This window comes from Panicum virgatum, chromosome 2N (assembly GCF_016808335.1).
Source record: "Panicum virgatum strain AP13 chromosome 2N, P.virgatum_v5, whole genome shotgun sequence".
Lineage (NCBI taxonomy): Eukaryota > Viridiplantae > Streptophyta > Magnoliopsida > Poales > Poaceae > Panicum > Panicum virgatum.
The window spans coordinates 51,413,598-51,472,866 of NC_053146.1; the positions used below are offsets into that span (position 1 = coordinate 51,413,598).

Consider the following 59,269-nt stretch of genomic DNA (forward strand, 5'->3'; position numbering starts at 1 on the left):
TCCTTGTAGATTTGCATTAATATAACTTTTTTGACAAAATAAGTTACTACAGCATCTATTGTGACTTGCCACGGTAAACATTTTAAAAAATTAAATAGCAAAACTATTATTAAATCTCTATCCATTTGCATCATCGACATCTCCATCATAATACGAATACCGACAGGTAAAGGCTATCAAAACTGTCGAATTTAAATCAGATCGAAGGTCATTCTTTTTTTTTTTTTTGCGAAAGGATCAGATCGACGGTCTTTAACTATGATCACAATCACAAGACTTTAAACATAAAATATACAGGTTTTATACAATTATTAATGCCACAAGCATAAACGATCCGTACTTAATAAATGCTATATATATGAGCGAGCATACATCAATTATATATCAATACAATGGCTAGAGAGTAGAGAGTAGGGAAGACTAGCAGGGCGGCCTCGATGGCCACCACCCACCAGAATCAAGTAGGCGCCCTCGATCACAGGCCGCCTAGCTACCATGGCAGCCAGCCCTTCCACCTCTCCTCGGCGTCCACCGGGGGATCGCGGACCAGCGGCGCCGGGTCGTGCACTCGAAACCGCCGGCCACAGACGCCGCAGACAATGCCCACCTCCGGCATGTCCACCACGGCCACGACGCTGAAGTTGCAGCCGCAGTAGGCGCAGGAGCCGATGATCTCGGCGCCCATCGCGTCCTGCACGAACCAGCACAGGTCGTCGTGCTCCAGGCCCACCTTGCGCCGCTGGGCGAACTCGAGGGCTATGTCCAGGTGGTCGGCGGCGCGCCGCCGGCGGTACATGGCCGCCGAGAGGGCGGGGCGCCCGGCCTCCGCGCGGACGCCTTCCACCCACGTCTCCACGAGCACGCGGAGCTTGTCCACGCGCCGGAGGCACGCCGGGTCGTCCGACGGCGGCGCCCTGACGAACGCCTCGTCGTCGGCCTCGGCATCGTCCCGGAAGTGGCGTTCGTCGCCCGTCCTGTCTTCCACCAGACACATCCCGAGCGAAGCGAGGTCCGCGCGCAGGAGGCACGCGGGGTCGTCCGGCGGCGGCGCCTCCACGAACGCCTCGTCGTCGTCGTCGGCGGCGGCGTCAACGACGTCCCGGACGCAGCGTCCATCGCCCATCGTGTCTTCCGCCAAATACATCGCGAGCGAATCGAGGTGGTCGTCCAACGGCGGCGCCTCCACGAATACCTCGTCGGCGTCGACGACGTTCCGGACGTGGCCCGTCGTGTCTTCCCCCAAGCACATCGCAAGCGAACTGACTCGCCGATGCTTCGATCGACCGACGCAATCCGGTGCAGCTGGTGGTCGGCTGTCTCCGCGGCCGAGTACAGATAACTCTTATGGAGCTACGAGTTGCTGGGTCACGAGCGTGGCCGACGTGGTCTCGCAGACGAACAAGAAGGACCTGCCGGAAATAGAGTCTGGGGAGTACGGAACGGCCGACGCCGCAGGTTAAGTTTGGAATCTTTTCTAGACCGTACTGATACTGCCTAATCCGATTCAAAATCGGAAACGCCTCGCTACTGCATCTCTCCGATGGGGATTCGTACTCATTTCAGCCCCTAAGAAATGCCAATGCATGGTCACAAAGTAGTAATTTTGGACCTCCATTCAAACATCAAATCTGGTCACTCGAAAATGAAAATTCGTTACAACCAGACACGAATAGGATGATGAATTCATGATTCATTAATTAGGTAGATAAAGATCATCGTACTACTAGATATTTGAGTTCCAAACTACTAAAGCAACAACACGAGAAATAGTAGCAGTGCCCTTGAAAAGCATCTTCATAGCTGAATAATTGTAGGATCATCTAGAAATTATTATAGGATCATCAGGTGTTCGACCGAGTTCATGGAAGCAACGGGCTACACGGGAAAGGGGAACTCACGACGATCTACCGGTTAGGAATCCCCCTGTTCCACCCTGAAGACAGAGTCGGCAAGGTACGGCGCGCAAAACCAGGGCGGCGCCCAAGTGCTCCATGTCTCGTGGTCGTGGCGTGGCGAGCGGCGAGGCAGGCGGTGCTGAGGGGGAAGGCCCCGTGTCCCTACAGGGACCAGTTCATCGCGTTGCTGGAGTGGCTGAAGGTGCCGCCGGAGCTGCCGTGGTGGGCGTGCGGCGGGTTCGACGGCCCGCTTCCCTGCAGCGCGAGCTCGAGCTCGCCGGAGAAGTTGCCGTGGTGGACCGAGCCTGGGTGGACCAGGTGCAGAGCATCCTCGGGATGCTGCACGCTCCTGGCGCCCTCTGCAGCAGGGCGACCACGGGAGCCAGTCCAGGCGCCGGCCGCCGGGTAGCTGCTCGCCATGACGGAGGGCGCCACCGGGGTGCCTTCGAAGGCGCTGGCCTCGGACATCGCTGGGGACCGGTTGTGGCTGGCACTTTGGGCAGTATCCCATGGCTGCGTTGTTGACAGAAGAGAGAGAGCACAGCTGGAGTCGGTGGCAACTCCCGCGACACATCCGCCGGGCGGGAGCTCAAAGGTTGCGGGGAGCACCGAAGGCCCTGCCCCCGAGCCGCCATGGCCGATGTATGCGTGGTTGCCATAGCCCGCAACTGCACTGCGGTGAGGGTGAACTTCTTGGTTCCCTTGCCACTGGATAGTACCCGGCATCCGGTCGCCACCGGGCTGAATTGCTGGCCACGCATCCCTCACGCTGCTCGGAACCCTTGGGTACGAGAAGTCCAGCAGGAAGCTTCTGAACCTCCCAGGCTCTGAAGAAAAAAGAGGTTACAGAAATAGCAGATTAGCATATGCATTTGAGAAAGAACGAGTATGGGTTCATAACAAGATGCCGCACTTCTATACCTTGAAATGATGCGGCCAGCCGGCCATAGCGTGAAGTGAGAGGTCCAGGTGGTGGCTTCCTCCGGCGCTCATTGTGACCAATGAGGCGGCGGCGGCAGCTGCGTTTTCCTTGGTCAAATTCAGGTAACTGGTGGAACCTGTGATTAGGGTGAACAATGTACGTTTACTAACTGCAGAGACTTAACAAGTGACTTTACTGAAGCACAGTCACAAGACAACCTATATAGCATATCAACTACTAAGGCAGCATCACCAAGAAAACAATTCAATAAAATAGGTAGCATCTACAAATCGGAAAGGGTTATAATCTAGAATGGAATAATATCACCAACTCATAGTTCTACACGCATTATGGCCACACTGCACAGCATCATTAAGTTTTTACATAGCAAAAGCAGGCTATGGAATATCCGTGGATCAATGGCACTGTAGAAAAAGAAATTTTTCTTGCACATGGAAGAGGGGATTGTTTAACTCAGTAATCGAGACTCTGCTACTGCCTTTCTATCTTAATACCAACTTGCATCAAATGAATAAACATACAAAGCATGCCACATGTCATGTGAAAAGCTGTATTGATACAAGCAGAATGTGTGTTTTCTAATCCTCTTTTACTAATATTTTTATTCGAAGTCTATACAAGTACATATAGCCATATGAACTAAAGACACGGCTTTCATGATTAGATCCATACATCAGGGCCCCATGAAAAAGATTTAAAAGGTTACCATGTGGGAAGAGCACCTGCAATCATTCAGGGGGAGCGGACACGCGTAAAGACTGAGTAAAGTGGTGTGTTTATCAAAGAAACAACAGGTTTATCTATCAATGAACGGTCAGAACCTTGTCTTTTTTTTCCAGTGATGCAAAAGGCTACAGACAGTATGAGTACGGATAGTTTTCGAAAAAAAAGTAGAGTAGGGCGGTTGCACAATCTTTCACCGCTCCGAAGAGTTCATCAATGTTCAATGAACAGCAGCATTTAGGACTATGATGCGTGCGTGTAACCTCACACGTTAATACAAATTTGGATTAAACAAAGTTAAACAATATTATCGACCTAATAGAAGAAAGAACTAGATGCTGTCGCAGATGAATGAAGGTAATAAGAGTAACTACAGCATCAACAAAGATAGTACTAAATTCATTGCATTTTCATGTGTCTCCAACTTCTGTTCCATTTCATTAGGGCATTAAATAGTGTCGTACAGGTGCTACTGCACTGTGCTACCCAATAGCCATTCACATAGGCTACCTACAGTAGAATAAGAAAAAAGAGAAATCTAGGCTTGCTATATATGTGCTCCTCAGACAAGATACTCTGAATGTTCACATCTATGGGCGCGTTTAGTTCCCAAAAATTTACACCCAAAAATTTTCACCTCCCCTTTAAACACACGTATGAAGCACTAAATGTAATTGAATAACAAAACTAATTACACAGTTTGGATGTACACGTCGAGACGAATCTTTTGAGCCTAATTAATGCATGATTAGCCATAAGTGCTACAGTAACCCCACATGTGCTAATGATGCGGTCAAAGGCCTCAAAAGATTCGTCTCGTGGTTTCCAAGTGAGTTCTGAAATTAGTTTTTTAATTAGTATCCGAAAAGTCCTCCCGACATCTGGTCAAAGAATTGATTTGACACCCAAAATTTTTTGCAAACGGAACTAAACGCGCCCATGTCCCTTACTATTCTTGTCAGATTCCACTTGCCCGAATTTTACATCAAACCCTTGTTTAATTGCAAAATTCAAAATTCCAAATCTATCATATCGAAAGAGAATTTTACATGCATGAAGTATTAAATCTAGATGAAATAAAAAATGAATTGCATAGTTTGCTTGTAAATTACGAGACGAATCTAATGAGTCTAATTAGACTATAATTAGACACTAAATTGCTACAGTACACATACTCTAATGATGAATTAATTAGACTCATTAGATTCGTTTCATAGTTTACAGATAAGTTCTGTAATTAGTCTATGTTTAATACTTCAAATGTGTAAAGATTCCATTTCAAAAAATTTACAGGCGCAACTAAACAAGACCCAACTTGACGCCCACCAAACAATTGCGCACCAACGGTACTCCCAGTATCCTATCCTACGGATGCCATGTTACCACGATTCCACGGACGCATGAGCACAGCAGCAGAAATCTTCAGACAAACGTTGTGTTTCAGTTAAAAAGAGAGTTAGATGAGCCAATTGCAGAGGAGATTCGCTTCTGTTTTTTTTTTTGTTGTTGTTTTCCAAAGCTACATGTGGTGTATCCAGCCACTGAGGATTCTAGCTCCCAAGGTATCACGAGCGGAACAATAGGCAGCTACTCCTCTGCTGACAGGATTTTTTTTTTCTTTCAAAAACTGCTGGCAGGAATGAACAATTTTTCGAACCCAATTTGGGGGGGTACCGGGAGACGAAAGGAGTAAAGAGTTCAAAATGCTTACCTGCTGCACTGCTGGCAGAAGCGCTGCTCCATGCCGGCGACGACGACGCGCGGCGTCTTGGTGTGCATGGAGCACACCTTGTGGCGGCAGTGGTACGGCTTGGCGCCGCTCAGATCCACGCCGCAGCCCTCCACCTGGCACCTCGGCGGCGCGGCGGCGGGGGGCGGGCCGGTGGCCACGCCCTTCCCCTTCCTGCCGCCCGACGCCGCCGCCCCGCTCCCGCCTGCGCCCGCCGCCGCGTCCTGCTCGAAGTAGATCTTCTTGCCGAACTTGAGCCCGCGGACGTCGTCACTCCCGCCGCCGTTGCTGCCGCTGCCGCCGGTCTCCATTGCCACCCGCTGCCGCGTGCGTCGCCGCCCTACGGTTTTCGGCTTCTCGTCTGCGGCGGCGGCGAGGGCGTGGCTTCCTAGCCCGCCCTCCCCTCCCTAGCTACTAGAGGGAGGAAGTGCGACGGGGGTGTGGGAAAGAGCGAGGGAGAGGGGCCGAGGGAAAGAGAGCTGAGCGAGAGTGTAGGAGGAGGCAGCGGGGAGAGCGGAGCAGGCGACAACAGTGGTGGCGCCGCCCTTAAAATAACGCCTTTGGCGTGTGTAGTGCAGTGTGCGCGCCTGTGTGGTGTATCGCCGCCGTCCCTTTCCTTTCCCTCCCCTCTCCCACTCAGGCAGGCGCTCACCACCAGCGTACACGCACTCCCACCCACCCGGCTGCCTCCAGTCCCGAGTCCCAGAGTGCCAGTCCGAGCACCAGCTGCCACTGCAATGCTAGCTGCTAGCTCCCCGCCACTACCGCGCCACCACGCCGCGCTCCTCTTTTCTCGCGCCGCTGCCACTGTTCCATGCGGCTACGCGCCTCCTACTCTACTCGCTCGTTGGGTTCGGCTCCCTTCGCGCGCGCGTTCTGGGGTAGCAAAGTCCCTGCCCGATTGAGCCGGTATCCCACCACGCGCGCGCGCAAAACAGGGGGGCCGGGACGGCCGTCAAGTGCCGTCGACGGTGACGAGGACGGCCCGGCACGGGGCCGGGCCTGTGACATGAACAGCACCGGCAGTGCGCCAGCACTGTGCCGCGGCAGCGCTGTGCGCGCCACAGCCCACAGTGGCTGACCGCTCGACGGTGTAGCGCGCCGTGCCGCGCCGAGCCGCGCCTGCCCGTGTTGCGTCGGCTTCCCGCATCGGGGGCGCGCGGTGCGCAGGGCCCCTCCTCACCACTCGCCCGCCTTGCCTCGCTACGTCCACACCGCACCGCACGGCGGCGTGCGTGCGATCAGGGTCAAGTCTTTCAGCCGGGCCGACGAAATAACAGGGCGGCGGGCCGGGGGCATGCAGCTGGCACCGCTCGTGCGCGCGCGGCCATTGGCCGGCGCCAGCAGCTGCCACTGCTCATACTATTGATGGCGGGTGGTGGTGGCGGCGGGTCCGGCCGCCGGCCGTGAGCGAGCAACGGTGGCCTCCTATTATTGAGGAGGTGAGGCTGCCGCTCAGCCGCCGGATATTTTACGGTGATAATATAGGTTTGCGGTGGATCCTGCATGGGTTTTCGATTTTGTCTAACGTGAGGGTAGACACAGTACGTCCTATTTATTCCGGCTAGAGGACTACTACAGTATTCAATGGCACCGAGTACTATCCTACTTGCTCGTGGTTCTTATTATAAGACTTAGATGTGAGAATTGTCACGACTTTTTATCTAATTTGTACAAAGGTCGGTACCACTCTTAAATATCACGTCACATGATTGTTGCTTGTACTGATATAGCTATTTTTCTCTTCGAAGCGTATCTTACTTCGTAGGTACATGAGTTTTTCTCCTATGTATTTTATTAAAGAAGATAGAAAGTATGTGTTCGTGGATGGTACCACTTTTTAATCACCTATAATAACTACATCTTACTTAGGAAACAATTTTTTCTCATACAAGTCATTTTCTTTCAACATAATGAAATGCTTTTGTGATAGGCTTCAAAGCATATTTCTTTTCAATGCGACGTTAGCAAAACGGACCCGTCCCAATACGGAAGTTCTAACCTAATATCTTAGAAGTCATGTGCACGAGCGCTTTGTATGTAACGACGATTATTAAATGAGATCATATGGAAGAAAATACGAGATGAAGTCTAACATGATCTGTCGGTGTCCTGACCCGATGGTCTGGCACCAACTAGTGATGATGTTGCGTGTCCCTAGTCCCAGATGGTTGATGCAAGAGACAACACAGTAACGCACGGGTTTATCCTGGTTCCGGCCGCGGGGCCGTACGTCCAGCAAAGGGGTGTGCGAGTGCACTGTACTGTCTTGCACCGGGGGTGCCTGTAGTAGGGGGTACAAGCGAGGCGAGAGAGGGAGGGAAGCTCCCAAGTCTCTGCTAGAGGAGAAATTGATTGAGGCGAGTGCCAATATCGGAGCTCAGAAGAGCGTGTGTGCTCTTGTGAGTTGTGCTAAGTGTGTAGAACAGCCCAGATGGATAAGATAGAGACCGCCTCCCCCTTTTATAGACACAAGGAGGGGCGATGTACATGCACGGGAGGAGATCGCGCAAGTCATCGTCTTTTCTCCGAATCGCGGGGGTACAGTGGTCGAGCACTGTAGAAATTACACTGCGGGGTATGCGCGCCTGGCATGGCAGTCGTCCTGGGCATCGTCCTTGGCCCTGCGGAGATCGCGCCGGCGTCCTGGCAGCTCCAGCGGGTGGCGTGGCGGTCCCTGTGGAGAGTACCGTCCCCCGCGTTCGACGTGGCGGCGCTCCGAGGGTCCTGCAGACAGGGGTCCTGCTCTGGTCAAGGTCGGGGCTGCTTCCGAGGGCCGTGCCCATGCCGTTCGAGGGTTCCGCGGAGGAGAAAATACAAGGGAAGTACATGGATTTTGCAGCATAGTGGCTGGAGCAGTGCCGAGCACGTCTCGCACAGCGTCGCAGGTTCCCACAGTGTCGCCACAGCGCCGGGGATGGCCTGAGCAGTGACCGGAGTTGGCGGATAAGACCCTGGTCACAACCACTGTGCAGAGTGATCGGCATTTAATGCTTCCGTACGGCGGGCGAGTGAGCGGAAGGGCCCTTTGTTCTTTCCATCGAGGGGTGGCCTCGAGCGAGGCGGAGACGATCTGCTCCCCCGAGGGTAGGCTCCCTACCCTCGAGCTAGGCGGAGTCAGTCCGCTCTCTCGAGGGTAGGCTCACTACCCTCGAGCGAAGCGGAAACGTGAGGCGTTTGTCGAAGGTCTCGGCGGGAGGCCCTCGAGCGAGGCGGAGATTGCCCTGCGGGTTCGAGGGGGCTCGAAGGGGCTGCACTGTGTACATGTGCCGTGAATTGGGCTTCTTTGAGTCATTTCCTTTCTTTCGGATTGGAAGGAGGCTATAGGTCTTCGTGGGCCCGATGGCCTGGCATGTGTTTTGCGTTTTAGGGATGATTTAGTCTCCTGGTTAGGGTGCCCCTAATCATGGTACCAGACATGATCATTTATTACGGACTTAATACAAATATTTTCAACTTGTCTTTTCCTAAAGTTTCTCTAATTTCTCCTCATGTTTTACTTGTCTTTATCCCTCCTATCATTCCATGGGAATCTTTCACATTTCGCAGGCAACACGTCGCCGATAGGTTTTGAACTTTGATTCGGGTTTGGAGTTCGTTCAACTGGAAAGCTAAAAATTCAAAATTGTCCAATGGCAATAAAAAACCCGATCCCAAATAAATGCCGCTGGTTTCCTCTCATGCATGCCACGTGCACGTAGCCTCGCCCACAAAAATATAAGGAGCAGGTACCATTAGCACAGTCCTCGGTGAGACATTACTAAACGGGTCGATGGACGTTCTTGGCCTCTAGCCTCCCCTCTCCTCCCCGCTTTTGAGCTCGACAAGACGTATCTTGCCGTAGTTTAACCGCTGGTCTAGCCCCCGGGTCGGGGCGTGCCTTGGCATGTTAGGCTCAAAAGCTCGCGGCAGAGAGCTTTGGATTTGCCTCAAAATGCCCCAACTGATTGCCATGGGACTCCGTGCTCGCCACCCTCGCTAGTAGGAGTAGGGGCACTATTCTATGCAACTTGCTTGCCTCTTTGAGAGCCTGAACGGCTGGCTTGCTGCTGGTGCCCATGCATGCCACCTATTCTGAATCTGAACTCTGAAGACTGGAGTTCACAACAGGTATTCATGCACAGGACCACGCCCGCCCAAGTACCACTGTACCCGTATATACTAAAAGAGGAGTGAAGCACGCATGAGTGCACTCGTGCAGCTAAACAAAAGTGCAGGACCATTTGCGCACAAGAATTAGAACAGTAGGATGCATTCAGAGGATTTAACTAGGACAGGAATGCATGGTAGATTAATGGTTAATCTGGGATGGAAGTACATGCCGGGGCTACCAGATATATCCAGTCTAGTAAACGGTGGCTGTCCTTGCTTAGCTGCTGCAAATGCTGGGGAAAAGCCATTGCCTTGTACTAGCAGTTACCATCATCAGTTGATCCAGTTCTCTGTAAATACAGGAGCAGGCACAAGTCATGTAGCCTTATCCAGCTTTTCATCCAAGCAGGCACCGGCCATGTGCTCGGCAGCGGTGTGATGATTTTTCCTCGAAAGAGATGGGATGATTCAGTCAGGAGCGGAAAAGAGGCAGTGGCACCACACCGGCATTGTGTCCAAGGATCGGCGACACAACAAACGCAGGTTTTTGGCAGCTGTGTCCTCCGCCTTTTGTCCCTCGGGCCGGTCGTCTTTGTTTCCGGCAACTGGACCGGCTTGCCCCGTACTTTGGATCATGCTTGAGCCGGCAGCAAATCCGTTTGGAACTTGGAGATAGAGATACACAGTCACAGTCGCCTAACCTGTGTCGCTAACACTGTCGCCTTTGTGTGAAAACAGCTCGAGCATTCGGTGCTGAATTCGTTAACCTGATGCATGCGCTCCTGCTTAACGGCTTGAGTAGTGGCTCTGTTTGGTTTTTCCTAGAATAGACTAGAACGTACTTTAACTGTTAATTATGGTGTCAAACAAAATCAGTTTATAAAATCAACTTTAGAACCCCGCGCTAGAAATTCTGAAGATTCTAATGAAGCCTTTGACCACGTGATTTGAGGATGGTTACTGTAGTATTCATATAGCTAATCATCATTTAATTACCGTCATTAGATTCGTCGCGAAACTTGCGACGAATAGACTTCATTTCTAAAAAAATTTGTGAATAGACTTCATTTAACACTCCATGTATGTAAGATTATTTTATGAGAACATATCTAGTGCAAACCAAGAACCTCGTGCAAACCCGTGCAAACCTACTAAACAAAGTTTCAAAAAATTCTGAAAAAATCATGAATGTGCTTCTCAGATTACATCATCTATATATAAAATTTCATGGTCAAATTCGTCTTACTCTAGAAGTTACAAAAAAGACAAATTTGAGATGCATTTGAACCATTATTGTTGTCAGAAAATTTGTCTTTTTTGTAACTTCTAGAGTAATACGAATTTGACCATGAAATTTTATATATAGATGAGGTAAGTTGAGAAGCACATTCATGATTTTTTTCAGAATTTTTTGAAACTTTGTTTAGTAGGTTTGCACGGGTTCGCACGAGGTCTTTGGTTTGCACTAGATACGTTGACTTATTTTATTGGGAAACGTGCGTTCTAGCGTTCCTGGAAAGAACGCCGGAACCAAACAGGGCCAGTAATCCCGTTGCGCTCTCGCCGTCGCGCCGCAGCGGCGGCCATCGCCGCACGCCGATGGATTCGGTCACGAGCGCCCCCATGCGCGCGTCGCATTCGGCAAGTGCCCGGGTTTCCTTTCGCATCGGCGTGACGTCGTCTGCACCGCCACGGCCAGCAGCAGCGGCAAGCACCCAGCACCGAATCTCCCGGCCGGCTAGCTAGCTGCCGCTGGTACCGGCAGCGCGCGGCCGGGCAGCGCCGGCCGCTCTGGCCCTTGCCTCAGCTACAGAGACCCGACGGCGACGGTGCGCGAGCGGGGGCCGCCGGGGGGGGGGGGGGGGTGCATCAGCATTCAGCAGAACGGCCAGGTCCGTGGTGGCGCGCGCGCGCGCACGGCAGCGCCGTGCGTGGCGCGACCGCGCGACACGAGGCGGCCAGGCGGGAGAGAGTCCGGGGCGGCGCTGCCGCCGCTGGCGCCGGCACTGTTGCTGACGCTTACCGGTGACTGTGCGCCGGCCGGGTCGCTGGCGCATGTGGGCCGCCTCCGGGCGCCGTGCCGGGCCCCTTTGCTCGCCTGCTCGCGGGCGTTACTGTGCGCCTGTGAACTGTGCGCGCGTGTCCTGCGAGATGGGCCGCGCAGCGGCGGCGGCACTCCGGCCGGTGCCTGGTCTGGTGTGGCAATGGCCGCGCCGGCTCCAATGTAGCTAGCTGCTCGCGTGCTCTGGCTAGCTACGATACTGGCTATAGATGGTCGTTTGGCCCGATGACCATGAGGGCCCGAGATCCGGCCCAATTTAGCCCGACCCGATAGCCGGGCCGTGCTTGAGCCTCACTGTTAGTCCATGGACGCATCCAGGCACGGCCCGATGGGTAGCACGATAGGCCCATTTAAATATCATTTTTCCATTATCAAATCCTATTTAAATATTTTCGGACCGCCGGGCCACACGGGCCGGCCCGGCCCGATTAAATCAATTTCGGGCCGTGCTTGGGCTGGCACTTCAGCCCATGGACAGCCACGGCACGGCCCGTTAATATTTTCGTGCTTAAGCGGACCGTGCCTAAACGAGCCGTGCTTAGACGGGCCCGTGCCGGGCCGCTCGTTTGGCCACCTATAATACTGGCTTTGTTTGGTTACCACCCCATTCTAGAATTCATAGAACGCACACTTTTCAAAAAAAATCTCGCATACATGGAGTGCTAAATAAAATCTATTTGCAAAACCCTTTTTAGGGATGAGTATAATTTTTCGCGACGAATCTAATGACGGTAATTAATCGATGATTGACTATAATAATGCTACAGTAACTATCCTATAATCACGCGGTCAAATACCTCATTAAATTTATCAGGATTCCTAGCGCAGGGATTCTGAAGTTGATTTTATAAACTGACTTTATTTGACACCGTAATTAATGGTCAAACTTTGTTCTAGAATCTCTAGAACAAAACCAAAGGCCACTCCAATGCATGCGATCCTTGCACGAGCTGTAGAAAAATACTCCAGTCCAGGTGCCGTTCCTTCGTGCCGGACACAACCGCACAATGGCCATGGAGACTCGCGAGGCACGCGTGAGGACTATGATCTTTGCGGTGTGGTTGCTTCTCCGGCATTGTTTCCCGGCGCGCGACGGCCAGTCGTCCGCCGCCGTCTCGCATGCGCGAGTGGCCTGCGCGCGAGCCCCACCCGTCGCGCGGCGAGGCGTGGCGGGCGACGCGGGCCGGCATGGCCCCCATGTCTGGACGGGCTCGAGTCGGCTCCGCGCCCGGATTTTTTTTCTTTTTTATATTTTTAAAAAATAAAAATTTCAAAAATATATGTCTGTTTTGAAATATTTCAAAAATATCCCCCGGTCGCCCCCATAAGGCGACAGGCCCTAAGTGTAATTTTTTTTTCTTCAAATTTGCAACGAGGTCCTTAAAAAAAAGGGGCCTGTCGCCCCCGCGCCCCCCCCATGGGCGACAGGGGGGGCCTGTCGCCCCCTCCCCTCGGGCGACCACTGGGCCCAGCCCACGGGCGTGGCAGGGGGGCCTATCCCCCCCGCGGGCGACAGGGGGGGCCTGTCGCCCCCCTGCCCCTCGGGCGACCGGGGTAACCCCTTATATAAGATCCAACCCCCTTCCCTCCTCATTTGAGCCCGAAAATTCCACAAAAATCCAAAAAAAGAGAGAGGTGAGGAGAAGGGAAGCGGCGAAGCCCTGCCAGATTCAGCACTTGTGATATGCAGGTTAATACATTTAGTTTATATATTTTTCTATTTAAGTACTACGTATTTAAGTAGGAGTAATTTAAGTAGGGGTGAGTAATTTAATTTAATTAGTGCTATAGTAGAATCATTTAAATAGGAGCTTAATGATACTTTAGTTTGTAGTTACGTAGTAGTAAATTAGTTTAGAAAATTAGTACTACGCATTTATTATTACAATTGCAGTACTATTAGAGACGTGTTTATAAATTAATTATGATTTAGAATAGAATTTGTCATATGCTGTATAGAATTTGAGTGTCATCACGTAGTTATGAATACTTATACGTTGTAGTTGAATTTCATACTTAGTTTTTACGGATTATTGAATAAGGTAGTGAAGTAAAGAGTATAACTCGATAAGTATTATGTGATATACAGATATGTGGAGCAAGATGCAGTTTCAAGTATTTTATGGTGACTACAATGTTATGTATGTGCCAAATGGAGTAGATCTTTCTGCCTTTAAGTGCACATCTAGCGCCATAGATCAACCTCTGGAAAGGAGTTTTGGTTCCATATGTAAGTGGCTGCAGCGTGGGTTCCGTGTTGATCTGTTGACACATGTGATCACCATCCAGTCTCTTGTTAATTGGGAGGTAGAAAGTGAATTATGGGAATTGATGATGATACACAGCACTGATGACTGACAGAAGTACATGCAAGCAGCTCTAGAGCGTGGGTGGCCTCTGGCCGTTCTTGTTCAAATCCGAGAGAAGACACAAAATGAAATGCAACATTGTGCAGATCAAGGAACTCCGAGTATTCGAAGAGAGACCAATTATGTTGAGCAAGATGAGTCAGAAGAGACAGAGAACCAAAACATGGGACCACATGGCCTTGCTGATGAGGGAGAGAGGATACATAGCATTGTGGACGAGATGGAGGTAGAAGACCAAACCACAACAGAGATGGAAGAATATGAGGGCTCATCTGATGACGAGCAGTACTCATTGCCAAAAGAGTGGAAGGAGCATGGTTTTGGCAGTCATGTCGCAGAAGATGTACGAAATCAGGAGTGGGAGTACAGAGGGAATGAGGTAGTGCAAAGTGCAACATATCCAAACATTGAAGCCGTAAAAGATGCTGTGAGACTATGGACAATATCATTGAAACGAGAATTCAGAGTCGTAAAGTCTGGCAGTAAAGAATATGAGGTGAAGTGTGTGAATGATGGATGTCCATGGTGAGTACATGCATTCAAGGGAAAATGAAAGTCAAACTGGAAATGTTCCATTGTGACAGAGCACACTTGTTTGCTGTCAGAAGTTCTTCTCTCGCATCGCAATATATCTTGCGACTTTGTTGCAAAGCAAATATATGGATTTATTATGGACAACATAAATTATGAGCCAAAAATGATTGTTCGACACATTGAGCAGACTTACCAGTACACCATCAGTTATTTGAAGGCATGGAGGGCTAAACAAAGGGTGTTCGAGATGCGGTTCGGTACATACGAGGCATCATATGATAACCTACCTCGTATATTATCCCAGGTTGCTGCTAGAAATTCTGGCAGCTTTTATGACACATACCTCGTACCAGCCGTGACTAGGGGACAAAGAATTATGCAACGAGCCTTCTTTTGCATAGGTGCTTGTGTTAGAGCATTTCAGTTTTGTCTTCCGGTGATCTGCATTGATGGCACATTTTTGACTGGAAGGTATAAAGGTCAGATACTCACCGCAATCGGTGTAGATTACAACAACCAAATAGTTCCGCTCGCATTTGCATTTGTTGAGAATGAGAACATAGACAGTTGGTATTGGTTCTTTGAACGAGTGAAGATTCATGTTGTTGCTGCACGTCCAGATGTGTGCCTTATTAGTGATAGGCATGCAGGTGTGCTGCAATCAATACTGAAATTGCAACGTGGAACTGCGACAACGCCTCCATTGTGGCCCGATGTCCAAAACAGGTGGTGCATTAGGCATATGGGTGCAAACTTCTATGACCACTTCAAGAACAAGGATCTTAAGAACCTGTTTAAGAGGTTGTGCACCCAAAATCAACAGAGAAAATTCAATGCATTATAGCAGATGCTTGATCAGTTGACTGTAGAGCAAATGAAAGTAAGGGCATCAGGAGTAGGCACGAGTCAGGCTGCAGAGGCTAGGGATTTAATTGAGAAGCCATTTTCACTCTGGATTCGAGGTGCACCTAAGGAGAAATGGTCATTTCTTTATGATACCAACGAAATACGGTATGATATTCAGACAACGAACCATGCAGAGTGTTTCAATATGGTTATGCGTTCTTGTCGTGCCTTTCCTCTTGTGGGAATTGTTGAGTTCATCATGTATGAGTGCATGAAGTATTTCAGAGAGCGTTACACGGCTGCAAACATAAACATCAGCAACCCCCAAATTCAGTTTTGCAAAAGAGTGACACAATATATGCAAGAGAAGATTGAAAAGGCCAAACTGCACCGCGTCATATCGACAGGTAAAATGGAGCATAGATTTGAGGTTCTATGCAAGGATAGAAGTGGTCGTGGTATCCGTAGAGATAGGGTGGTACAGGAGAGTTTGATTACAGTAGATGGCAAAGCCCTCTGCTCCTACATGAAGACTAAGTTATTGCATTTGCCATGCTCCCATCTCATTGCGGCATGTGCAGAGTCTGCGTTGCAGCCAGGAGTATTTGTTTTACCTTACTTCAGCAAGGAAGCAGTTGTATCCACCTGGGGACATGAGGTATACGGGATTAGAAGTGTGGAGCCTTTCACTCATGATAATGAGAATAAGATGTTTATTCCTGATCCAGCCACTAAGAAAGGCAAAGGCCGCCGTCAGACACGTCGTATTCGGAATGGTATGGACGAGTCGGAAGCAAGCAAGGCACAAAAGCGTTGTAGCCAATGTGGAGCATTGGGTCACAACTACAAGAAGTGTCCTCAGAATGCACTTCACGATGCTGCTGACGTCGGTCCTTCCGGAAATCCCAGAGATGGAGCACCTCCTACGTTCAGACGAGCATCGGCGAGAATTGCTCGTGGAAGGCATTCGGTGTCATGATCCACAATTGTATTTCATTATTTGTAATATGTAGTAATGAAATATTGCAGGTATGTAATGAAGTATTATTGTACCTATGTGTCCAGTTTATATGAAATATATATTTACCTATGTGTTCTCATATATTTTTGAATGCAGGTATGGAGATGGACTCCTTGCTAGACCCAGTTATCGACTCGAGCCACAGGTCTTACTTTGCAGCTGTTGAGCACCGAGCACTAGAGGTGCTACGTCCTCGTCCACCCGGGAAGGCGATCTCTATGCACCACGATTGGTGTGACCGGAATGTAATGATATATTATTGTTTATCACTTATGTATTCGTCGGTATTCCTTTGTTTCGGCAATTTTGTTTTTTTCAGGTTACGTGAGGCCGGTCTACTGACTCTGAGCCGTCTTGTCGAGGTTGGGCCTATTCAGCTCGACCGATCCCTCCTGACGGCGCTCGTTGACAGGTGGAGGCCGGAGACACACACGTTCCACCTCCCGTGTGGGGAGATGACTCCTACGCTGCAGGACGTGGCCTACCTCCTCGGCCTCCCTATCGTCAGGGAGGCTGTAGGTCCGCGTGTGGTGGCGGCCTCGTGGAAGGATGACCTGGAGGCCCGTTTTGCCCCGGTTGACCGCGTGGAAGAAGGAGGTCCGATCAACCCGGTTGACCAGGACCATAGGTAATTATGAATGAACTTGACTCATACATTCGTGTCGAATCTAACGATTCTTCGTGGTCCACTTTTGTAGGTTGTCAAGGAGTGGCTTGTCGTGCTCTGATGATACCGGGGCCACAGATACCAGTCTACACAGGTTAGTTTATGTTTCGTATTTCGGTTTCTACATGTCATTACGAAATATACGAGCGTACGCTAACATCCACATTTTTTGCGTAGGATTCTACCCCGATGCGGGCGCCGGACCTTCTTCTTCCTCCTTTCGACCAGATAACGAGACCTTCACCTTAGACGACTTCGACAGCTTGACTCCAAAAGAGCCTGCCGCGCAAGGTGACCCCGATGTCTTGGGGTATTCACAGCTAGGAGGAGCACCACTTGGGATCTCTCAGCAGCAGACACCGCAGCCCCTTGCGCGTCCTGAGCGACAGGTGAGGTCTCCGGATGTTCTCACCTACTCCGAGAGCCATGTCCGTGCCCAGCAAAGGGCTAAGAGGGTCCGACGCCCTAGGGGTGGTTAGATATATCTGATGTTTGTATCTCTGATGGTTATTTGTAATGAGATAGCTGTGGACCGCTTATTTGTATCCGATGTTAATGATTGTGGTAGTTTACTTGTCATTTGTTTCTATAGATACTATTGATGTGAAGTTGTTATGTTTGTGGGTTCCATAATGCTCGTGAAATAAGGGAAGTTCTTGCGATTTTTTCCGTGATTTAATGAAGGACAAGTTAGGTGCGGTAGGAGTTAGCGGCCGAGATCCTGCCGACGATGATGACGACTACACGCTCGAATAGCTCAAAATAGGAACCATAGTGTATCTAGCTGCGAGTACGAAATCATAGATTGCCACTGCTCAGCACGGCGATCACGGGTTTCCCAAATGTCGCATTCTTTGCCCAGACATACGTGACATGTTTAGCAGTGCCCTTCCACCATTTTAAAAAGATGTGACAATACGGCAACCACTGCAGCTCACCTTCAAAGCAGTCTCTCTGCCGAGGACGACGAACCTGTCATTCTACAGCGCATGTCTGTGGCGTGTAGTGGGGAAGGCGGCATCTTGGCGCGATCGACCGAGGTGCATCAATGCAGCGCTGTGAGTCTACATGCATAGAGATGCATCGAGTAGTCATTTCGAGAATCGAATCTAGCCTTTTCAGTGTTAGGTCAGCTAGCCTCTTCACTGTGTTGTCATGTAGGCTTTTTAGGTGCATTTACACTCCACACTCCGGGTATCAGCCCTTTGTGCGCCTATAAATACTCCGAAGTTTGTGAACTCCCAGCAGCACTTAAACACCAAAGCTCATTGTATGCCCAATGTCTGGAGGTGGGTCTAGCGGGAAGAATTACTACGGTTTTGGGAAAGGAAAAGGTGAAAGAAAGGGAGACCCCATAATATGGGAGGGGCCTTTTGGACCTGATTCCTTTCCGGAACCAGTGTTTGAGTTTCCGCCACAGCAAAAGAGTGAATTTACCAATGAAACTCCTCTTCGACAATACGATACCGTAGAGAACCGTGGTCAAAATGCAGACATGGTGAGGACTGCTTAGTGCAGATGTCCACCGACGGGATGGATGGCGGTCGGCGTTTCTTTAAATGTCCACACGCATGGGTAATACTCGGTTCTTTCATTCCTTTATCTTCAATGAGACACCTTACATAAAATTTATTTTGCAGTCTTCCGATGCTCCAGAAAACTGTGGTTTTACTAGGTGGGTCGATCCTGCACCAATTGATTCTGTTCAGGAGTTCATCGAGTACCTCCAGATAAAGATCTTTGATCTGGAATGCAAGGTGAACCATTATCAGGAAGTGAGCAAGGGTAACAAAGACGACGAAGTTGATGATACCAGCAGTGCTGCCGGTTCGCAGGATGAACCATGCACTATTCCTTACTGCAACTGCCCTTGTCACAAGAAGAAGGGCCCTGCGCCTCCGGCACTACCGCCTGCACCACCTGCAATGGGTGGATACTGCGGAGAAGGCTCAACGCAGTTTGCTACGTGGGGGTACGGCTACTAGGACCACCCTAGTGGTAGTGACATGCTGCATCATTGTGTTTGTTCTGTTTTTTTTAATTTACCTAAGGGATGTTAGGTTAGTCCGGAATCTATTTACTGTAGTTTGCAACGGGTTCTTCCATGCCACTGCATGTGTGATGTGTGTTTCATTATCGTTGTATTATGATGTAAAATTTGATGGTTTACATTATGTAATGCATTTCTTAATTCTTATTTCTTATCGTTATATTAATTAAATATGTGCTTTTTAGTATTCTAGTGACATGTTTATACTTCGATGCTCCATTACGACTAAGTACGATTCAAACTCGACATTATGTACATGTCCAGTGAATGCAAGTTAGGTACGAGACATACATACAAGCATAATACAACATTAACAATACTAAATACGAATACATCTTAAATCGATAAACATCATATGTTATAGATCATGGCATGAAATCATCTAGGTCGTCATCCCAGTTGACAGATGGTGGTGCTGCAGGTGGTGTAGTATGGTTCGACGAACCTCTTGGCTTTTCCTTTATCTCTTTTCTGGATCTACGTTCATGTACAGGGGGAGAAACATCATGTGTTGGAGGCCATGGTTTGGGGGGCATGAAGTCATCCATGTCGTCATCCCAGTTAACACATGTTTGTGCTGCAGGTGGTGCAACATGACTTGAGGAACCTCTTGCCTTTCCCTTTGTCTCTTTTCTGATTCTAGGTTCATGTACAGGAGGAGGAACATCATGTGTTGGAGGCCATGGTTTGGGGGGCATGAAGTCATCCATGTCGTCATCCCAATTAACACAAATTGGTGGATGAGGTGCTGAAGCATGACTCGACGAACCTCCGGGCATCTATTCTTGCGCAGGCCAAGTACTATCACCCGAAGATCTTATCCGCCTCCTTCGTCTAGTTTGCGGCATAAGTCCACCGAAGATACATACCAATTTACGGAAATTTGGTATCGTTTGATTAATCAACTCCGTGTCCTCGGGGTAATCCTAGCATATAATTAAAAAAACAATGTTACGGACGGGATTACAACTGAATGAGAGTTACCTTAATGTGCATCTCATACACCTCTGACCGCATCCATATCTTACAAGAACTTTGTAAGAATCCAATGATATTAGGATGATTCGCTAGTTCACATACTCTCATGTATATCTTCTGACGTTCTAGCAGGTGTCCCTTTACATCTTGCGTCGTAATACCTCGAAATAATGTGAAATCTTTAAACTCTACTACTTTGGACAACACCATATCTACCGTACCATCCGCTAACGGATCCAACTTCTTACTGATAAAAAGATGGGTCATGATATCAAGTATTATACTAGATTTTTCTTCGGTCCATGAAAATCCTCCACAATTGGAGGCAGTCATTGCCTTATGCTGCAATATCAATATGGTACTTTCATAATTCTATTCTAATTCATAATTAATTTAAAAACAAGTCTGTAATAGTACTGAAATTGTAATACTAAACGAGTGTTCTAAAGCACCAAATCTAATTCAGCTAATCCGCTAATTAAATTAAATTTTTATACAATATCAATGGATTCATACGGAAGTTACCGGTAGATCACAAGTACGCAATTCGGCAGAGCTTCGCCGCTTTTCTTCTCCTCACCCCTCTCTTTTTTCCTGAATTTTTAGGCTCAAATGACAAAGGGGATGGTGGCATATGGCGGCCAGGACTTATATAGGGCAAAGGGGACCCTGTCGCCCCTCCAACGGGCGACAGGCCCCTGTCGCCCCTGGGGTGGGCGACAGGCCCCTGTCGCCCGCCCACGGGCGACAGGCTTTTTTTTTCCCAGAGACCTCGTTGCGAATTTGAAGAAAAAAAACACACTTAGGGCCTGTCGCCCTATGAGGGGCGATCAGGGGATATTTTTGAAATATTTCAAAACGGACATATATTTTTGAATTTTTTATTTTTTAAAAATATAAATAAGAAAAAAAACGCCCGCGCCCGCGTGCCGTGCAGTACAGCACGATCGATGGGGAGTCCAGGCGGACAGGCCCGCGGATTGGCCCGGCGCTGTGTGCGTCACAGTGCGTGGGCCGGGCGCGTGGAGAGGAGGAAGGGAGGTCGCTTTCGTTTCGGCAGCCCCGTCTGTTTGGGCTGGCCCGGCGGTGCTGCAGGTTTTTTTTATATATTTTTTAAAATCATTTTTTACATAAATATATTTTCGGTTTCATAATTTACAGATTTGTACCCCTACCGCCCGGCTGCGGGGCGGCAGGCCCCCTGCCGCCCTCCTGCCGGGCGGTAGGGACTTGAATATAAATAAAATTTATTTTTAATCACATTTTGGCCTCTGAGGGAGCCTGCCGCCCCCTGCCGGGCGGCAGGGTACCTGCCGCTAAGTGGCGGGGCGGTAGGCCAGGCAAAAATTTATTTTCTTTTTAGTTTCCAAAATAGTGAAATTCTAAATTCAATTAAAAATTATAGAAAAATAAAAAAAATGCAAACTAAATTTTGTTAGGTTTCTTAAATCAACATCTACATAGAAAAATACTTATGCATGTGAAATGTCAATTTTGCCCCTGCTAAAATTTTAGGTTGTGTTTAATCTAGTTTATTTTGTATCTATTGTTCTGTTTGTCTAAAAATCCTGAAAATTTTATGGTGGCCTACTTTTTGCATGTGTATTCCACTTGAAAATTTTCAGGTGCATAGCCTAGGTGCATTTTTATGGATCTATTATTGTTGGATTTCCATCATTTAGCAGTGGAATAATAGATCCACAAACATGCACCTAGGATATGCATCTGACAATTTTCCAGTGGAATACACATGAAAAGTGTAGGCTACCACAAAATTTTTAGGATTTTTAGACAAACAGAACAATAGATACAAAATAAACTAGATTAAACACAACCTAAAATTTTAGCTGGGGTAAAATTGATATTTCACATGCATGAGTATTTTTTTCTCTGTATATATTGGTTTAATAAACCTAACAAAATTTAGTTTTTATTTTTTTGATTTTTCTATAATTTTTAATTGAATTTAGAAGTTCACTGTTTTGAAAACTAAAAAGAAAATAAATTTTTGCCTGGCCTACCGCCCCGCCACTTGGCGGCAGGTACCCTGCCGTCCGGCAGGGGGGCGGCAGGCTCCCCCAGGGACCAAAATGTGATTAAAAATAAATTTTATTTACATTCAGGTCCCTACCGCCCGGCAGGAGGGCGGCAGGGGGCCTGCCGCCCCGCAGCCGGGCGGTAGGGGTACAAAACTGTAAATTATGAAACCGAAAATATATTTTTGCAAAAAATGATTTTAAAAAATATAAAAACATAAAAGACGCGTGCTGCAGCCCGTGCCGGATGCGGGGCCGTGTCTGGGTTTTGCTGTGGTTCGTGCTGTCAGCCATTGCCATCTTACGTGCCCGCAAGGCAGCCCCAAACCGAGCTCGCAGTCCCGCACATCCAGACCAGCGCACTCCGCACTCCACGGCGCAGTCGTCAGGCTCAGGCCGGAGTGTACTGCAGAGAAGGCTGAGCCGCTGAGAAGAGACGCCTTTCTCACCCGGGCACAAAATACCAAGAACCGAATACCGAACTAAAATTACCGAAACCGAAATATTCGGTTCCGAGTTTTTAAGAACCGAATTACGGAGCTAAATACCGAAACCGAACCGAGTTTATCGAACTTACATGAAATGTGATAAGTTTGAGTGTTGTTATATAATTGATTGTACAATTATAGATAATATTATATATTTTTGGCGCTCACACTTATAGTCATGTGAATTTTTATATGTATTTGTATTTTGCACTATTAATATCTATGAAATTATGAACCGGCTATTACATCTTCTCTGTGACTAATTCGGCACTGTTCGGTAAATACCAAAACTGAACCGAATTTACCGATACCGAATTTCCTCGGTACCGATTTTTTAGGAACCGATCGGTACCGGTTTCTGAGGAATCGAATTTGTCTAGGTACCGAAGAACCGAGCCGATCAGTTCAGTATTTACCGAATGCCCAGGCTGACGCCTTTCTTGCTCAGTTTTTAGCCCTGTTTAGTTGGTGAAAATTTCCTACAGTGCCCATCAAATCGAATCTTCAGAGTTCAGACACATGCATGGAGTATTAAATACAGTTGAAAAAATAATTAATTATATAGTCTAACTGATTAGCATGAGATGAATTTTTTAAATCTAATTAATCCATAATTAAAATATTATTTGTCAAGTAACAACAAAATGTGCTAAAGTACCAAAACCCAAATTTTTTCACCAACTAAACACACAGTTAGGCGCCTGCGTCTGTTCTTTCTCGACGTGATCTCACCGCTGCCCTCCCAAACTTCTTAACAGCGACACCGTATTACAGTCATAGAGTCACTAGTGCCGTTATTAATAATCCTGCACTCGCTAAAGTTTAGAGCTAAACAAGTAATTGGTCTCTCAGATGATGCGATGCATGCCTTGCTCTCGATCGCTTGTGTCACCATGGACCATGGTAGCACCACTTTCCAATATAATCCTGCATATCTCAGACTCAGATGCAGTCTGTACACCATACATAAGACGCGACGGTATCTCTTAATCTCTGCATGGAAGACATCCATGGCACGGGCAAATCTTTCCTGCACCAGAGAACACCACCACCCCACTGTATTGTTTTTTTTTCCGAAAGGGAAGATATATTAAGCAACAGCACAGTACACCACCCCTTTTACAAACAGGACCCCAAAAAAAAGGAAAATTACAAGGAAGCCCCTACAGCTACTGTTCATCTTCCTCAGGTTCTCCGGCATCCTGTTCGTCCTCATCACCGCCCGCAACCTCCAAATCCGCCTCCCATCACGCCAAGGGACCCCAAATCTTGGTAAAGCCACAAGATCCACCGCCTGATACGCTACCAAGCAGCTCGATTCCGCTGAACGACCATCGGGAGTCACCTTGACAAGATGGAAGAGGAACACGAGATCCGCCACCGCCGGCCGGACGACCAGCGACCGGAAGAAGAGTCCGGCGCTGCCGAGGAACTCAGCGACCCGGACAAACCGCACACCCACAAGGATGCACTCAAGCCCAGTAGGGATGCTGAAGCCATCCACCCTCTCGCAAGAAAGCAGAAAGAGGGACAAAAGGCTCACACACAACTCACCAACGGAGACGCCAGAGAGGAAGGGGAGCAGAACGAGCTGCGCGCCGTCCAGGAGGAAGAACCCCCGACGAGGTCCAACGCACCCGGAAGAGGCACCAGCACAGCTGTACAAGGGCCAAGAAGATCTGAAATGCCAACTCGGTCTTCAGATCCGCTGCACCCAAGCCACCCAGGCCTGCCGTCGCCGCCGGAGCAGATGGCGACGAGATAGACGAAGGCCCGGGGGAGCTTATTCCAAGGAGGCCGCACCGCCGCCACGAAGCAGCACCACCAGGAAACCCTAGCTCCGCCATCAGCCGACGGCGAGCAAAACCTAAGGACTAGGCACCTACCTACCTAACCTATACAGGTCCAACCGGCGATTCACCGCCTCACTTCACTCTCCGGCGTCAACGCCGCCGGAGAGGAAAGGAGCCGGCGAATCGCCGGCGGAAAAGCTATCCGCCTGTGTCACCTCTCTCTCCTGTAGCAGGGGAAAAGAAGACTCGAAGGGGAAAAGAAGACTGACCTACCCCCACTGTATTGTTGTTTCTGTTTGCATCGAAACCAAGATCTTCACCCATTTCTTCCCAGATGTTGCCCGTTCCTGTTTGGTTTCCTTTCCTTCACCTTCTGCTTTATTATTACTTCTTTATACACGGAAGCATTTACAATAGGAGATTAACAAGTGGGTTCCAACTGTTACAACAAGTGTTTTTAAGTGTATACAATTCTTTTTCTCCTGTTAGGTCACAACATGCCTCATCATATCATCTTCCACTCGATGACAGAAAAAAAAATCATCTTCCACTCTGGATGGTCCTACAAAAAGCAGGTGTCAACTGAGGAGCCACAAATAGAGGTTGTAAAGAGCCTTAATTTTTTTTTGCCTAGATAATCTAAGGGCCGGACTCTAAAAGAGTCGAGCTATAATCTTATACAATTTTGAGCTAAATAAATTAAGAACCGAGTAGAATTGTGAAGAGAGCATTAGGATCATGGCCCATTACCACCCCTTATTTGACATTGGAAGTTGACACAATTTCATCCTTGGCCTTAAATTTCTTTCCTCCCTTCCCTTATATGATACTGAATGGTAACTTTTATTCTTTATTCGATATTTCCATCACTTCTGTCAGTTAAGTATGGCGAAATGACTTGGAAATCACTTACAAAACCCACGGAACTTTTTTTTAATGATAGAAAAAAAAGAGGTGAACAAAATTTGCTAAAAAAACACACATGTAACCTTTACAATTTCAAAAATAAAATCCACAATGTAATGATACTCTTAAAACTTATCTGAATTTTCATTGCAGCAAATTACTTTCCAAACAATATGGGAATATAACTAATATTCCTCACACGGGATGTGGTAATTTGTAAAAAACATTTTCTGTCTTAAGTTACATAGAGGATTCGTACTATATTTCTCATTTCCACAATTCTATACGTAACTTATAATGGAACATAATTTTACAAACTAGCGCAAACAATAGGTGGCGGCATACAATCTCCTTCGCTAAAAAGAAAGAGAGAAAAGAAAACAGGTCAAAAAATACACAGCATATAGCACGGCCAAAGCTACCAAAGTTGTCAGCCTCATTAGCCAGCGATTCGTATACTCAGTTGTCAGTTGCACTGAAAGCTAGTTTTTTTAAACAATTTTATTTTTTTCTTTTGGGCCGAAAGCTAGTTACGGTACAAGATTTCAAGAAAAAGCACGGCCAAAGATCGAAGCAGGGCCCTGGGGCGCATGCCTTGAAGAGAAGCAGAGTCAAACCGTGCGCATGCGAAATCAGCATGGTCGCCGATGCGAAATCACCAGCAGCTCCTGGGCTCTTGATCTATACAACACGAAGCATGATAAAATAATATAATAACAATGCAACCCGTGAGGCCGTGACGGCTCGCATAGTCGCATAGCTAATCCGATCCAGTCAGGAGCCTCAGTTGCACTCCACCCCTGCCTCGGCAGCTCGCCGCGGGGTGCTCTTCCGCCGGCTCCCACGATGCCGGAACCCGCTCTGCTTGACGGCCTCGTCCTTCTCCTCCGCCCCCGCCGGTTGCCCTTGCCGCCGCCGCCTCCTCCTCTTCTTCCCTCCGTTCTCGGTCGAGCCCTTGCCCGGCACGACCGGTTTGGCGCCGTCACTGTCCTCCACGGGCTCGACACTGGCACTGTCGTCCTCGTCGTCGGTGTCGTCAGCCTTGAGGTGCTTCTGCGGCCGTCCCCTCCTCTTGTACGCTGGCATCACGGCCTCCTCGTCGCCGCTGGCGGCATCGGCGTCCTCGCTCTTGGTAGCCTGGGGCGTCGGCCGTTTAGCCTTTCCTCCTCTAGGCCTGCCCATCCGGGAATGGAGGAAACCGCTGAAACTACGCCTTCAGTCAACAAGGGAGTCGCGAGATTCTTGTTCTGGTGGCACTTCTCGGCCAGTCACCCAACTGCAGGTAGGCACAGAAAACAAAAGGTTTATTCAGGCTGTTTTCATACGCATGGCAATAGCCCAATATGTTTTAAAAAGTAGGAAAATGAATTTTTTTGAACTAAAAGGAAAGCTGGAAAGGGAAAACAGTGGGGCAGAAGTACCAGGAAGAATCTGAAGCTGAAATGGTTGACAGGACTACAGGAGACAGAATAAGCAACTATTCTTTGCCTATTCGTGATATGCTGTTAAAATGACATTCGGAATTGTTTTCTTAAACTACAAAGGGGATTCAGATATTGTGGGGGAGGATTGCAACCATAAACGACCTATTACTGAAGCGATGAATGAACTAGCTACAAACGGGCACTGATACTGTACCATCCAATGGGAAAAACCTGAAACAAAGGCAAGAAGGATGTCCGGAGCTAGCCTCACATCTCCTATTTTGATCTCCAAGACATTCAGCACCACAATAAGTTCCGAGGCACAAGATTAAGATGAATGCTGAAGAAGAACGCAAACAGAAAGGAGAGAGCAGGAGCACGCCCGGAGCTGACCTGCCGTGGACCCGCGGTATCACGCAGAAGCAGGCGGGCTATCAGCTTCTTCCTGAACAAGAAGAAACCCACGATCACGAGAATCCGTGGTTAAGATATTTCTACCTGTAGCACTATCATGAGAGATCTTAAAGGCTGAGCAGGAGAAACTAGAAACCAGCAACCAACCGGGGCGAGAACAAAAGCGAAGCGCGGAGGGCGCGCGGGAGATGCTACCTGCCGGTGCGATGGACTTCAGAGTTCAGAGCGCGGCTGAGTAGAGGTAGCTGCGACCAGCGATCAGCGAGCCTTCGATCGAGGTCGCGCCGCAAGAGCTCCGATGGCTTATTCAAGCAGAGGAGGCGGCCGCCGGAAGAACTGACTGCCCACACTGTTTTGCAGAGAGAGAGAGAGAGGACGGAGGATGCTTGGCTTGGCCGCCAGAAATACACACTACTCCCTGACCCGTACGAGCAAGCACCAGGGCGGGCCCATCGGCAAGCGTCACAGTAAAAGCCGTTCCGCGCACTGTCCACGGCCCGCGGGGAAGAAGAGCCGAGGGAACGGGGAGTCGGGGACCTGGGCCTGGGGAGCGAGCTCGGCCGAAACCTGCGAGCGAGCGACACGCCAATGTGCAGTGTCCCCCTGCTGCCGGCTCCGTTCGCGCGCGCGCACTGCTCCTCCCCGTACGGAGGGAGAAGACGCGACGGAGACGCAACGGAGGACGAGGCGAGACGGCCGGCGAACAAACGCGGGACGCCGGGACCGGGACCTCCACCGGCTGGGGGCTCCGTCGACGGGTTCAGGCCGAAACCGTGTGCCGCGAAAAAAACAGCCGTTTCGGCTCGCAGAATGCAGAGATCTGGGGGCACGCGTTGGAATTGGGGTTTAGCTTTTCTCTTGGAATTTTGATTGCTCCGGCCCGGGCTGGCTGGCTAGGGCCCTTGCCTCCTGCACGGGACGATGCAGGGCCGACGACGGCGGTGCAGGACGGGCTGGACGGCGTGGCTGCCTGCCTGCTTGCTGCTGCAGGGAGCAGCGCCGGCGTGGAGGGCGGAGGCCGCCGCCGTGCTGGACGAAGCTTGCAACGCACGACGGTGGCCCGTCGCTGGTGGATCGGCTGTGATGGTGCCATGCGTGGCACGGCTACCGTCTTTTGGGCGGCGAAAAATCGCAGCGTACGTCCGACCAAACGCCCGCACTCGGGCGTGTCGGGATCCCGCGAAAAGGAAGCCCCGCCCCCGAGCAGGGCGTGAGGCGGGGGAGCCGTGGAACGGAAGGCGCCGCGCGCCTGGAGCGGCGGTCGCGTCCGGCGCAAGAAAAGCCGCCGCGCCGGCGGCTTCCCCCTCACTCTACCTGCCCGCCCCCGTCTCCTACCGCATCATGGAAGCAGCCTCACGGCTTGTCGGTGTGGCGTTCTTTGGTGAATTCGCGTGATTTTTTTTCATCCTTTCCGTTTTTTTTCCTTAGCGCTTTGGCCTGGGGAGTGCGGCGAGCCAGCCAGTGGTCGCACCACGGCGGGTCGGCGGCAGCGGCGTTGGTGGTGTCTGCCGGCCGATGGCCGACAGCCTCGTTTGGATGGATCATGGATGAATGGCAGCGAGCGGGTCGCCCCGGTTTGCCTGTTCCAGACCCACAAAGGCCACCACCACGCCGTGACCTGCCCGCGGATGGATGGATGGATCATGGATGAATGGCAGCGAGCGGGTCGCCCCGCCGCCCGTGTTCAAACAGGGGACTGGGGAGGGAAGGAGGGAGACGCCACCCAGGCAGCCAGACGCGTGCACACGCGCGGGTCAAGGCTCCAATGATCCCTTGGTCGCCATGACGCGCGGCCGTGGAAGGGCAACTCAGGGGAAGCCACAAACGTGCTGCCGTGACGGCCGTGTTGATGCCTTGCTGACGCACCCCCCCCCCCCCCCCCTTCTATTTTTTTTCTCTTCTTTTTTTGTTGGATATAGACAGAGGCACCTACTTGTATTTGCTTTTGTTTTCAGGCTGCGTTTAGTTCCCAAAAAATTTGCGCAGTATCCGTCACATCGAATTTTCGGACACATACATGGAGCATTAAATAAAATTGAAAAAAATAACTAATTATATAGTCTAACTGATTCGTACGAGATGAATCTAATTATACTAATTAATTCATAATTAGACATTAATTATCAAATAACAACGAAATGTGCTACAGTAGCCAAATCCAAACTTTTTCACCAACTAAACACCCCCTCAGTTTTTTTGGTGCTTGGGTTTTCAGTTTTCTTTGGGTGTTTTTGTTTTCAGTTTTGTTGGGACAAAGAAGGTAGGAGAAACTTCCAGCATCTCAGTTTTGGTGCTCATATGTACACTCTTACTCCCGAAGAAATCCGAGGCATGGCAGCAGCTCTGCTGTTTCAACGAATTGGTACTGAACACGTACACATCCACATAATTTTGACCGTGCTGCAGTGCCCACCTCCTCCCTTTCCTAATTTTGGGTATGCTCATGGGCCATGTCTCCAGCACGTCCCTCTTCATCAGTGTGTCCTCAATTTTTCGCTTCCCTGTTTGTGGCCCGAAAGCATGCTAGATATACATATATACACGCCGGCCCAAATTTACAATCCATTCTAGGCAGCACCCCGTCACAACTACATGGCTTCAGCCGGCAAAACATTAAAATTATCCTAGAGCATCTCCTACAGATTATTCATACCTCATATCCAAAATATATTCTCTTCATTACCAATAACTCATTTTGTGTTTTTGGTAATGGTTGCTACATACCAAAATCCAATCACCGAGAATATGGTAGAGGAAAAATCCCCTTCATTTAGAGGAGGGGGAGGTGCATTTTGGTGATTTATAAAAAACTTTTAGGTACTGGGGATTGGATTGATAATTTGTTGGAGCACCTTCAATCACCAAAACATTAACTTTTTGGTATTGGAGAGGGATGCTGTTGAAAATGCTCTAACACACGATAAATCCACAAACAAGGCCCAACTAAATGCCACCATACTCTGAATTTTCAAGACAAATCAATACTGCAGTCTCACCTCAAGCGCCCATTCTTGCTCTTCTTCTTCTTTAAAAAATAAAATAAAATCGTCATTCTTGAGATGCATGCTTGAAAGTTATCTCCACGGATTTCATTGCAAAGCTTCATGCGGCTCAGCGGCTGCTTATACTAAATAAAGTCAACAATGACAAGATTGGGGCACACCCATCTCAGCATGAGATTAAATTGTACTGCTTGCTAACACGCGCTTTATAAAAAAGATTAGCGTAGTGTTTAGCTTCCTAAAATAAATTTCAAACACCATGGAGCCAATGCATGCAGCCACATGCAACGCGAAGAACACACAACAATGCATCACGGACAACACAATACACCAGCTTAAAAAGAAATACATAGCACAACACAACAACACTACATCAGTGCGGCCTCATCTAGGGGCGCGGCGACGCGCGCTTTCCTACCTAGTATTCATCTCTAATATCAAAAAACTATCATTTGAGAAATTTTGGAGATATGAGAGAGCTCCAACTAATTACCAATAGGTTACCTAATATAAAAAATTTATAAGCAATTGTTAAAACATCACCTTCTCTTCCCTAAACGTAGGGAGAAGCAACCTGTTGAAGCCCTCTCCCTTATCAAGGGTTGGCTTGGCGCGCCAGACTTCTCCGTCCCCTGGTGCCGTTGCGCCGGCGGCGGAGCGCCACTGCTCCACACGGTGGCGGCCGTGCTCAGCGCCCCAGCTCCACGCCTCCACCCTACCGCGGGCTCCGCCCCGGCTCCGCCCAAACCTGCGACCCGATGGCGCCCCGTCTCGTGCCTGCGACTCGACAGCACCCCCACACCAGCGACCCAATGACGCCACACCGCGCACCGGCGACCCGACGGTGTCCCGTCTCCCGCGCTGTGACTCGAGTACCCGACGGTGCCCTGCCTTGTTGGGAGGCACGACCGGCGCTGACAAGAGACGGAAGAGGATAAGAAGAAGGGAGGAGAAGAAAAGAAAAATCAGTAAAGTCTATGACGTGTGGGATCCATATGGTTGGTGGAGGTATTGGAGATTAGCTTTTGATAGTCTGCTATGGTGGTGATCGCAAAAAAAATGCAAAAGTAATTACTGGTGACGGAGAGAGTTTATTTGAAAATTTATCTTTTTGAGTGCTGTGGCATGATTTGAGTTATGGGCCCTCTAGTAGACCGCAGAAAAGCCCATGGACTGGATCGTGTACTAAAAATGGTAGAAAAGCCCATGAACTGGAATGGATACTGAAGGAAACGAGAAAAAGCCCATCGTTCCGTGTGCTCTCAAGCAGTGCGCTGCCAATTTCTTCGCTCAACATATACTCCGACGAAAATCCTGCAGAAACCTGAACTAGGAACTATCATCATCCCCTACATGCCCGTGCCGCAGGGAGGCAGCGGCGCGCCGCACAGACACCTGTTGTGCGCGTAGCAGTCGGCCCCGTGCGCCGACATGAACCTCCCCGCCGGGATCTCGCCGCAGAGCTGGTTGTAGCTGACGTCGAAGTGCTCGAGCCTGACGTCCATGAGCGACTTGGCCACCCTCCCCGTGATCCGGTTGTGGCTCAGGTCCAGGAACCTCAGGTGGTGCGGGAAGCTCACCCCCGTCATGTCGAACTCGAGCTGGTTCCACGACAGGTCGATCTTGGCGGCCGGGCTCGTGATGCCGAACAGGAACGGCGACGGGTCGCCCGTGAGCTGGTTGCGCGAGAGGTCGACGGTGTCGACGTCGCCGCCGCCGTAGTCGGCGGGGATCTCCCCCGTGAGCCGGTTGTCGGAGAGGAGCAGGAACCTGAAGCTCCCGTGCAGCAGCCCCGGCGGGATGGCGCCGGTGAGCAGGTTGCCGCTGAGGTCAAGGGACCGGAGGTTGGGCAGGGATGCGAGGGACGCCGGGATGGGCCCCGCGAGCTTGCTGTTGGCGATGACGAGCGTGCTGAGGTTGGCGGCGCCGGCGAGGAGGGCGGCCGGGACCGGCCCGGAGATGGAGGTGCCGTTGACGTCGAGGTCGCGGAGGCGCGTGAGGTTGGCGAAGGAGGCCGGGACGGGGCCCGAGAGGCCCGGGACGGAGTCGACCTGGAGGATCTCGAGCGCGGCGAGGTCGCCGAGCGCCGGCGGCACGCGCGCCGAGACGTCCGGGAGGGAGTAGAGCGCCAGCGCCGTGACGCGGCCGCCGCCCGAGCCGCCGCAGACCACGGCGGGGTCCCACGCGCAGCAGTCGGGGGACGACGGCCGCCACGCCGAGAGCCGGGCCGGGTCGCCCAGCTGCGCCTTGACCCGCAGCAGCGCCGCGCGGTCGGCGGGGTCGCAGCCCGCGGCGCAGGATGGGGCGGTGGAGCCGGAAATGAGGAGGAGCAGCAGGGGAAGCAGCGTGGAGGTGATCCGTGGTGCGCTCGACGACATTGCCTTGGCCTTATCAATTTGCACAACGTGTGGGGGCGCTAGATATATGGCGCGGCTCGGCTCAAGCGGAGGGGTCGATGCATGGCGCGTGATTTCGCATCAGGATCGTAGTGACGTGACTGTCTCACTCACTCTCTTGTATTGGCATGTGAACTTTATTCTCTTGTTATGCAGACAGTTGAAAAGCTTCAACACTTTCTGTTTTCTGGTCGGGTGTTCGTACTAACAGAATCCAATGATTCCAGAAACTGCCTTGGACTGGTACCGAGTACTACGAGTTAGCTGGCGCGTGATGAACACGGAGGAGCGAGCCATGGATCGTGGATGCCAGATTACCGGTGTTCGTTCAGCGGCGGCGGGCGGCGGCAGGACTCTGGAGAGGAAGAACGCGAACGGCCGAACGTGGGCGGCGTGTCGGTGAAGGACTAGCCAGCCCACGGGCCGAACAGGACACGAGCCGTGTGGGTGGCCTGCCACAGCCTCGGGCTTCTTCCTTACGGGCCCAGAACACACACCCTTAACTGCGCTGCGGCGCGGCCCATCTCACGCGGTTGCCGCGGGCATCACCGTCGGCATCGGCGGCCGGGCAGGCAGCAGCACGCGCTCCACGTCCGGCGTATCCGCGGGCCACGGCGGCTCGGAGCGCCGCGCGCGGCCGCCGGCTGCTCGGTAGACGGCGATGCGCGCAGGCGCCGCGCCGCCATCGCGCGGTGGCGGCGCCCGTGCCCGTCCCGGGACCGGACTCCCTAGCCGCCACGGGACGGACGACTTGCCCGGACGCCTGACGCCAACGGCGATTCGGAAACTCCAAGGCCGAATCCCGGAGACCCCCGCGCCGCTTGCGTAGGGGTGGTAAAATGGCTCGAGATTTTGAACTAGAAAATCTAAGAGTTAAGTGTTAAAATGATCGGATTCTAATTTTATATAATTTTGAACTAAATAATTTAAAAATCTTGTTAGGTTGTAAAAGGATTATTAGAGCCATGATCCATTATCATCCCTACGCCTACGACATGCCACAGGTAAAACCTTTCCCCTTCCATAGCGACGCAACATGCAGGACAGCATTGCCTTGCCGCCACTGATAGGCCTTGTGAATTTCTTTTTCTCGACAACAAAAGAGGAAATCAGTTCCATAGCGACGCAACATGCAGGACAGCATTGCCTTGCCGCCACTGATAGGCCTTGTGAATTTCTTTTTCTCGACAACAAAAGAGGAAATCAATACGAACTTGTCCTAAATTTTTGTAGGAAAGATTTGGCATGAGCAAGAGCTAATCGAAATACTACTCGTCCTTCCAATTCGCTGGGGCGCGGGACCCGGGCTTCCTACGCGATGACATCACCCGGCTATAAAAGCGCGTAACCGCCTCGTGGGCTGGCGGCTCGGCTGAACCGGAAGTCCGGAACCACGGAATTTACAGGAAGCCCCCCGGAAAAACTCCTCGGCTTCGAAGCGGGGACTGCGAACACTGCTTCTGGAAAACGGAATTTTCCAGGGGTGTAATAGCAAAACACGCCTGCTAATTTGCCCGATCGCCTTGAACCCTAGCCTCTCCGCCCCCACGTTCGCCCCCCGCGTTCCCCAACCCTCATCCGGCCGCGCCCGCGCCCCACGCCTGATTCGGACCCGGGACGACCCGAAGGTCGCCGGTGAGGAGCGCAGGCGCGCCGGAGCGCCCGGATCCGGTGGAAGCGCGGCGGATTTTGGCGGCTCGCCCGTCCCGGCGGCCCCCGGCGGGGTTATGAAGGCGGCGGGATACAGCCTCTATGATAGTAGTGGTGAGTTTCCCCGAATCGACCGGAGGTTTTCAGGCTGATAGGTTTTTCGTGGTAGGAAATACAAGATTTGTTGGGCTGAGTAGTAATTTTAGCTTGGTTGTATGATGCCCCGCTTCGGTAATAATGTGCGAGGCTGCTGGAAAAAAATTGTCAATTCGCCACGAAATTTTTTGAGGACTATAATGAAATGATGGCCTGTCATTTGAGTAGTTTATTGTGGTCGGTATTGCAAAACATGGCATCAGACTTAAATAAGAAGATTTTGAAAGTAGTTTGGTCTCCTTTTTACTATTAAGCAATGTAAATGAGCAGCAGAAGACTTCAGTTGCCTTCTGTAAATATAGGGAATGGATAACTTGCTCAAACTTTGTCGCTTCTGTAAAAAAGTGCCAGGGGCTTCTTCGTAGTGATTTCACAGATGTAATATTTTGGCTATGGAAAAAATATATACTGGTGTGGTAGTAGTTCTGCTTGCTATGTTGATTGCTTCCTTACAGTTATTGGTGTCCCAGCTTTTGGTTGATGATACCATGTCAGTCGCCTTCCCTGACTAGTTCTGGGCTTCTGGCACGATATCCAAATTTTAAATACAAGCTTTAAGTTTAGTTGGTGTAGCAGACATAGGATTACATTGCCCATAAGTCTGCCTGCTTGACTTGCTATCAAGTTGTATGTTGCATATACTACAACCACTGTATTGATTCTTCTCCCTTTGTTGTAGGGACTGATGATGATCTTCCCCCGGCACAAAATAGAGGACTAAGAGGGCGATCGTTCAGTGCGAATGGTCGAGCATCTGCTGGGGCTTTTCCTTACATGAGGGCAAATAATGATTTGGAGACCGAAATACATCGGGTTGAGCAAGATGCATATACTGGTGTTCTTAGAGCATTCAAAGTGCAATCCGATGCAATATCATGGGTATTATAGGCAAATTGATTTTTGTGCTAACAGTTTCAGCAATATATCTTGGCCTGCCTATGGTGCTGAGAATAAAATAAATGCACTTTTGTACAGGAAAAAGAGAGTTTGATTACTGAACTCAGGAAAGAACTGAGAGTTTCTGATGAGGAGCATAGGGAGCTATTAAATAGAGTCAATGAAGATGGGGCCATCCGTCGAATGAGGTATTCCATATTCCATAAAGCATAACAATTTTTATGTATGAACATGTTTTGCTCTGTCATCAGGAGATCATGCTTTGTTGCTTGTACCAAAAAAAACTGCAGGGAGTTAAGGCAGGCTGGTGGAACCCCAAGTGCTCTGCATCGTGGTAGCAGGGCTCTATATGATGCAGAACCTGGGCCCACTGCCAAGAGACAAAGGACATCTCATTCGATTCCTTCGCAATCTGCAGGCCTCCAGTCCCCTGTGATGCCTTCCCACTCCGTACCATCTGCAAAATGGGGCCCACTATCTGCAAGAGGCAAGAAGCCAAAGACGGTATGTTCAGCATATATACATAATGTTTTTCACTTGTTGAGAACAATTCTATGACAGTTTCTTGACTTGTACAGCCCATGCCATTGGCACTACCATCTGCGGATCCAAGCTCATTAATAAATCACAAAGTTTATACAAGGTGGCCAGAAGACAACAACTTCTATGAGGCCACCATAACCCGTTATAACCCCGTGACGGTTGGTTTGAACTTTTGCTACTATTGCTCCTTTGATGCAGATATGCATACCTGTCTAGTAACCTTCTTTCATGTTCTCTTTTAGGGTGAGCACGCACTCGTTTATGATATTGGCACACAAGCTGAGACTTGGGAAATGGTCAGGCTTTGTGATGTAAGAACTATTTTCCTGTAATGCTTCTATTGTTTTCCTTTACCCTTTTCCTCCCCCTTTTTTTCTGTATTTGGTTGTGCCACCTACATTATCTTCCATTGCAGTGTTTCTTTTTTGGTTATATGCATCCAGTCCATGGCAAATAGTTTCTTCTCTACCCATTGCCATGAATAGTTGATTTTTCTGCATGTGCCCGTGATAGTATCTTCTGACTGACGCCAACTAGTCACTGTCTGCTCATGTAACCCAATAAGGTTAAAATTTAAAGGGAAAAGGATTTATCGCTGCAGCAGTTTTCTTGCCAAATATTTCTTGCCATGGTACCATACCCCAAATATTTTTACCTTTACTGATCTATAGAGCTGTAATTTATTGCTCATATGATATAGTGTATGGAAATCTGTTGAATTTTGCTTGTTTTGCAAGTGAATTAAAGTTTGCTTGTTGAATTACCCTGGCTGATCGCCACCTTTCGTTAATTATTTCATTGGAGATTATATGAACACTCCTTTAACAGATGCCACCTGAAGATATAAGATGGGAATTTGATGGTCATCTTTCAAATCGAGATGGTTGGGGCTCTTCTGGCCCTATGTTGACTAGGCACCTCAGCAGCAATGGTGCTATGGCAGGCCCGATCAGGGGGAGAGGCAGGTTATCAATAAATGAGCCTATGAAGGACTACGCTCCACCTCAAAATGGGATCAATAGGAATTTCGATAACATTGACATTCCAAACACTGAAAATGTTGTGACAGAGGTAGGTATATTTTATTCAACAAGTCAGGTGCCAGAAGGTAATCAGATATAATTTTGTCTCAAAGTTGTATGTTCCCAATACAGGTGGAGAGGGTATTGTCCAATCCGAATATTCGTGAAATTGAAAATGCAAGGAAACTGCTGAAAGTGAGTTAGCTCTTCTGTTCCCATGTTGTTCCCTTTAGAAAATATATTTGAACAAGACCTAGTTTCATCCTTTCTATCCTTTAATTGAGATATGTGAAGCCAAACGATATTGTCCTTTTAGGATCAAGAGCAGTCACTACTGGATGCAATTGCCAGACTTGATGAAGCATCGGATAGTGAAAGTGGTAAGTTCCTGGTCAACTCTATGGTTGGAGTGCTCTGTAGACTGTAGGAGTAATATTGAGGCAGAGAATATTGTCCAAAATGGTGTATTGTGGAAAAATAGGATCCTTGGATGAACTTTACATGAAACATTGTTGTTCTAACTTGAATATTGTAAGCTTCCTAGATACTGGTTACTTGTAGACATCAGGGATATAGGGGGTGAAGCATCATACCTGGTGTTTTTCAACTTATTGTTTCACTAAATTGTTTTTTGTGTAACAGAAGATATGGCCACGGAAGGCCGAACAGGTCCTGCTGGAGAGGGCAATGGAATTGCTACTTAGTTGTTGCTGGCATGTTGTTGAAATTGTAAGATTAACATGCCTTTTGGACCACCTGCCTCAAACACTGGACAAAGAAACCATGTTATAGCAAACTGGGTTGCCGAAAAAGGGCGTATTGGAAACAGTTGCCAGTTGGTGCTGAAATGGGATTCTTTGGTTACTCCTACAAGGGGTAGGGAGACGATGAAAAAAAAGCTGTTTGGGTGCCATCTCTTCTGGTGATTATGGCGGTGGTAATTTCAATGTGACTGAAGTAACTTAATACTCTAGAAATGATGATTAACATGAATCACCTCAAGATGTCTAACCCTAGCGTAATATCCACCGTGTTATGTCTCAGATGTACATTGGATTTTGTCTTTGTTGTGATTTTAGTGAACAGGCAAAGTTGGCTGTTATTGTATTCTAATGTGAAAAGACCTTTTCATGTTCTGTGGAGCAGTAACGTTGACTGCTTTTCATGTTCTGTTGGGTTGAGGGATTGTCCAAGAGTGGTACAATAAAGGCATACAGTTCTGTACAATTCATTTAGACATACAATAAAGGCATAGCTCAGTTGGGAGAGCGTCAGACTGAAGATAAGATCTGAAGGTCGCGTGTTCGATCCACGCTCAGCGCAAAACTTTTAGTTTTGCTACATTATTAAATTACCCCCTCCCACCTCTAGTTTTCCTACATTATTAAATTACCTCTTCCCCCTCTAAACAAGTCGCACGATTACTAAATCCAGAATTTTTTCCCGTTTTATTGTTATCTATGCAATTTTTTCTTTCATTCTTCCTGCCATAGTAGGTGGCTCTTTTTTACGATTCTAGCATTTTTTTTCTAAGAGAGACCAAAAGCTGCATGCTGTGCAGCCCTTCCCAGTTCATCGGTTCAAGCAGAACCAGAAAAATAGAAGACCAGCAGTCCCACGCATGTCTTTTTTTTTTTTTTGAAACTGTCCCAGGCATGTCAGCTCGGCACCACGTACCCCCTTGTCAAAAAAGAAAACTATTGGCGCTCCGTCGTAAAAAAATACTAAATCTTGTTTCTCGAGGAATTAAACAATTTCAAATTTGACTGAATTTAGATAAAATTAATATTTATATTACAAACTACTCTCAATTTTAAGTTAAAAAATATTTATGACTCAAATTTATACAAAGGTATTAACATTTGTGTCTTCAAATAGATTTAGTATATTTTCATACTAAACATATTTGAATACACAAATGTTAATAATTTTTGTATAAATTTGATCAAATTTAAAATTATTTGACTTCTCCGGAAGCAAGATTTGTATTCTTTTTGGGATGGAGGGAATATCTTTTTGTCATTTTTATCCTACCTGTCTCTCCCTCCACACTTTCCCGTTCCCGCCGCCTTCTCCGATCGCGTGTTCATTGTTGAATGACTTTAATTGAAATGTGGCCCATGTAAATTATAAAAATAATCCTTGTTAAGAAGTCAGTTATGGTTGGAAGACGAAAAGAATTAGAATTATTAGGTTGAAATAACCCCTACTCTCCTCTCCCGTTAAATATTTATATGTGTTATGTGGAGGAGTTTGGGTTTGTATGAATGTACAATTAGCATGCACAGGCACTAAACGCCGCATGCTTGTTGTTCATGTTGCCGTGTACTGCTGCCAGATGAGGCCATCTGGCCATGCATGGCACAAGTGGATTTCTTATTGGTTGACAACGTACGAAATTTAGACCCTGTTTATTTTCAGCAATTTTTTTTAGCCACTGTCACCTCAAAAGAAATCTTACCATTTAGAAGTCTCAAATAAATTTTTTTATAAAACTTTTTTGACAAATGGGTGTTATAATTTGTGAGACGGATCTAATGAACCTAATTAATCCATGATTTGTTACAATAATACTACAATAATCATCCGCTAATTATGAATTAATATATCTCTCGAAGTTTAGCTCTAGGGTTCTGTAGTTAGTTTCGTAATCGGACTTTATTTAATACTAATAAATATCAATATTCTTTTTAATGTGACATAGTCTAAAATTTAGCTTCTGAAACCAAACAACCTCCGAAGACCTAGGTTCTCCATTCAAATGACCATGCATGATAATTAAGGTAAATGCTTGAGTTGTCACCAATAGGAAATAAAAGGCCAAGCATGTGTTCGCTGGGCCAGCTATCAGCTATTGCAGAGGAATCTCAGTGACACAAGCTTAGAAAAGGAAATCCACACAAAAGACTTGACACAAATTAGAATCTAGTAACTCTAATCATCAGGATACACGAGCAAGCTATGGAACAGAGAAAAAATGCTTCGAGAACGCAAAGGAGATGACGTGGCATTAGGTCGGTTAGTACGATGCACGCATAAAAATCATTTTAATTCGGTCGGATCAATTTTGTGCTACTTCGTCTTTGCCCTCTTCGACGACGGTGGCGTGGCCGGAGCGGAGCCTCGTTTCAGCGGCCGCCCGACGCCTCTCTTCGTCCCGGTAGCCCTGCCGCCCCTCCTGGAGCCACCGCGGCCGGTGCCTTCTTTGCGGCCAGCACCTCTCTTCCGGGTGGTGGTGTTCTTCCGCTCCACCGCCGCGGCAGCAGCCGACGCCGACCGCTTCCGCGTCGTCCCCAGCGGGGACCCCCGCTTCCTGGACGGAGATTGGTTCAGCCGCTTCAGGAAGTCCACGGCGTTCCGCTTCTTGGCTGACCCTCCTGCCGCCGCCGCACCGCCAGCGCCCTTCTTTGCTCCGTTTGTCGTCGTCCTGGCTGCATCGTCGTCCGCCCCCTTCGCCCGATTCCGCCCAAGACCCGCCGGGTTCCTGGCAGCGCCGCCACGGCCCTTCTTCGTCCTCGGACCCCGTGCCTTATCCTTGGTCGCCACGGCCGCGGCAGCAGCCTTCTTCTCGTCCTCGCTTTCTTCCTCCTCCGCCGGCTCGGGCTCGGGCTCGGGCTCAGCCTTCGCCGCGCTCTCCTTCTTGGCGGCCGCCGTGGCCTTCGCGATGGAGCTCCGCTTCCGGCACACGATCAGCGGCTTCCCCTTCTCGATCAGCGACCCGACGATGTCAGCGCCCGCTGGGGCCGGTGACGCTGCCGGCGCAGCCGCGCGGTCCTGCTTCGCCGGAGCCGACGCGTGCCCAGTGACGAGCGCGCGAGCCTCGGCTGCCGCGGCGTGCTCGGGGGCGCTGCGCGGGAAGAAGACCACGGCGTTCGTGCAGAGCAGCAGCAGGTCGCGGTAGAGCTCTTGCGCGGGGTAGTGGTCGTCGTCGTCGCCGCCGCCGCGCGAGCCCGCCGCCGTGTCCAGCCGGCGCCGCACGGTCTCCAGGTCCACGTGGCGCCTGATCGTGCCCCGGTACGCAGCGGCCTCCTGCAAGTGGACGGAACGAATTGACTCGGACGTGAAACAAAAGAAAAGGAAATGGAAGAAAATATCTCTGAGCATCTAGCTACAATGCACCCAACTTGGCCGTGCTGAATGCAACGAGCAAAAAGATGGCAACTTTCCTTCACCAACAAACCGAATTTCACACGACTGGTAAATAAATTTGCAGCTACTCCGTAAAAGATTCTCTGCTCAGTGCTTTTTCTGACTACGGCTTCTTTGAAAACAAGAAATTTCACATGAAATCTAGAGAGAAAAAAGCAGATTGGTTGTTTGGACTTTGCAAATTGCAGTGCCCTGCTCAAACACGTCTCGCCCACGTAAATCAGGTGGGTCCCGGAATCACGGCTACTAATCACTGGGGTTTACCTTTTTGTTTTTTTACCGAATCCCGCCAACTGCCGGAACCGAAATTTCGGCCGAAATTTCGCTAATTCCGAACGGAAAGAGAATTCAAATTCAAAAAATGAAATTTCGATGAATTCCGACCGAAATTTCGGTGATTTCGACCGAAATTCGGTGATTTTCTACCGGAAAATGGTGTTAGTTGTGATTTTCCTACTGTTTCGGAGGTCAAATGAAAAACTTTTGAATACCAATTTTGTTCAATTTTTCGAGATCTACAACTTTTGTTTCAGAAACTTTTTCATTTGAGCAATGGTTTGAAAGTTATTTAAATATTTCAAAAACCATCAATTTAAAGTCTCGTCATTTCATGTGACAACTTCCATTTTCTCTCTTAAGTCTCAACTAGACTTTTATTATTCTTGTTATTGCAGATATGCCTATAAAATTTCAGGGACATTAGTTGATCCAATTGAAAGTTGTTTTAAATCCAGGACAAACATGATTTGAATTGGTTATCAATTCATGTGACAGTGTTTGAATTTTTTTTATTCAATTTGTATAGAGAATTCTAAAATGCAATTTGTATAGAGCGAGGAGGGGTCTGGAGAAATGCCGAGCTGCGTCGGATACTAAAAAACTATAAATTCTACCTCATTAGACTACAAATAACCTTGTTTTTCAACTAAAATACAATTTTAGCCTAGCAAATGATCTTAGATTTGAGTGTGTTCTAGTCCTATTTGTTCAGAAAAACACCTAGTTTTTTATCATATTTTTTCAATTTTTTTATAAATATTTTTGAACTTTTAAATTTGAAAACGAAAAATGGCGAAAAGTACCGAAATTTCATTTCCCGGTAACTAGCGGAAATGAAAAAAACCGAAATTTCGGAGAAATTTCACCAAAAAATTAAACCCTGCTAATCACAAGTCATCATGCATGACACGTGCACGCCCAGGCTTATCCGAGATTTCCACATCCAGAGAGACACGCTAATCAAGGGGTGGGGCCCACGGTCTGACATTGCACCGGACCGAGTCCTTGCCAAGCAAGTTTTTACGTTTTAACCCCCTTGAAACAATTTTAACCTTGAAGCATCCCGTTGGTACGAAAACGACGACGAAAAAAGGGGGGTAATTTTATTTCAAAAAAAGGGGTAATTATTGGGGCACCCACCTCGCCTTCGTGCTCGTGTAGCCGCTGCAGCACGGGGCCGAGCTTGGCCGCGACCGCGTCGAGCAGGGCGGCAAACGGAGGGGGCCTGGCGGTAGGCGGGCCGGGGGCGGACGCCACGTCCTCCTCCTCCTCGGTCTTCCCGCTGCCGGTCCCGCGGCGGCGGCGGCACAGGCTCGCCAAGCTCCGCACGTCGCTGCTCTCCTTGGACGCGGCCGCCGACTCGCCGGACGCCTCCTGCTTTGCGACCTCCTCCTCCTTGGCGCCGCCGCCCTGGCGGCCGGGGTGCGTGGGGGGCTTCAGATCCGTGGAGTTGGACTCCCGGCACGACCGCCCGGGCTCCTCCCCTGAGAGCCGGTCGTTGCCGTCCGCCTCGTCCGGCTTCGCCTCGCCGGAGACGCTCCGCTCCCGCTCCTCCCTGAGCCGTTTCACTTTCGACTGCAGCGTCCTGCGCGAATAAAAAATCAAAATAATATTCAATTAAACGAATCGCGGCCGACTAGTGTTTTTACTGAATTCTTTTTGGCCGTTAGATTTCAATCCAACGGTGGACAGGTCTTCTTCCTCCTCCGTCCAAACAGCAGCTTCTTTCTTCTTCGGCAAACGCCGGCGCCCGACGGCCCGGAGCTCATCTCTCGCCGGCAAACGCCGGCGCCCGGCCGTCCAGAGCCTCTCCGGCCTCCGGATCCGCCGCCACCGCCCACTCCCTCGCTAACCCATCGATTCAGGGCGCCCCCGCCCCTACCCGGCCAACCGGTCTCCACCGCCGCCGGCCTCACCGCCCCCACGCCCGACACCTCCGCCGGGCCTGCCTTCCGCCGCCAGCTACCTTCTAAGGGCGGCAATGGAGAGAAGCCCAATCCTCCAACCCCAACCCCATCCCCGAACCCTAACCTCGCCGGGGGTGGAGAAGAAGCTCGCACCACCTTGTGGGGTCCTTTCCCGATTCCGTACCCGATGGAGAGATCGCATCGCTCGACGTCGCGGCGGAGCTCGGCGACGCGCAGCCGCCGGAGCTCGTCCACCCACCCCTCGGCGGCGGAGGCGGCGGGGTCGTCCTCCCCGTCGCTCCCGGCGGTGGAGAAGCGGCGGTGGAGGTGGCGGAAGCGGAGGCGGCAGCTGTGCGGCGTGAGACCGGGCCGGGCCGCCAGCGGGCTCCGCGTCTGCACCTCCATGGCCACCGAGTCCCAGCTCGCCGTGCCGTGCCGGGTCACCGCGCACGCCAGGAGGAGCTCCTCCAGCGTGCCCCAGATCTCCCCGCCCTTCTCCGCTGCCGCCGCCGCCTCCGACTCCGGCGACACGTCGCCGCTGTCCGACCCGTTCGCCATCCTTCCTGCTTGCCCGCCCGCCCGCCCGTCGGCGCGGTGGTGCCAGTGCCTCCAGTGGAGGTGTGGTCTCAGCCCTGTCCGTGCCCCTTGCCCTCCGTTGCTTTCCACCGTCTCCTTTTCCCTCCGCCCGGTTTGATTTTTATCGGTAAAGAAAGAGATGGCATGGTGGTCATGGCCAGGGTTTTTTTTCCCAACAGGACACCCCAAACCGGAGCACTCCGGTTCCGGTAAATCGGACAGGTTTCACCGGAAACCGGTAGAACCGATCAAATCTCAGTGCAAATTCAAATCGTCCGGCGCATTTGTGAACCGACCGGTTTGGCCGGTATACCGGCCGGTTTGACTGGTAACCGGTCAAATTCAATTTTTTTTTCTTTTATGGTTTAAATTCAAATGCCCGCAATGTATACTAAATAAATGTTTGTATAACATATTTTAATCTAAATGAATCATCAATCCTCTTTTGTACTATTTTTACATTGTATTTATATTCTTTTGTATACACGTTTTTTTTTACTTCAAATCTTCACAAACTATACTAAATAAACGAATTTTTGAAAAAATTTGACACCATTAGATTTGTCGCACCTTGAAGTATTTTAAAAAAAATTTGAAATTTTTTTATTTTTAAAATTAAAATTAAAATTTTGAATTTGGGCCGGTTTGGTACCGGCCCAAACCGGACCCGGGCCGGTCCCACGAGTTATGTGAACCCTGGTCATGGCAGGCAGCCGAGCCCAGCGCGCGTCCTCGCACTCACGACAATTTCCGGGTTTGCCAGGGTTGTTTCTGGAAGAATTTACGAGAGTGGGGCCCACGTGCGGCTACTTCTTTGGCAATGCCCGTATTACCCCTGGTCACTGGTCAGCTCTTTCTATACGTGTACGTGCGTCCGTTGGCTACTTGGCTTGGCGCCTTGGTTTGGCACGCACAAAGCACTACGCAACAGAACAAACTGGAGCAGCTAAAGCGAAGTCAAAAGCATCCAAGATTCAAATAACGGGGAAAGCTTGATCCTGAAGGAAAATCCAGGTATGTTTGCAAGTTTGACATACTACTCCTAGTTTTGATTTTTTTTAAATTGGAATTACTAGTTTTGAATTTAAGTCCTCGGTCTATCGTGAGGGACTGAATTGATTTTGTGCAGGTGGAATCATTTTGACTGGATCAGGCTGATACACACGTGTGCCGAATCTAACATCGATCCTCGTCCTGAATGATCGAAATGAAGGCAGGATTTTCGTAAGGATTTGACTCAAACAACTCATGTTTTGAAGAAGAAACTGAGCACGCCAGACCATTATTTGCGTGCCCAGTTCCACTTTTCAGGAGCCGGTGCTGTTTGTTTTCAGACTTTTTTTAGTTCCTGTCACATCGAAGAGAATCTTATCATTTAGAGGTATCAAATAAAATCTGTTTATAAAATCTTTTTGACAGATGAGTGCTAATTAGCAAGACGAATCTAATGAGCCTAATCAATTCATGATTTACTACAGTGATATTACAGTAACCATCTACTTATCATGGATTAATATATCTCATTAGATTCGTTTCGTAGTTTAGTTAGAACCAAACAACCAAAGCCGCTGGTTTCGCCCGCTTGCCGGCGAGAGTGAGCTCCAGCTCAGCCGGGTTTTTCTTATTTTATTCACCACCGCTAGCACCATTTAATGCAATTCTACATTCAGCATGGTCCGTAGCCAACAGGAGCAGAGGATTGACGCTGGCGGGCCCCAAAATGGCTCATGCGCCCGCATTCTGTCGGCACTTCGCAACACGCCCGCTTTTATCTCTCTCCTCCACGTCGGATATAGCCTGCTCTTACGTCGGATATCGCCTGCTCTTCGCCGATCATTATACCTGCTCTTATTCCCAATTCATCAGCCAAACTTTTGCCCAGAATTATTCAAACTTTCAAAGACACAACTGTGCTTGTGCAAGCCCAAATTTGCCAAGATTGACACCTACATGCCACATCGTTCAACAGGACCCGTTGGGAAGAAATACTAATCATCCATTCATTCAGAATCAAAAGACACGAATTTATACATTACAGGATAATATCCTAACACAACCAAATGAAATAAAACTGCCGCAAAGCTATTAAATCACCTATGGCAACCTCACTTGCTTCCAGCCAGGGATGTAAACTGCCCTTAGCAGTCTATTATTAAGCATAAAACTTGACACGGCAAAAGCAGCAGCCATGTCAAATTGCAGAGCATTGCAATGTAAGCAAGACCTAGCAGAGTTCCTCACTTCCGGCGGGCCTCAAGCGCCTTCTTCAACCCCTCGCTTGCTTCAGCCGAGGTTGGTTTCGGTCCACTGTCAATCAGTTCCTTCCCACTGCCATGGAAATGGCGATCCGGTTTGGACACAAACGGCTGTTGCGGAGGAGGCAGTGCCGCTGTCAGCCTGCGACCCTCGCCTTTGCCGGCCCCGATCTCAGCACGCAGGTCCTCTACGGCACGCCGCAGTATTGTGCTCTCGGTGCTCAGCGCCTCGAGCTGCCTCTTCATCAATGAAAAATCCTCTCCCTCGCCTGCTGGCAGCGCGTCTTTCTTCCTCTTCCTGTCAGTTTCCGACTGTGAAGGTGCCTTGGGCGTGTGCTCGATGCTGATCTTATTCATCACCAGCAGTGGCATCTTGCTGATGGCGAGGCTACTGGCCTTGCGCCCGTACCCATCGTCAGCGAGTGCGGCCTTGAGCTCCGGAGGCACACGCAGCCCCCAGTGCAACCGCAGGCTCGCCTTGTTCCACAGCGGCAGGACGCTCCTTGTGGTGAGCTGCATCCCGGACAGCAGCGCGCCCACCCCGCCGCCGCCCCTCCCCGCGGCTGCCGCGACGTTCGCCGCGAACCCGTTCCCGGCGAAGGTGAACCCGTTGACGTGCGCGTCGCGGTCGCGTTCGTGGTCGTCGCCGTTGGTGGCGAGATCGGCCATCTTGATCGCCAGCGGCGGCTGGGCTGGCGCAGGCGTCGGCGGCGGTGGGGGCGGCGAGCGGACGGAGCTGGCGAGGCCGAAGTCCCCGATCCGGGGCTTGAAGTGGAGCGAGAAGGCGGGCGCGTTGGAAGAGAGGAGGTTGAACTCGGCGGCGAGCGCGAAGGGCGCGCGCGCCGGGGACCCCAGCGGGCCGAGCCCCGTGCGGACGGAGAGCGCGAAGGGCTGGAGCGGGTCGTTGGGGCGGTACGAGAGGCGGAGCGCCGGGCCGGAGGGGAACGCCGTGGAGAGGTCGAAGCGGAGGTCCTTGGCGTCGCCCCCCGCGGCGAGGCCCGAGAGGAAGGGCAGCCCCAGCACGCCGACCGGCACCTTGGCGCGCAGCAGCGGCCGGTCGTCGTCGCGGAACTGGATTGACGCCTTCATGGCGGGGGCGGCTAGGGTTTGGGCTCGGAATCGGGCTGGGCGTTCCTCGAATCGGCGACGGGGAGGTGGGGATTTGAAGTGCGGAGGCGGTGGGGGCGCGGAGGTTACGCCATCACGGCGGCTGCGGAGACGGCGGCGGCCGCGGCCGGATTAATTTGGGGGTGTACGTGGAAATGGGGATCGGATTGGGTTTCGAGGAGAGCTTGCCGGACCGTTCGTTGGTTCTCTTTCCTCCTCCTTTTACCTCGCTCTTTCTTTTTCACTTTTCTTTTACAGCGCTGATTTAGCTCGTCTAGTTCCGGCCTCGCGGGATCACAGAACAGAAATGCTGTGATCTGGGCCGGCCTTGTTAATGACTGACCACGTCCAAATTAAGCCCGTTCCACTGGTCTGTGGCACACAAAAAAAAGCCCGGGTACATCACAGGCCAGTTTTCATAAGGTTGGGTTAGGCCCAGCAAAAGGCTACCCTCCCAAAATCCTTGTTTAATCTGCATCCTTTTTTTCCACGTGCTATTCAATACCCTAGGTGTGTACAATCATCTAATTACTGAACAAATTTTCAGTAATAATTATTTATGCGTGATTACTGAACACCATTTCACTGAACGTGATTCAGTAATTTGACAACTCGGTTCAGTAATTTCCAATCAGTTTGATTGTAATTTAACTGCTGGGCGTAGAATAAATGCTACACCTTAGGTGTAAAATAACATTACTGTCCTTTCTTTCTTTAAGCTAAACTTTAATCACGATTCTCTAGAAAAATCGTCACCATGTTTGCATAACGTCCGTGAAGAGAAAAATGTAAGCCGCGTCCATCCATTCTATTTTTTTTTCGTTCGTAAGTTTTTGACACGATGAAGATAGAGTGCAAACAAATTTCCAGCTCGCTACAAATCAATTCTACACAAGATGTAACATATAACCAATCGTAACAAATAATCAGTAGCTAGTCCCCACAAAGCAACTATGAAAGGGAAGCTCTCTTCATGAATCACTGGACAGCGGCGAGCCTGCACGCGCCGAACGACCGCGCGTGCCAGGAGCCCAGGACACGCCCTCGTCGGCCATCCACGCCCCGTCGTCAAAGTTGCGCGCGTAGCTGGCCGAGTCGTACTCGTACCTCGCCGCCGCCGCCTTCGCCCGCAACGGCAACGCCGCCCTCCTGCCGCCCCACAGCCTCCGGGCCGCCCAGCGCCGCCGCGCGGCGTACAGCCGGGCCACCCCCGCGGCGGCTCGCCGCAGGGCCTCCCACGCCCTCGCGGCGCCGGCGCGCGCGCCACCCTCCGGCTCCGGCTCCGGCGCCACCGACAGCCTCTGGTAGTTCGTGGCCCGCATCGTGGAACGCGGAAGGGGCGGCTCAGCTTCTCCCTCTTCTGCTTCGTCCTTGGTGACGTGCGCGCTCCGACGTGGGTGCTGGGTGGTGACCTGGTTCGACGGTCGCCGCGCGACCGGGGGCTTTATAACCGTGGAAATGACCGTCATGCCCGTCGCGATTAGGCGTCGGATCCAGGGGTGTTTTGGGGGTTTTTCCCGGGCGGGCATTCCCGTGGAGTTGGATTGCACAACGCCCTCTCGGTCTAGCTGGACCGTGGGCCCTGCCTCACAGGAGGACACCTTCTGTTGCTTCTCCAGCTGCCAAATGGACCCACCGCTACGGATCGTGTCCTGTATACACTGATCATTGTTCCAGGAAACAAATGATTTGTTAGCCTAGATGGCGTGATTGGCATTGTTCTCAGACGTGCATAAACTGGGATAAACCACAGGCTGTTTGATTGCGTTTGGTGAACTGAACGGCAAATGCCAGTTGCTGCCCAAGCCTTGCTTGATTCTTTAGTAGTCCCGAACCAGCTGTTATGAACGGCTAGTTTCCTTTTTGCTTACAAGTTGGCAGAGATGTTTAAAGGTGGCATCAGATAGCTCTAAGCCATTGACAGCTTCTTCTTAGCGTCCAATCAGCGGCAACGCCGACGAAATCTGGTACATCAACTAGGTCACTGCAGAGTTGTTGACCATTTATACAAACTCGTATTCTAGAGCCAGTACTGAGCTGGTCCGGCGGGCAATAACTTGTAAACATATCAACAAGAACATGGCAGCGCAAGTTCACAACTAACAGCAGTATTCAGTCATCATCAAGAATCATTGCAGCTGTTATAGCTGCCCAATTTTTTTTAATGCCAGTCTTAACATCAGTATATATATATATATATATTACTCTATTTTGGCACATTTTACGATTTACCTATACAAGAAAAAAAGAATCCAATCCAATTTAAATCAAGATAAGGGCTAAGCATTTAAGCAAGGCTACGAGACTATGTTCAGTCCAGTACACAAGCTAGAGCTCCTCAGCGCCAGTTCATCTGCTCTCATTTCTTTGCCTTGGAGAAACGAAGGCACCTGTACTTCTCGCCACTGACGGTGATTTCAAGGGCTCCATCTTGGTTGTCTTGGCTGGAAGCAGTTCCCATGAGGACGCTCTTTTCCTTCTCCAGGTTTTCCTTTTCCATCTTCAGCCTGGCCTCTTGCCGTGCAATCTCTGCCTGTTAGAGATGCAATCAAAAGAAGTCATGTTGCATGTCCCGAGATCAACAGCTCATATTGATGAATTGGGTAGACTATGATAATCAGATGCACTTGACATTCACTGTCAAAATGCTTAATTAACATCAGAAAGCTCCTGCCCAAAATTCATATTGCTCTAAGAATCTAACAAAGTTCAAAGCAATTGGAAGAACATGTGCTTTAACTCAACTTGGTCCTAACTGGAAAAAAAAAGAACCAAATTAACAGCACACACTGCAGTTCTAGGGCATGAAGTAACTGTTAGTTGCCACAACATTAATAACTTTATTATATCCAAAGTACCGTGGAACAGTCATAAAGACACGTCTCAATGGATCCCTGTTCCATATCATACACTTAACAATTCAAAGTAGGAATCACATATATTTAACAACTCAACTGAGTCATGCTCAGAGTCAACCAAGAAAACTCTATTCTTCTGGCATGGCAGCAGAAGATTCGAGTACCTGTTACATTTTCAGGCATCTCAACAATGGCCATAATAAGGAATAAGTCAAGACTTTGAATCACTGGCTAGACGAAATACTACATACAGATAAAAATGCTTCATATAGAAGACATGACTACACCGCAGCAACAATAGCAACTGAACATGTAAATTCGAAACAAGACGAATGGGTACAATCAGTTTCCATAAGTGAAGCAACAAGAACAATATATATCTTATCTGCTAACTCAAATAAGGAGCAAGCCCCGAGCCCTATAGATGTGCATGACTGCATGTCTAAACCAGATGTCTTTCCTCCAAATCATCTAAACTTGTGGCCTCTCACTCTACACCTAGAAATCTAGTTGATTGATCTCCTCCCCCATTGTCGTGGTGTGCAAACCCACAGCCGGGTGGCGTAGTGCACCCGCCTAAACCCAGAGGGTGAGTACTCGGGGGTAGCTAGGATTAGTCCGATCTAGATGCAAGAACACGATGAATACAACATGTTTAGAGTGGTTCGGGCCGCCGGAGCGTAATACCCTACGTCCACTGTGTGTTGTATTGCTTGTGCTCTCAAGAGGTTGAGAACGGGATTGTTCGGAGTGAATCCGAGCTTGTGTTTGGCTCTTCTTGGCCTGGCTTCACGTACTCCTCCCTTTTATATCTCAAGGGAGGAGTGTACATAGCCGTTGGGTCCCCGACAGATGGGCCCAGCGATGTAGTATAAAATAACATACTGTACAGACATTATGACGTTGCAGGCGACGGAGACCTTGTTCCTGGATTTCCTTGCTTTGCCCGTGGGAATCTTCCGTCCGGCATAGCCATGCCCTGTCTTGTCGAAACGGCGTCAGGTCGTAGCTTGCCGTAGCATGCCGCGTAGCTGAACGGGCCGTGTAGCTTGCGGCGTAGGCGGTATGATGAAAGGGTGTCGTGCCGTCGTATCCATTTAATGCGGCAGACGGGCTCTGCGTGCATGCGGCGCATGCGGCTGCACTGTGTACCTCGGTAATATGCGGTCTACAGTGAGGCCTGACAAAAACTGCCCCGCGTGCCGCGGCGGCAGAGCACGCCTCAACCACCCGCATTGAATGTGGTGGGTGGGCGAGTCTTCCAGCGGAAAACTCGGGCCCGCGCCTGCGCCTGCGGGACACGTGGCGCCCCCGGACCCCGCCCCGGCGGTATATTGGTTCTACGCGCGTGGGAGGTCCCGGACCCATATGGGGGGGGGTCCGAGTCCTCAGCTGTTGGCGCGGAGCTTCCCTTCCTCGGGGACACGTGGCGTCACCGGACCCATTCCCAGAGCGGGGAACGGGTCCGGAGCCGTTGGCCCGGTGAGGTAAGATCCGGACCCCTGGGGCCCGGCTGCTCCGCCCCTTAGGTCGTAGTTATGGATGACTACGCGAGTCCTGCCTTACTGCAGTAGGAGTGGGTATCCCTGCTACAGGGTACCGACACCCATCATACAGACCCCCTAACCCAAGCACTAACTACCCCACTGCACGTCTCTCTCAAGGGTGGCACCCCCCTCCACATATCATCGAACCTCCACTTAGCCCCCTCCTTAGTCACCAAGTTCCCGGGACAATGGGAACGAGGAATGTGGTATGCTATTTTTTAAAAACATGGAACGAGGGGGGTAATACCTCTATGGAACGATGATTTTGGAACGTGGAAAGTGATCCCTGTTAATTCGGAACGATATTTCGGAACACTGTGACCGAGATGAGAAACCTCTAAACTTCCTTATTTAATTTTGCTTGAATGCTATAAATATGTTGCACACTTCCATATCAAGAAAGGAAATATGTAGGCCCAGGATAATTATCCCTATACCTTCGATGGTGCCTGCTGCCTTCCAATCAGGGTCCTAGACTCCTCCTTCTCCGCCGCTTTACCTCCTCTAGGTGCTCACGGCCGGCTGCTACCTTCCAATCAGGGTCCTCGACTCCTCCGCCGCCGCTTCACCTCCTCCAGATGCTCACGGCCGGATGTAGCCAGCCGCGGGCCGCCGGTCTTTGTGCTCTACCTAAGACTCTCGCCGCACTCACAAACCAAGAACAAATCGACCGGAAATCGAGCAGTCTCTGTCCGCGGATTGCATCAGCCATGGCGGCCGCCGTGCAATAAGGCCTGACCCACCGTGCCGCCGCCAGGGACGACAACAGGGCCATGACCCGAGCGTCCGGTGGTCTTTGCGTTCCACCGGCATTCAGGACGGCGACCCGAGCACCGTCCCCTCCGCGTACCCGTCTTCGTCCTGCGTCGTTCCCGTTCCTCGTTTGGAACGAAGTTCCCGGAACGCAGAACGCGGCGTCGTTCTGCGTTCCGTGTGACTAAGGCGCCCTCCTCTCCTTAGTCCCAAGCCTCGCAAAGCCATACATCCTCATCGCAAGTGGCTCCAATCGAGGCCTTCCAGTATTATCAATTGCCCTTTCTGACCTCCACCACCACCACCGTGATCAAATCCCACCCCCCAAAACGCACCGTCAGGCTAACACTGCACTGCTAGTTCTTGGGTTGAGGGTAAGTGAAACCTGAATCCTGAACTGGACACCCCAACTCTATAGCTCACAAGAGAAAAAGGCTGGCGCACTGGAGGGATTCATGTTAGAAAATTGGATGAATTTGGAGTTGTTTTTTCATCTGCTATGTGAGAAGAGAAGTATTAAAAACGAATTTTATATGCAAAAATCTGTAGAACAGTAAAGACTGAAATCCGAGAAATTATATGACAGAAGAAAAATACCACCACATGAGGAAAGCAGTTCCCCCAGTCACAACGTGTGAGTGATTACTGATAAACCTACATCATAAACCCAAACTACTTCACTTCAATGGCTCATGAGCTCTTTGATTGCAATTGAAACATTGGGTGATTAATGAGGATCACGAGCACTGATTAAGCGAAGATGTCAGTGCATCAACATTGGGCAATCGGCGGCTCGCAACATCAGCCAATCCATCAACGCCAACGAAAGCACCCCATTAGGAGCAGCGCACACTAGTTGTTTCAGGTTTCAACGCCACGAGGCGAGGGAAAATTGCTGAGGCGTTTACCTCGCGGCGGGAGAGCTCGGCCTTCCACGCGGCCTCCCGCTCGGCGACCTCGCGCTCGCGCTCATCGATGTAGCTCTGCATCTCGCGCTCCTTCATGACGCGGTCCTGGATGTCCGCGTCCAGCGCCTCCTGCAGCTCCTTCACGAACCGGTCCACCACCGCCTTGATCCGCACCGACATCGCGCCCCGCCCGCCTCTTCCCTCCCCTCCCCTCCTCGCCCCACACGCCTCAGGCGAAGCGATTCCACAGGGTCACGGCACGTCCTCCCTTGCGTCTCGCTATCGTCGCCGGTCGCCGGCGATATCCATGGGCGGGAGGGCGGGTGGATGGGCGGGGCGGCTAGGGTTCTTCCGTTCCGAGGTGGCGAGGTCAGGCGGGCGCCGGAGTTTCGTGGGCCGCTGGTTCACTTTCGACTTTCCTGCCGTCGTTTGGGCGCTTTCGCTGCGTGTCAGCGTGTGGAAGGGAAGAGGCCAGGGCCCAGCGACAGCGAGTCGAGTCGGCTCGTTTACGCCTCCTCGTCTGGGAGACGTATTCCAGGAAAACTGTAGGCATCCTGCGCACTTGCGCAGCGAGATGCTTTCAATTGGACCAGAAGAAAAATCCGAGAAAAAGGTTTCAGATTCAGTGTCATCCTGCTAGGGATTATCCAGTTTCAGGCGCAAACCATTCCACGGAAGAACTAAAGCTGACGATGAGAAAAGTACATGAGGAAATCACGCGTGCCAAGTCGAAACGCAGCATCGAACATGCTCTGCGTAATCGCACAGCATAACGGTAAAAGATTCAGTACACGGCACCCGGACGGGACGACGATAAGCAACCCACCCAGTACTACCACTGCACGATCGAGACACACACCTCAACACCTAAAGCGAGAGCTGCAGAATCTGACGACACGCACCACCTACAAGCTCGTCGTCGTCCCCCCCGGGTGAGCTTCAAGTCCTCCAACGCATCAGTGCGTCACGCTACACAAAAGAGCTTGCGGTCTGGTTCCACGACAGCCGCCGAACGTTCGTCGCTCTGCCGCCAGTCCTACGACGACGATCAGACGGAGTCTGGTCTGGTCACCGATGGCGCGGGGAGGTCATTTCCAGGACGCGCCGGAGAAGCCCCCTGACGACTGGTGCTGCTGCTGCCCGTGGCTGCCGCCGCCGGTGCTGGCGCTGGCGCCTGCGTGCGGCGGGCTCGGGGGCCCGCCGGACGACTCGCTCAGGCTCATCGTGCCTCTGGACGGCGGGCTGCTCGGCGCCGCCGCCGGCGCGACCTTTAGCGGCGCCGGTGATGTGTCTGACGGCGACGGAGCAAGCTGCTGCTGCTGCTTCGGCGGTTCCTTCTTTCCATGGGTGTTGAAGCTCCCCGCTACGATCTGTAAAAACAACAGTACGGTGGTCACAATGCATTTGGTGGATGGCACTGACAGCGCTCTCTCTGTAGATACTTTGTAGTACCAAGAAATGAAACCAGGAAGCTGCAGGTTTCGGCAGCAATTAACCAGCCAGAGAACAGCAGTCACCAATGCAAATGCCTAGCAAACAGCGCTGATCGAAGCCGTAATTTAATCATCGGATGAATGACAGGAAGAGGAAGGTGACTGAACGGAGAACGGACCTGTACTGGTGAAGCAGCTGTGAGAAGTCCGGCGACACTACCCCCCAGGACACGGCCATCAGGCCCTGCTAGCGAAACGCTGAGCCCACCGGTTCGACTGCGATGGCCGCCGTTCTCCGACACAAGAAACGACCCGGACAGGGACAGTATCTCGAACCGGCCCTGTGCGGAAAACAACGATTCCATAATCACCCACAGTTCTTTGCATTTTCATGCATGGAGAACGGTTGGATTGTCACGAGTTACCGGTAACTTTTTTTAAACAAAAACTTCTCTGACAGTAAAACTACAAACCTCGTATGTCACCGTTCCACCAGAGGTAGCAGACTGCCGAAGCGTCACATTTGATATGGCGCCATTTGCTGAGAGGATGCAGACCGCGCGCGTCCCGTGCTGAGAGAACGACATGATCTTTGCTGACACGTCCTGGAAAAGGCAAAATGTTTAAGCCATTTTCGGTGGTGAAAACCTCTCCTTACAAACATCTGCAACAGTATCCTAATATCTACGTGCAATCTAACTCTACAAGAAAAACAATGCGACCTCTGCTAAGAGATACGAAGTATAACCATCCTGAATAGTACTGGCATTTTTTAGAGAAAAAACAGACACTGGTTATGAAGAAGCTGGTAACCAATTTGGGTCGCAATGTTTTATGGAGTTAACAGACACATGTTTTATGGAGCTAACACTTGATACCAGGTTACAATGAGAGACTTTGCATTCTGCTAACAGAATTTATGGAAGTGTAAAAGCCAAGCATATGACTAGATTCCTCACATACTAAATGTACCAGAATATGCCCTGCTTGCTCAGAATAGCCCCAAAAAAGCTGTAAGCTGTAAGAATATGCCCTCACATACTACGATTAATATATTAATGCAAAGTAGGAGTTTCCACTGACGATAGGTGAATTAGAAAGATGGTGTCTTTAGTTCTTTATTAATGTTAAACCTTACTTAAAAAGCTTAACTGAATAATGCACAGTCAAATGACATAGTGCAGCATCCAAAAGTGGGATGATAATAGCTGGTATATGAAAAGAATCCAGGATATGAGAGATTGAGGATTAGCTATACCTCGCCGGTTTTAACAAAAATAACATGAGGTGTAAATCCAGCCCCTGCTGAGCCTGCAAAACATATTTGCATCAGAAACAAATCCAACATATGTACACTGAATTCTCCTAAAAAAAAATTCCACTGAAGCGCTAAACATTTTGAAGCATCAGCTTTTACTGTTCTAGGACAAAGCCTGGAGTTTTAAAAGTTCAGTTAAACAGATATTAATACTCCAACAATGTGATAACCAAACATTGTTTTTGACTTCCCAAACACTAAGCATTAATCATTCTTAGCCAGACATTCCCAGAGAAATCCCAGAATGATCCGATTGAAATGGACTATCTTACATGCAAAATAAAGAAGAGGTAACTTTTTAAAAGAAAGCACTAAATTCCTGACACCACTCCTGCAGTCCATCATCTCAGATCTATTCAAAAGCTAACCAGCGATTCTGAGCAAATACACACTCTAGGCAGTAGTTCTATAATTTGTAACAAAAATGAAAATTACAAGAAAGGAGATGAAGATTTCGCATCAGAGTTCTTGAGCTTCATAAAATAAGGAAACCTAATAAAACTAAAGGCGTAGTTTCGGATGAGGATATACCAATATTACCAAGAGCAGGCACGTGCTTCTTGTTGGTGGAGCCCTTCGGCCGGCCCCGCTTCTTCGCCCCGTCCGGCGACGCTGACGGCGCAGTGTTCGGCGTCTTGGCGCCTTCAGGCGAGAAAGGCCCGGAGGCGCCGGGAGCCGCGGACCCCGGCGCCGAAGCCATCGACGCGGGCACCAATGCCAGCGACATGGAGCCGTCGGGGCCGTACTTCCTTGGCCGGCCACGCTTCTTCTTGGACACCGGCTCACCAGCGCCAGCGGGAGCCGGGTGCACCGGCGCTCCGCCATTGCCTCCTGCGGCAGCCAAGCTAGGAGGGGCCCCGCCACCCAAGGGCTGGTACGTCGCCGTCGCCGGCGGCGCGGAGCTCACCGGGGCGAAGACGGGGGTGCCGTCCGTGGTGAACGCCATGCGCAGGCTCTGCAGGCCGCCGGAGGACGGCGGCGTCGGCGGGTTTTTCGGGAGCCCGAACGGCTCCCTTGCCGGCATCACCCCTTGCTCCGAAGACGGCCTCACCTCCATCATTCCACACTGAGCAAGTGAGCAGCAGAGAGCTACGAATCAACAGCTCCCTCCGACGATTTCTTGCTCCAAAGGTTGCAACTTCTCTGCTGCAAGGAGCAAATCTTTCGAGCGGCGGAGTGAGCTAGGAGCTGCAAAAAAACCCAAAACCCAGCGCTGCACCAAGCCAAAATTTTCGGAGACGAGCAGAGCAGCACAAGTTTTACAGCGTAGGGTGATGGCAGCTTGGAATGGCGGGGAAGAAACGAGGGGGAAATGGAAAACGAAAACGGCAGGAAGAAGGGGTAAAGCACAATAAATATAGAAAATAATGGGGCTGATCAGGATTTGGCAAATAAAGCAGAAAAATTAGAGATCCCCGTCAGAGAATGAAGCACAGAATTCTTCCAAGAAATCTCCAGAAATAGGAAAGCGCTAGGAGAAAATAGAGAGAAAACACAAGAAAACAGTCATGAAAAGGCAAGAAGCAAGCTCGCACGCTGGCAGCTCAGGAGTCCTCGCAGACCACTCAAAACAACTCAGCTCAAGCAGCCCCGAGAAATCAATGGGTGTCCTAGTACGTAATTTCCCCTCACATCGCACCGCCTTCTTCTACCCCCATTTTCCTCTCTCTCTCTCTCTCTCTCTCTCTCTCTCTATATTTTTCTTTTTCTTTTCCTTTTCCCAGCTCCCCTCTTCGCACGTAATCTTTTGGGAAAAGAAAAGGGTTTTAATCGGGAAATAAAAAAACAGGCGGGTAAGTGAAGCACGTCAGGATTGCATTGGTAAGGGGTCTACCTTATTTGACCCCCTATGCTTATTTTATTTACTTTGTGGCCTCCTATGCTTTTGGCTTTATCTGCTTCTGCATTTCTTTTCTTTTGCTCTGTCTGGTTTTACACTGTGCACATGGACCTAACCATGACCATTTCCAACCACATGACAACTGGCATGCAAAACCGAAAAACAAAGGAGCATGTGTTTGTTTTGACCATAGCCTCGACCTCATGCCATGCCATCGAGAATTTGAATTTCTCAAGCAGGCTCAATAGATATCCTTATTTTTTTAAATGTAACTCGATCCCTTTTATATATTTGGGCGGTGCATGAAAATTTGGAAATTCAGGGGTTTCTTAATTCCTTTAACCTATTTTCAGTTTGTTTATTTTATTAAATCATGTTTGCATATTTTTCATTTTTAACTTTAAAATAATCTTTTTTTCTAGCATAAAATTGGACATTTTGTTATATGGTTTTCCATTTGAAACACAAAAATTATAAATCACCTAATAAAGTCATAACATTTTAGAGCTGCTATCAAATGCCCTCGCTGTATCCTGCCGCTCGGCCAAGCCTTCAATTTATTACAGCACTAATCACAAGCAACATGAACAATTAATTCACAGATTTAACGGGATTTGGTACTCTGTACCTGGAAATTCTGCTGCCGGGGCGGCTTTGTTTGTTTTCCGTTAGGTGACACAAAACATCAAAAAGTCGGCACCAGAACCACTGGGCAGCCTAGTCAGCAAAAACGGATTTGGAGCAGAAACGGAATCGAAACCGGACACGGCGTCTTGGCAATACCATTTCTAATTTTATTCCAACGGATTTTGACACCAGCAGCAGTAGTACTAGAACAACACGCGGGCTCCACCTCCAAATTTGAGCCTTTTTTTTAAATGTCTTGTCCCGTGGAATGCTTGATCCCTTCACGGTCACGGCGAAGCACAGGATTTGAAAGAATGGCCGTGTTTGGTTGTGGGGTGAAAAAATTTTCACCCTACTTTGACCACTGATTACGAGTATTAAATAAAGTCTAATTACAAAACCACCTCCACAACCCCCGTGTAAATCGCGAGACGAATCTAATGAGGCCTTTGACCGCGCGATTAGAGTATGGTTACTGTAGCATCACTGTAGCAAATCATCAATTAATTACCACTATTAGATTCGTCTCGAAAAGTTACACCTGTCCCTGAAAAGGTTTTACAAATAGACTTTATTTAGTACTCCATGCAAACGAGATTCTCTTCTCGAAAAACGTGCGCCAAATTTACCAAACACGGCCAATTTCTCCCGTTTTCGCGTGGTCCTGTGAAATAATTGCTGCCGCTTTGGAAGAAATTATTTTAGAACCGCCGAGTGAAAATGATGCCCTAGCTAGGGTCGAGCGATGGAGTGCGCGCCAAGAATTAAGCCTGCAAATCGAATAAAGTAAAGTTTCCGCTTTATTTATTGTTATGCCGCCACTAGGGCACACTTTTTAGGAGTAACTTAACTTGTTCAGCACGTGTCGCTTGCATCGTCCTTATCGCTCCTCTCTCTTTGGTTTCTTTTCCTTTTGCTCTGTAATTTTGCGATGTACTAAAATGCGGCTTGGTTTGCCGTCCTCACGTGGTAATTTGATGCAGTGTTTTTAAAAATGGGAAGGAGGCTAAAAAAAAAGGGGAGGCTAAGTCCAAGATTTGTAGCTGGCTGCTGGCGGCATGGAATTATTTGGGGGT

General features: G+C 49.7%; 8 protein-coding genes and 1 pseudogene across 18 annotated transcripts; 1 reads left to right on the forward strand and 8 right to left on the reverse strand.

Moving 5' to 3' along the window:
• Positions 1-1,670: 1,670 nt before the first annotated feature.
• LOC120661079 (squamosa promoter-binding-like protein 17) lies at positions 1,671-5,819 on the reverse strand. The gene is made up of 3 exons (XM_039939768.1): positions 5,273-5,819; positions 2,817-2,953; positions 1,671-2,722 (listed from the first exon to the last, which is right to left on the reverse strand). The coding sequence occupies exons 1-3, from the start codon at positions 5,599-5,601 to the stop codon at positions 2,058-2,060; spliced, it is 1,131 nt and encodes a 376-aa protein (XP_039795702.1). The 5' UTR covers positions 5,602-5,819; the 3' UTR covers positions 1,671-2,057.
• Positions 5,820-25,372: 19,553 nt separating this feature from the next.
• LOC120661080 lies at positions 25,373-27,489 on the reverse strand. 7 transcript variants are annotated; one of them, XM_039939775.1, is made up of 3 exons: positions 27,118-27,452; positions 26,950-27,001; positions 25,373-26,408 (listed from the first exon to the last, which is right to left on the reverse strand). In XM_039939775.1, exon 3 carries the CDS (start codon positions 26,312-26,314, stop codon positions 25,916-25,918), a length of 399 nt encoding a protein of 132 aa, XP_039795709.1. In that variant the 5' UTR covers positions 26,315-26,408; positions 26,950-27,001; positions 27,118-27,452; the 3' UTR covers positions 25,373-25,915. The 7 variants fall into 7 exon arrangements, with proteins under 7 accessions (XP_039795709.1, XP_039795706.1, XP_039795707.1 ...); XM_039939772.1 differs by having other exon boundaries at positions 26,950-27,062; positions 27,166-27,443; XM_039939773.1 differs by having other exon boundaries at positions 26,950-27,054; positions 27,166-27,442.
• Positions 27,490-31,164: 3,675 nt separating this feature from the next.
• On the reverse strand, positions 31,165-32,350 carry LOC120662733 (polygalacturonase inhibitor 1-like). The gene has a single exon (XM_039941818.1). The coding sequence runs from the start codon at positions 32,348-32,350 to the stop codon at positions 31,322-31,324; it is 1,029 nt and encodes a 342-aa protein (XP_039797752.1). The 3' UTR covers positions 31,165-31,321.
• Positions 32,351-33,859: 1,509 nt separating this feature from the next.
• LOC120661081 (protein EMSY-LIKE 3-like) lies at positions 33,860-37,806 on the forward strand. 2 transcript variants are annotated; one of them, XM_039939777.1, is made up of 10 exons: positions 33,860-34,132; positions 34,854-35,053; positions 35,150-35,259; positions 35,362-35,575; positions 35,650-35,772; positions 35,857-35,925; positions 36,443-36,685; positions 36,769-36,831; positions 36,953-37,016; positions 37,279-37,806. In XM_039939777.1, the coding sequence occupies exons 1-10, from the start codon at positions 34,096-34,098 to the stop codon at positions 37,338-37,340; spliced, it is 1,185 nt and encodes a 394-aa protein (XP_039795711.1). In that variant the 5' UTR covers positions 33,860-34,095; the 3' UTR covers positions 37,341-37,806. The 2 variants fall into 2 exon arrangements, with proteins under 2 accessions (XP_039795711.1, XP_039795712.1); XM_039939778.1 differs by having other exon boundaries at positions 34,096-34,132; positions 37,282-37,806.
• A 1,608-nt stretch (positions 37,807-39,414) lies between these two features.
• Positions 39,415-43,683, reverse strand: LOC120661083 (annotated as a pseudogene).
• A 1,839-nt stretch (positions 43,684-45,522) lies between these two features.
• On the reverse strand, positions 45,523-47,140 carry LOC120661084. Its single transcript, XM_039939779.1, has one exon. The coding sequence runs from the start codon at positions 46,889-46,891 to the stop codon at positions 45,785-45,787; it is 1,107 nt and encodes a 368-aa protein (XP_039795713.1). The 5' UTR covers positions 46,892-47,140; the 3' UTR covers positions 45,523-45,784.
• A 576-nt stretch (positions 47,141-47,716) lies between these two features.
• On the reverse strand, positions 47,717-48,308 carry LOC120658901. The gene has a single exon (XM_039937030.1). The coding sequence runs from the start codon at positions 48,229-48,231 to the stop codon at positions 47,881-47,883; it is 351 nt and encodes a 116-aa protein (XP_039792964.1). The 5' UTR covers positions 48,232-48,308; the 3' UTR covers positions 47,717-47,880.
• Positions 48,309-49,020: 712 nt separating this feature from the next.
• LOC120661087 lies at positions 49,021-53,409 on the reverse strand. Its single transcript, XM_039939785.1, has 2 exons — positions 52,976-53,409; positions 49,021-49,442 (listed from the first exon to the last, which is right to left on the reverse strand). Exons 1-2 carry the CDS (start codon positions 53,153-53,155, stop codon positions 49,269-49,271), a joined length of 354 nt encoding a protein of 117 aa, XP_039795719.1. The 5' UTR covers positions 53,156-53,409; the 3' UTR covers positions 49,021-49,268.
• Positions 53,410-53,642: 233 nt separating this feature from the next.
• Positions 53,643-57,571, reverse strand: LOC120661085 (AT-hook motif nuclear-localized protein 10-like). 4 transcript variants are annotated; one of them, XM_039939783.1, is made up of 6 exons: positions 56,637-57,565; positions 56,258-56,606; positions 55,667-55,719; positions 54,882-55,013; positions 54,588-54,749; positions 53,643-54,345 (listed from the first exon to the last, which is right to left on the reverse strand). In XM_039939783.1, the coding sequence occupies exons 1-6, from the start codon at positions 56,784-56,786 to the stop codon at positions 54,064-54,066; spliced, it is 1,128 nt and encodes a 375-aa protein (XP_039795717.1). In that variant the 5' UTR covers positions 56,787-57,565; the 3' UTR covers positions 53,643-54,063. The 4 variants fall into 4 exon arrangements, with proteins under 4 accessions (XP_039795717.1, XP_039795715.1, XP_039795714.1 ...); XM_039939784.1 differs by adding an exon at positions 54,428-54,517 and having other exon boundaries at positions 54,201-54,345; positions 56,258-57,571; XM_039939781.1 differs by having other exon boundaries at positions 56,267-57,568.
• Between the last annotated feature and the right edge of the window lie 1,698 nt (positions 57,572-59,269).

Bases quoted from the DNA above. Each gene is read 5' to 3' on its own strand.
- LOC120661081 (XM_039939777.1), top strand. From the start codon at position 34,096: ATGAAGGCGGCGGGATACAGCCTCTATGATAGTAGTG. The intron at 35,260-35,361 runs GTATTCCATATT...AAAAAACTGCAG, and splicing joins GGGGCCATCCGTCGAATGAG to GGAGTTAAGGCAGGCTGGTG. The intron at 36,686-36,768 runs GTAGGTATATTT...TTCCCAATACAG, and splicing joins CTGAAAATGTTGTGACAGAG to GTGGAGAGGGTATTGTCCAA.
- LOC120662733 (XM_039941818.1), bottom strand. From the start codon at position 32,350: ATGTCGTCGAGCGCACCACGGATCACCTCCACGCTGCTTCCCCTGCTG.
- LOC120661087 (XM_039939785.1), bottom strand. From the start codon at position 53,155: ATGTCGGTGCGGATCAAGGCGGTGGTGGACCGGTTCGTGAAGGAGCTG. The intron at 49,443-52,975 runs GTAAACGCCTCA...CATCTCTAACAG, and splicing joins CCGAGCTCTCCCGCCGCGAG to GCAGAGATTGCACGGCAAGA.
- LOC120661084 (XM_039939779.1), bottom strand. From the start codon at position 46,891: ATGAAGGCGTCAATCCAGTTCCGCGACGACGACCGGCCGCTGCTGCGC.
- LOC120658901 (XM_039937030.1), bottom strand. From the start codon at position 48,231: ATGCGGGCCACGAACTACCAGAGGCTGTCGGTGGCGCCGGAGCCGGAG.
- LOC120661085 (XM_039939780.1), bottom strand. From the start codon at position 56,786: ATGATGGAGGTGAGGCCGTCTTCGGAGCAAGGGGTGATGCCGGCAAGG. The intron at 55,720-56,257 runs GTATATCCTCAT...TATGTTTTGCAG, and splicing joins GCCTGCTCTTGGTAATATTG to GCTCAGCAGGGGCTGGATTT. The intron at 54,750-54,881 runs GTTTGTAGTTTT...TTTTCCGCACAG, and splicing joins GTGGAACGGTGACATACGAG to GGCCGGTTCGAGATACTGTC.
- LOC120661080 (XM_039939776.1), bottom strand. From the start codon at position 26,314: ATGGGCAGGCCTAGAGGAGGAAAGGCTAAACGGCCGACGCCCCAGGCT.
- LOC120661079 (XM_039939768.1), bottom strand. From the start codon at position 5,601: ATGGAGACCGGCGGCAGCGGCAGCAACGGCGGCGGGAGTGACGACGTC. The intron at 2,954-5,272 runs GTAAGCATTTTG...CCCTAATCACAG, and splicing joins TTCTGCCAGCAGTGCAGCAG to GTTCCACCAGTTACCTGAAT. The intron at 2,723-2,816 runs GTATAGAAGTGC...TTTTTTCTTCAG, and splicing joins GCTGGCCGCATCATTTCAAG to AGCCTGGGAGGTTCAGAAGC.